At 39.9% G+C, this 65,193-nt stretch overlaps 3 protein-coding genes across 3 annotated transcripts; 2 read left to right on the top strand and 1 right to left on the bottom strand.

Moving 5' to 3' along the window:
* Positions 1–7,805: 7,805 nt before the first annotated feature.
* LOC124283680 (leucine-rich repeat-containing protein 74A-like) lies at positions 7,806–27,023 on the bottom strand. The gene is given in 15 exon segments (XM_046719683.1): positions 7,806–8,604; positions 9,472–9,557; positions 12,582–12,718; positions 14,794–14,805; positions 15,311–15,428; positions 16,167–16,259; positions 16,763–16,798; positions 16,801–16,959; positions 17,111–17,196; positions 17,969–18,050; positions 18,392–18,441; positions 19,369–19,462; positions 20,034–20,141; positions 21,806–22,017; positions 26,611–27,023. Coding segments are annotated over 15 exon segments (2,001 nt in total). The 5' UTR covers positions 26,846–27,023; the 3' UTR covers positions 7,806–8,111.
* Positions 27,024–35,954: 8,931 nt separating this feature from the next.
* Positions 35,955–36,809, top strand: LOC124283742. The gene has a single exon (XM_046719765.1). It carries the CDS (start codon positions 35,955–35,957, stop codon positions 36,807–36,809), a length of 855 nt encoding a protein of 284 aa, XP_046575721.1.
* Positions 36,810–40,604: 3,795 nt separating this feature from the next.
* Positions 40,605–61,180, top strand: LOC124283679 (probable N-acetylgalactosaminyltransferase 7). The gene is made up of 13 exons (XM_046719682.1): positions 40,605–40,727; positions 46,666–46,802; positions 49,454–49,583; positions 51,392–51,518; positions 52,201–52,367; positions 53,586–53,793; positions 54,143–54,316; positions 55,632–55,749; positions 56,503–56,631; positions 57,431–57,652; positions 58,535–58,606; positions 59,309–59,437; positions 60,216–61,180. The coding sequence occupies exons 2-13, from the start codon at positions 46,671–46,673 to the stop codon at positions 60,333–60,335; spliced, it is 1,728 nt and encodes a 575-aa protein (XP_046575638.1). The 5' UTR covers positions 40,605–40,727; positions 46,666–46,670; the 3' UTR covers positions 60,336–61,180.
* Positions 61,181–65,193: the final 4,013 nt, after the last annotated feature.

The following is a 65,193-nucleotide window of genomic DNA, read 5'->3' as shown; positions in this document are numbered from 1 at the left end:
TGCATGATATTGCAAGTCTGTCAGCAATGGATGTGTGTGAGATGAATGATGTTGACTCAATTTGTATATCTATGTAATTGATGATGACTGTTTTACCTCAGCACGAGTTCACAGAGACTTCCTACATGAAAAGGCGACCTCCATGTTTGTCACAATGAAAATGGCATATTGTTCTGTGGTACTTCCATACTGAGGCTCATTGTTTTGTTAGTTTGAGATATACTACTCAAAATAAGATAAGAACTACTTGATTCTTTGATATTGCTATAGTTAATATGCCACCCCAGAAATATAAAAAATAACATGTTCCTTAATACATCTTTTAACCAGTATGTAAATTACAGTCAAGAATTGTTATGAAATGATGCTTGGACGTTTGGGCCACAATTGATAAATTCAATATTTATTTTAGACATGTTTCCCCAATTATAACCATTATTATTGTAAAGTTATTTTGTTCTAATATTATAATTGTTTGTTTTATAAATCAATTTCTCAATATGTGACCTTTTTTGAAAACATTTTTGATAAAAACTGGATTTAAATTCTGGTTACTTGGCAACTAGATGGGAATTTGATCTTTGAATTGGCGCCAGAAATCCAACATTCTCATTTTGTTTTTGTTAAGAATATCCTCATGAGAACACCCAGATATTTTGTTTTTATTGGCTTAATTTATATTCAGATTCACTGTATTTAAAATATCCAATTCAATTCCTATATGATCTGATGGTATTATCCAACTTTGGTTGTTTTATGTAGATAAGGCCAGACCAATTTTATTTCTTGTTTAACGGATTTTTGTCCTCAGAAAACCTAAAGGCAGGAGGGAAAAAAGATAAAAATAAAATCTCCAGTCAAAGTAATATTCTTTCTAAATACTCAAAGTATTTTACTTTTGCAATTTATGAAGTTTATATGGGGCAAAAAACAATCTAAAAAATCTTTTCTTCTAAGTTTACATTTTTGGCCCATAAAACATTAGAATTTTCTTTTTTGAGCGGGGAAAATTAACTTTGATTTTTTTTCTTATTCTTGAAAAAATATGACAGGTGGATCCGTAAAACAAGAAATAAATTGGTCTGGCCTAATAGTCACTCATGATTATCACAATTACTTGCTGTTTGGTTTAACTGTCACAGTGGACTACATGTCCATGGTGCTTCATGTGGATTCTTTCAAAAGAAAACAAACATGTTTCACAATGAAATCCCCATATTTCCTAGATTGCTCAATGATTTTAATATGAATTGTTTTTGTTTTGTATTTGTTTCAATGTTATTTCATGTTATTGCATTTGGCATGTTTTGTCAATTTGTTTATTATTTGTTGTCATAAGTAATCATTTTACAGTTAGTTGTGTGACAAAGTTAGCAGATCTTATATATATTAGCTTTTTTGAGCATGTTATGTATTTCATTTTATATTTTGATTTATTATCCCATACATGCATATATATTAAGGTTTACAATAATCCAGCTATATCTGTAGTTCAGTAATATAATTTTGAAATGTCCCTGGCCAGTAAATTGTGCACTATGAAATGGAAAATCATTCAGCATTCACAACTATATTCTGGTTAAACAATCACAAAGACATTTTGATCTGAAAAGACAAGAATTAAAAACTATAATACCATTGTCTCACATATTTTTTAAAACAGCCATGGATATTTTTAACATTTTGAAATAATTTCATTATTTTACCTTTTATTAGCTGTGCTAATAGAACATTTCTCTGAGTGATATTCAGCATTGAGTTTGTGATTTGCTGGCATTCATTATGCAGATTTGTAGAAATCTTGTTTGTTTATTATTTGTAGAAATATTATAAGATGTAGGTGTGTCTTTATGTTTCTAACTTTTTACAGTACGTCCCAGTATTCATTTCTACCAGCATGTATTAGTTAAAACATTAGTATGAGTTGTTGATTTATCTCAGTATTTTGCGTCATTGGCCTCTTCATGTTCCAGCTATCTGGACCTGTTTCACGAAACGATCTTAGCGTTATGACCGTTGTAACTCTATGTTAAAGTGTAGGAGATATGATAGTTGTAGCACTACGATCACTTTGTGAATCACGGACCAGGGTCCCGTTTCACAAAGCTCTTGTAGCGCTACGACTATCGTAAGTCAATGTTACAGTATAGGAGGTACGAAAGCTATGAGAAAAGTTACGAGATCTTAGGCTTACGAGAGCTTTGTGAAACGGGGCCCTGGGCCCTGTTTCTCAAAGCGATTGTAACGCTAAGGTCGTCGTAACTCCCATATGTTAACGTAGACTTACGATCGCTTTGTGAAACGGGACCCTGGTTCTTAAAGCAAGTATCTTAGAAGAGACAGGTATAATGAGGAGATGTATTTGGTTTGTGTAATATCTTTAACCAGAGACCATATACTATAACGTTTGCCCTCAATACGTGGGATATGTCAATAATAACAATATCAAATGCCAAAAAATGTTACTTTGTAATGAGTGCATTTCAGTCATGGGATTTAGTTACCAATATAATTAGTGTGAATGGAAATAAAAATAACTGAATGTGAAATATATGTAATCACTATTGTATGTACGGTGAGTGTTTTGTTACGTGAAATGGGTATCTGATACAGCATGCTTGTTGGCTGTCAGTGGTCTCGGGTCTTTGTTGGTTTAATTGATACCATTTTTATATTATTTCATATACATGTAAACACTTGAAAGAACATTTCTGTGTATGACAATGTTGAATGGGATTCCATACATTTTAGAAGTATTAGTTTTAAAGATATTTTCTATCGTCAGCGAATATTTACATAATCATAATTAAATGGTAAGTTGTGGATGAATAATGGTCTTTCCTTGTTTAATTTGATAAGAGAACATTATCAACTATACTACAAACAAAAAATAAGGGAACACCCTAAAATTTGATAGTCGTATATGAACTGAAAGGTACTCTAAGGTAAATGCAACTTTTTGTGTGCTTAATAGGCACTTTAAACGACATGTTGGAACATGCAGTGAAGCAACTGATTCAATATTCTTTGAGTTTGAGTGAAATGAAACATTGTTAAAAACAGCAAAAAACAAGGGTGCTGAAACACACCAGCACCATGTTTGATTCAAACACCCAAACACAACAGCCTAGTGCATGTGGAAGACAGACTTCCCATGCAGCTTGTGGCAACTGGGCACTGGCAGTTGTGAATCGGTTCCGAAGGGCTTGGACCATAACATATCGGTCATCTGCCCTTGATGCTTTCCTGGGTATTCCAGAGCGAGGTCTGTCCTTTACTCTACCAGTGGCCAGGAACCTGTCCCTCAGTCTGTGAATGACAGAGGGAGACACCTGAAGACGAGAGCAACAGTTCTTATGGATTCACCATCCTGTAACCATGCAATGGTCCTGCTTCTGCTGCGGGCGCTTAACGGTTTGCGCTGTGGCATGGTGAAGAAAGTGTGAGGCTACAATACTGTCTGTAGCTTCTTTTAAAGGAAACATTGCGACAAGCTGCATGGGAAGTCTGTCTTCCACATGCACTAGGCTGTTGTGTTTGGGTGTTTGAATCAAACATGGTGCTGGTGTGTTTCAGCACCCTTGTTTTTTGCTGTTTTTAACAATGTTTCATTTCGCTCAAACTCAACGAATATTGAATCAGTTGCTTCACTGCATGTTCCAACATGTCGTTTAAAGTGCCCATTAAGCACACAAAAAGTTGCATTTACCTTAGAGTATAAATGACCACGGTTTCAGTTTATATATGACTATCAAATGTTAGGGTGTTCCCAGATTTTTTGTTTGTAGTATATTTGTTTTATTGTTTTGTAAATGACAAATAGATGCAAGAATATTTTTTTTGGTTTTTATAAACTGATTAACAGTTGTTTTGGGATGAATAGTTGAATCCAGATATTATGAGCAAGAGACTTCCATACCATGTAGTTTATTAATTACACAGATGTTTTCTAATGATTTTAATATTCTTTTATTTCATCTGAAGTGTTGACATTTCTACGCAACAAATAATTGTAAATGTGCTTTTGAATGATCCCGTATTAATGTAATATTTCAGTGTGAGTGCGACAATATGTGAATCTCAACGTAATATTTGGAGATGTTTGCATGTTTTTCTGAATGTACTTTGTGCCCCGTGAGAATGTTCAATTCGATATGACTCAATTTTGAACTTGGTATGAATGGCAATGTGTGTGGAAGGGAAACGATATTTATGTTCACACACATTTTTAATCGCAGTGACGGAGGTCTTGTGCCAAAACTCTCCCCATTTTACAAATTAAATGTTTTGAGTACTGTGAGATGACACATGATTTTATATGCATAAATTTTGATAAAATAACAAATGTTAATGTGACTACAGCTGGTAGCCTAAGGTGTTGTAGCAGTTGCTTTTGAATACTAGTCATGCATAACCTCTAGTTGGAACAGGTGACAAGCACACTCTCCTCAGCTTGTTGGGTTCAGTAGATATCTTAAAGGTAAAAACCTATTTCACAAAAAATATCAGATTTTTTTATATGGCTAGACAGTTATATTTAGGTGTCTTTCAGTCGTCAGAATTTAGCCATTTCCACTAAAAATAGAATACAGAAAATGTGTAATAGGAGGAATTTCTTTATCTTTAGAGTGAAAAAGTTATAGACAGTTTGACTATAGAAATCTAGTTGATTTTCCCACTTGTTCATTTCTGGTGTCCCCTGCCGTGATAATGCTGGAATATTGCTAAAAGCGGTGTAAAACTACTCACTCACTCACTCCCAACTTGCTGTGCTTCAGCAGTGACTCCACCTACATAGGCGGATCCAGAAGGGGGGTGCAGGGGGGTGCACCCCTCTTTTGTTCTGAAAGTTTATTAAATGACCATTGAAACTCGGGTGAAAATGAAATGTGCACCCTCCCTTTTCTCAATAGTATGCATCCCCCCCTTTCTGAAAAAGCTGTATCCACCCCTGACCTATGGAAGCCAGTGGAAATCATCCCCTGGGGCTCTAAGATAAGGGGGTTATTCCACAAAATTGCTGTAATAGTTAAGATGGATATGTAAAATGTATTGGCAATTTTCTATTTTTTTCAAAGATTTTCTTCCTTTCCTGCTGCAACTATACTGGGCATGAATAACCTGAACGCAAATTAATTTGGTCTGGTGTTACACAAATTCACCTTTTTTGTGACATTTTCAAATATAAAATATGTTTGATAGTAATGAACCAAAAATATTTTATGCTGTTCTTATGATATCTTTTACACAAATATTAAAATATTTGTAGCATATTTAAGCTTAATATTTCATAGAAGTAGAATGAAAGAACAGAGTTCTGTTTATGATTGCTCATATATTGACATATATCAAGCAATCTGTTTCCCACTCCTTAATTGTACCCAATCAAGATGCCCCTGTATACCTTCACACAGGACATGGAGGTGTTCTAATTAGCCACAATCACTATGAGTTCGAGTAGAGTGGTGTATTCCAAGGCCCTTATGGCTATATGTCCTTGTCACAGGTTCCATAATGAGGTCCCTTTATGCACACCGTGTTCTGTGATTGGTTGATTTGTTGTTAATGTCAAGGACAGGTCACTGACTGGAGGTCATCAGTATGTGTCTTGAAGCAGTCTGGGTTATGCTTTGCATATTGAATAATGAAGGCACTTTGTTCATAATAAAGACTAACAATTGTGTTAATTTCAATACATGTTTTTAAATTGAAATTCTATTTAACAACTGCTTCCTTTTAATTTACTATTGTTTGTAAGTTGAAATGTCTATCAAGAAGTTACCTCTCTTGTGATCATGTCAAATCGGCATTTGTTTACGTTTTATTGTTTTGTTATTGATAATAAATTTTTAAGGAAACAATGTTAAAGAATTCTTATTTGGCCAGAACAACCTTTTGTCTACCTTACTGATAAGCCATCCTGAATTTTTACAAAAGTGAAAGAATAATAAATGTGGAAAATTAAATGCTGTTTTAATATATATTTTTTTAAAGAACCTTAGGTTAAAGTGCCAAGGAACTTTAAATCAAGTCTGAATCTTCTCAACTGGTGTCAAACTGGTATGTTGTTGAGAAAAGGATGTGCTCCCTTTTTGAAAAAAATGATCTCACTTTGACAATTTTATATATTTTTTTCATTTCTTGATAAGAGAATAGTGTCATTAGAATTCAAATGGGTTATCTGATATTTAGTAATATTTGGTGATGATTAAACAAAATTTGTATTGTTTTGGTGATGTTGTGCAAAACAGAAGGTAAATCAATATCATGGTTTCAGAAACCTTATAAAGCAGTTTTTTTGCACAGTTTAGATGAGAGTTTAGAAAAAAGTGTATATTCTTGTGATCAGTTATATTTTCTAGCACAGCTGGCAAGATTTCAGATGACCTGGGAAGGGCAGGATGTAGAAGGCTGTTTCTTACATGTATACAGACAAGTTGTGAAAGAGATTATATATTTCAGACACTGTCAATGTTGTGTTTTTGTGAAGTATATGTTGAGATGGAAATATTTATTTTTAAACCCAAATTGTCTATTTATATCATGTTTGACACTTATGTTCTTGTGGTGTTTGTAGCTGGATCAAGCAAGTGGGATGATACTTGCAATGCAATAAATTGATGTTTATCGTACACTGTCTTGGTGGATTTTTGAGTCCCATGGAGAAACAGGGGCTTAATAATTAGTTGGGAACTTGTTCTTGTTGCAAGATCGAACAAATGGGGATTGGATGGTTAAACCATGTGTGTGACCTGGCTGATGAGGTGTCTGACATTGATCTTGGCTCATGCTGTTGACCAATGGTTTACCCAGACCTGGTAGGTTTCTGGCCTTTGTTGGTTTCAGTTATTTACAGGAATATAAGTTACTGACTGTTCTTTGGGCGGTGGTGTAGACTTATGGTAAAAGTGTGCGCTATCACGCGGAATTCCTGGGTTCGATTCCCACATGGGTACAATGTGTGAAGACCATTTCTGGTGTCCCCCACCGTGATATTGCTGGAATATTGCTAAAAGCGCCAAAACCATACTCACTCACTGACTTTCACTCTGTCTCTGCTCCCAATATCCACATAAAAGGCTCAAAGTCCCTATTGGGTAATTACCAAACAATGGGGTTGTGGAGGCAACAGGGTGGTACTTGTTGAGTCATCCTGTGATATGGTCTGATCAAATTTCAACAATAGTACCTTGAGTGACATGTCCTCTGTGGTTTTGCATCTGCCAAGAGAGCTCTGGGAAAACTGGTGGTTCACCTCATACAAAAAGACTTTAAAAGGGACTGGTCCATACTTGATTATTTACTGGCCACTGAAAATAGCTGCACCATTCCTTAGTGTGCAGTAGAAAAACAAATATTACTGAGTAATGTAAACCCTTTGAGACTATGATAAGCTCGTAGAACAAGGGGCGGTGGGGTAGCTTAGTGGTTAAGGCGTTCGCTGGTCACGTCGAATACCCGGGTTCGATTCCCCACATGGGTACAATTAGACTAAGGCTTAGTCTCTGAATATATATAATTTTGATAGTAACAAACAAGCTTAATTAAATATTGAAAAGGAGCCCTAGGGAGACCAGAGCAGAAATCTAGACTTGCTTCATTTAGGGCTTTAGCACTGCAGAGAGGCTTAGCAGTAGGGAAATTAATGTGGTTCAGGGACTGTGAGACAGACTAGGGTACAATGTGTGAAGCCCATTTCTGGTGTCCCTCACTGTGATGTTGATGGAATATTGCTAAAAAAAGGGGTAAAAGTAAACTCGCTCGCTGGCAGAACAATGGTTTTAATATAAATATAACATACCCAGTGCATTTGAGAATATCTCCTTTGAAACAAATTCAGTGTTTTAATGCTGGTCACAGACAGGTATCGATATTTTGTACAAAGCTAAACACCAAAGCCTCTGTGGTATTCATACTTGTGTCTTTCTCACACATCCTAACAGAGTCACAAATTGATAAAAATCCAAGCTCATTACTTTGTCACGAGAATTGGACTATGCACAGTGTCGTTAGCCCTGCGAAAACCACGTAACTCTGAAATTCCAACTCAGTTAGCCAAGGATGGAAACCGGACTTTAATAGACAATTAACTCCCTGGGAAGACTGTCCATTCAGGGACTGTCGTGTCTGAGATTGAGACTGGACAATGGTGGCAGGTATCCGCCCCCACTACTGCCACTGGCTTCTGACTTTGTTGATTTCTGACTTGTCACAGACTTTGACCGCGTCCTCTTCTTTTTCTTCTTCATAGCATCTGCAGGTGTGTGACGGAGGGATTCACTCTCACTCACAGCGATCAGACTTCGAGGACTTTCCGAGTAGAGTTTTGGCAAGAAGCTTCCGGGTGTTGTAAAGTTGGCGAAGGAGTTCTGTCTACTGAGACTGGAAGCTAGAGGTGTGCCTTCCGAGGGGCGTCCAATGAACCTCGTGCCATAGATGTTGTACATTGAAGGAAAGTAGTAGTTGGACTCGGGCGCGGAAATGATGGCATCTGACTGTAAGATCCGCCGTCGCTCCTCACGGCGTTTCCGTTCCAACGCTTCCTGTCGCATGTCTTCCTTGCGTTCGTCACGAATGTGCTTCCTTACACCTGCAGCGAGTAACCTGCAACAGATAGGCAGGTCACAAAGTGATTGATTCATGTTTTATGCCGCAGTGCCTGTAAATAATGTAGTAACGCCTGGCAAATCAATAGCAAATCCAGGGTCAAATGATAGGAATACAAGTTGACCCTTTTTAAAGGAAGAATATATCCAAGGACCAGCTCCTACACCTGGACACGCCAGGAACCTATGATTGTGGTTTGGAATCCCAGTTCACCCCAGTTATGTTTCTACTCTTGCTGGTTGGTGGGTTGTTTTACGCCGCACACAGCAGTATTCCAGCTATATGGCGGCGGTCTGTAAATAATCGAATTTGGGCCAGACAATCCGGTGATAAACAGCATGAGCATCGATCTACGCAAATGGGATACAATGACATGTCAACCAAGCAAGCGAGATTGACCACCCGACCACGTTAATCGCCTCTTACGACATGCATGGGCTGCTAAGGGTGAATTCTAACCCGAGGTGAGGTGAGGTGAAATTGGGTTTATCGTCGTGCTTGAGAATATTTCGCTCATATGACGACGTGCATGCGTGTGTATGTGTATGTGCGGCTGCTTGTACTAGCCCAGACTGAAGCTGGTTTTATAGTGCTAGCCCACTGAGATACCATGCCCCAGTGAAGTATTAATACCCCACTCAGACACATTATACTGATTCCGAGCCGACCAGTCCTTGTTGTACCCATTAATGCCGAGCGCCAGGCAGGGACCAACAAGTACCATATTTTAACTTCTTTTTGGTATGACGCGGTCGGGGATCGAACCCGCGACCTTCCGCTCTCCGGGCGGACCCTCTAACCACTACACCACGGAGGCGGTTGAATTCTAACCCGAAGCTTCACGGGTCTCTGGGATGTACGTACTGGTAGTTTATCTGCCCTCCCTTGCTCATCCCGATCCTCTTCACAACCTCCAGCATTTCGTCTTCGTCTAAGGGCGCTCGTACACGCTGAAATACGATAGCAAACCTGACACATTGTGTTATGTAAGTATCTTTCTTTAAAAAAATTCAACCAAATTACAACTAGGTAAAAATTAACTTGACAAGTATTTGAACTGTCCAATGGTGTTAATGTTTGCAATGAGAATTTGCAGTGAAATTTTCTTTGTTGGGAAGTGTACAGAAACAAAAACATTGTACAGAAACCTCGCACAGATAGAGAACTTACATTTCGTACAGAAACAGGTATACACACAACATCTTTGTACAACTTCCACTGATTATGCAAATAACTTTAACCGGGAAAGTTCCGTATGGGAATGTATGTATATATAAGACCAATTCATTTACATCGCATCATATTTCTCACAGAGGGTCTGTTTGTGTCCTTACATATTTCCTGAAATGAACATCGTAGTACAATAATACAGCCAACATTGTGGATTTGTGGCGTGAGGGGCGGTGGGGCAGTCTAGTGGTTAAAGCGTTGGCTCGTCACGCTAAAAATCCGGTTTCGATTCCCCACTTGGGTACAATATGTGAAACCCATTTCTGGTGTCCCCCGCCGTGATATTGCTGGAAGATTGCTAAAAGCGGCGTAAAACCATACTCACTCACTCACTCACTGTGGCGTGAACTCAATAGTTAACACGCATATAACGAACTGGTTTTGTGGGTCCCGCCCACATGCTGTATATTTTAATCGAAATGTGTATGGCGAATTATGGTTATAATGAACAAAATATTGGTTTCTTTGAGTTCATAGTTTACTGTATTGTACAAACTATACAACATAGGCCTATTCATTTTTCAAAAGATCGTATAATCTGATATGTGATGATACAGTGTGAGTGAGTGAGTTTAGTTTTACGCCACTTTTAACAATATTCCAGCAAAAGGCTTCACACATTGTACCCATGTCGGAATCGAACCTGGGTCTTCAGCGTGACGAGCGAACGCTTTAGCCACTAGGCTACCCCATCTCCCCTATGTTACAGATGTATGCTTTCAAGAATACAGGACCACAACCACCATGAGCGTTTCTCCTGATAGCGGAAGGTCGATTCCAGGCAGAGTCATATGATATAGAGGATATTATATGAGTGCCCATGTCATACTATGTTTACGACACGAGTGCCTAAATGTTGGTATTTCCCGAGCGAGAGCGAGGAATATACCGATATTTAGGCACGAGTGTCGTAAATATAGTATGATATGGGCACGAATATAATATTCTATTTATTACCGAAGTCGTCAAACTGAGGAAAATAAACCTAAATCTACTTTCAAACACAGGCTGGCTTCCCGCCGTCGCCGTATGTAGAACGCAACGTCACAGAAGAAACGTGACGTCATAGCCTTGTTCATGACGTCACGTCACCATGACAAAGTGATATTTTGCCCTAGGGCATCGTATGAAAAATATGAACCCCGATATGTTCGCCCTCGTAGGTAATAAAAAACGTTAAAAGATGGTACTTGTTGTTTTCCTGCCTGGTGGTCGGCACTGGGGAATAATCCAGCACTGGCCGGCTCGTAGTACGTAAACCTTGCCCCTGTATCCATGTCCAACTGAGGCGTGGTATCTCAGTTGGCTAGCACGCTGAGTGGGCTAGCATCACGTTGCACGAGCACCCATAGCCACACACGTGCAAGCACGTTGCGTTAACAGTGCGAGACGCTGAACAAAACGTTTAACCCACTTTCACCAGACCGTCAAGATCCGGGTTAGAATTGATCTTCAGTAACCCATGCTTGCGTAAGAGGCGACTAACGGCATCAGGTGGTCAGGCTCGCTGACTTGGTTGACACATGTCATCGTATCCCAATTTCGTAGATTGATGCTCATGTTGTTGATCACTGGATTGTCTGGTCCAGTCTCGGTTATTTACAGACCACCGTCATATAGCTGGAATATTGCTGTGTGCGGCGTTAAACTAATCTCACTCATTCCCCATTTTCACCTCTCATTTAAACATAGATGGTGAATATTGACATCAAGTGTATCGTTCCATACTCAATTCGTGTGCATCATCTTGAATGAATACGTGGTAAAAGTATTTATGAAAATGTCAAAATATGGGTAATGCGAAAGCAAGATAATTTCCAAATCAACTTCAAGCTCAAGGCTGGTCTTTGGTCCTGAGGACTCCTCTCCGGTTTACATGACATTCCTGCGCTCACGGCCACCAGGGCCATTTAACGATGTTTCTTATTTTACACTGTCCACGTTTTACATTCCGAGAAACACTTTAACGGAGTCTATATTTATATAGAGAGGATGTTGTCCTCCAGGTATGGATGCCTGAGATTTTAATCGGCTTATATATTTTTTGTCGAAAGTCATACAGGTGAAATCCACATTAATCTTATAATTTATCGTAAATTATTTTCATGAGATATATTTCCTTTTATGGGTAACGAATTAAAGAAATATTTCCCGACTAGTGAACAAATAAGGCCCATATTGAAATAATAAAATATATATAACACCCCATATCACATAAATTAGAACATGTTTTGTCACTGCTACTGGAGTTTTGATGGTTTTTGGACCTCAAATCAAAACAACCAAAGAACCTTTAGAAAGAAATCCTCAAACTAAAAATAATTTAGATATTCCATGAAAGAAAGAAAGAATCCAGTTTTGCAATGAAATAACTTTCCCAAATCTCATAGTCCGTATTAACGTGTTGCCATATACCTTTACAAATTATACTTTATTAACAATTATACCCATGCTCAAAATAATTGTCATCCCAATATTAAGATATGTTTTGGCGGTGACAATGCTAATGAGCAGGGGTATACTGAACCACAGGCAAATTGTAGCGCAATTAGGGTTGCGCAACAAAGAGAAAATGACCAGTCTTCCGCGTCGCTTAGAGAAAGACTGGTCATTTTTCTCTCTGTTGCGCAACCCTATTTGCGCTAGAGTTTGGCTGTGATTTAACGTTAGGCATAAAACCCTCTGTATTAAACTGTTTCCCTACTTTTTTGTCATGAAAGAATGCAGTGAAACAACGCGCTTACCTTAAGCCCTCGGATAAACTTTTCTTTGGACACGTAAAACCTATTTTCCGTATCGAACATTCGAAACAGATCGACGACTCGGATCCCAATCGTGCCTAAATATCTTGTAAGCAGCGACATGGGGTCTTGGCGCTTCACTGAAAGGCAGTTATTATCACAATTTAGAAATTTACACGCATCAAATAATTTCACACAAGACGTGAAAAGAAATCAAGCACTTCAATAACAAGAAAAAACAGCGCCAAGAAAAACAAGGGCGCCATGCCAAAAACACTGCACTCGTGAGGGAAAAATCACAAGTGACAAGCAAGCATTGCTTCACTGCATTCAGTTGTGAGGAAAACAGCATTCACATTTATTCGTACATATGTAAATACGTATCTCATGCCATATGGTAAGCGCGGTTCATAATTCGTATTGCAGATTTGAGTTCTAGTTGTACGTGTTGCCTTTGCCTTAGAAGGTAGCACTACAGATTAACATTGAGTGTATACATCAAATATTTTATGCAATACTATATTAAAAGATATTTCCTTATTTTTAATACATCGGAATGAAAATATTTTTGAACTTGAAATGGAAAATTGGAACACAAAACTATTGGCGTATGTCTTTTAAAAGAATTCATAATTAATATATAGAAATTCAATTACGAATGTGGATAATACACAATAGTATATTTATTAAACAAAGCCTTTCCAAGACAGAATATATAGATGAGTTCGGTGCGAAACCATACCCTATCTGACCCATCAAATAGGTATGTTGGGTAGACCAGCGGTTCAAGTGTTCTCTTGTCACGCCGAAGATGTGATTTCGATGCTTGAGTTCAATGCATGGCGGGGAATTTGCTTACGGCGGCGTGAAACCATAGTCACAGATTCAAATCAAATCCGTTGACAAATGCCATGAATATGTAATTCCCTATTCCCGAATGATCCACAGAAAATACTTTGATCACAGAAACTATTTATAAACCCATGAATATTTTCAGAAGCATCAACCTACCACAATGTTGTTGATATGAAGTCTTCCCAGACATATATCAACATCTGGAGATGAAACGTCAGCTAACGCTACATGCTGAAGAAGAGGTTTAAGCAGAAACTACTTCTCGCTCATCCAGTCATTCAATCACTGGGTTCTAAACCAGGCGAAACAGGGGTTGTCCGTAATACAAGGTCGGCCACCTAACGATTAGAACCGTTGGTGCTATGTAGCAGATATACAATTGTGTACTATGGAAGAAACACAGACAGTGTATTGACACCTTCTCTGGCATGGAGTCCCTTCGAAAGCAACACAGACCGTTTATTAGGACCTTCTCTGGCACTGAGTCCCTTTGACAGAAACACAGTGTATTAGGACCTTCTCTGGCACTGAGTCCCTTTGAAAGAAACACAGACAGTGTATTAGGACCTTCTCTGGCACTGAGTCCCTTTGAAAGAAACACAGACAGTGTATTAGGACCTTCTCTGGCACTGAGTCCCTTTGAAAGAGACACAGAGAGTGTATTAGGACCTTCTCTGGCACTGAGTCCCTTTGAAAGAAACACAGTGTATTAGGACCTTCTCTGGCACTGAGTCCCTTTGAAAGAAACATAGTGTATTAGGACCTTCTCTGGCACGGAGTCCCTTTGAAAGAACGGTGTACTAGGGACTTGCTGTGGCACAGAGTCACCATTAAGAAGACAGAGACGACGGACGTAGGAATCTATACGAAAGAAACACAGACAGTGTACCAGGGACCTCCTCCAGCACGAATCTACATGAGAAGACAGCCGGTATATCGGGGACCTAATCTTCCCAGGTATCTCTATGATTGACTGACTGAGTTTGGTTTTGCGCCGCTTTTAGCAATATTCCAGCAACATCACGACGGGGGACACCAGAAATGGGCTTCACAAGTCGTACCCATGTGGGGATTCGAACCCGGGTCTTCGGCGTGACGGTATCTCTATGAAGAAGTTTCAGACGCTGCAATGAGGACTAAAACCTGGCACGAAAGGTTACATCCTGAAAATGGCGTTGGTCACGTATTTCAGCATTAATAAAGGAAATCCATCAGCGCATGCGCATTCCTGAGATATCACCAGTTATGACAGAAAATATCCCAAACCATTAATGGATGTACGCTCAAATTCATAACAAAACAACTTTGAATAACACCATTCCGATCACATCTATTGTTATTATAACAAATCAGCACATACCTTCCTTCAGGTCTTTATTGAAAAAGTAGACATACGTATTGAAGAAATAATGCTTTGCACAGGTGCACGTCGGTTTATATACACAACACTCATTACAACGTTAGAAAAATTCTACATCACTGACATTTTCCATTTGTAAAATAACAATATAGTCTTCATAAAGACACTTTAAATATATTCCCAACAACCCTGCGACATTCAATGAGTTCATGGAGTTAAGGTCATAAGGTGTAGGTCTATAGATTGTGCGTGATTTAGGTGATGTAGCACAGTCACTAACGGATCCGGCAACATATTCATATGCTTTACATCCGATTCCATATGAATAAAAATATGGTAATCACACCTCATTTGTAGTATTATTCTTAATCTTTGTGCAGTTTCAAGAATTTGTCAGGAAATTATTGTTAATGTAAAATTTGTAGAATGACGAACGATAAATATTGCAACGGAATTTCACAAAAGCCTGTAACGATGTTGTATTTTAGCTAACGACGACGTTGACAACAACCCTCACCTCTCTGAATGCCAATGATGTCGTGAGTGCTGAGGATGCCGCCGTGATGGAGAGTGAACTTCCGGGTACGGGAGATCTCCGTTGCACTGAAGGCAACCTTGGAGTTGATCGGTATGTTCTGAAAACAACAGCAGAGGCCATAGTAATCATATTTCCTTTGAAAGGGGTCCTCTATGATACCAGGGAGCTTTTCGCGAAACTGGTGCAGAATATATTATCTCAATTGAGAACACAGAGGAAGAGGACTTATAGCTTGTCTAAAAAGTCCATTTTATTGTTTTCCACCATATCAGTGTTCATGGCTTGCGATCCGCAGATACTGGGTTTGAATCCAGTCTTCTGCGCGATTATATAAATCAGTTACACTTGAAGCCTCGACCTGTGTCACTGAGACTACATAATATTAACAACAAAACAAAAAACAAAATAAGAACAAAAAAACAGGACAAACCCACCCCCCAAAAAAACCCCAAAACAAAACAAAAACAACAAAAACAAAACAAAACAAAACAAAACAATAACATAAAACAGAAAAATACAAAAAAACCAAAACAAACAAAACAAAATAACAAACCCCCACCCCCACCCCCAACTTAAACAATGTATAAAAGACCCCAACAAAAAACAGTTCGTTATATCCGCCAGTTCGGTATAAGCGAGTTCCTTATTAATGCAGTTTACTGTACTCTTTAAAGAGGAGTTAAAACCAAATCATTCAATCAAAAGATCCTGGTTGTGAGCCTGAGTTACTCAGTGTATTTAGACGCTGTCGGACTATAGAACTGCCAATAGACAGTGAACATCAAAACCTTTCGTTGAGAATTAAACACGGATATTTTACATACAAAACGTTTACCTCTAATCCTAGGTGTCTAAGACAACAAGTAGGTTTCGCTATTGCATCTAGGAGCTCGTCACACCCCTCCATCGACAATGGGTTATGGCCAAGCTGGAACAACAATCGTATATTCATTATCCTGCTCATGCACCAGCCATAAAATGCTTCCCTGTCATTGTTTCATTCTGATGTCTGAATTGGACACTGAAGACTGGGGCTCACGAATGATCCAATTCTGCTAGTCAAATTTTAAACATATTCTCATACTGGCAAAGCATGATAATAGCGATTGTTGCTTATAAGAAACCAAAACTTGTCACATTTGGATTCAGTTGCCTTGTTCAGATACAGCAAGACTATTGTTTGGTGCACATGGGTGACCCATGCATCTTCATCATAAAATAATACTTCCATGATACCAGCATAATGAATAGTTACATATATACTATTTTGACTGCTATGATTCTAAATATCCTGCTTGGTATGATAATATGATAATATCATTGCAAGGATTTAGGTATTCAGATTTACCTTTTACTGACAACAAAACCAACACTGAAAGATCGGATTGACATTCCTCTAAAGAAATATAGTGACTGTTGGCGTCTACTCACGTCCAACACTTCCAGGCACCTGTTTGCCCTGATCCCCCCCTCCCGATGTACGGCACACAGTCCCAGTTGATCCTGTTATTGGCCATATCCAGCACCTTCAGGGTTCTGTTCATCTTCAGGGATTCCCCTATCGCCAGACTGCCTTCAAATCCGAAACCATTCCACGACACGTCCAGTTTTCGTATAGTGTGATTTTTCTGTTCAAATATTGTGTACATATTTTGTAAATCATGAAGAATATAAACACAACACGGGACACGACTACACTGCGGATATTTATCATATTACAGAAAAGACCCAATCACTGATGGAACGCTGATGAAGTCGTTCGTGAAGACGATGGCTCACCTGCAGACTCTTACAGACGGACACGGCGCCGCTAGCTCTGATCTGGTTCCAACTGACGTCAACATACTCCAGGTAGTTGTTGGCACCTGATGATCAAATAATTATTTCCTAATCAAATCAACATTTGATAAAAGTAACGTTAGCTACCTGTTTTAATGTCGTAGCTTGCAGAGTGTTCTATGCACTGGTCATTTACAAGACGTCGGAATGCATATGTTTATGGCTTGTAAACTCTTCATTTTTTCAATCGTGATTCTGGATCCGTTTTGACATTAAAGTGCCACAAATTGCAGATTTCTCTCAAGAATAATAAATTCCACGTATTCATGTAATTATTTCATGATGCTAACTGCCGTGACCTTTCCTATAAGCTTTAGAATTCCGACTGATCATCAACCACATGTGCCAGTTTTGTTACTTCAGCGGAACATTCACGTATAAATGTTATTGAGGTTTCTGGCTCTAAAGGGAAAGTTCCACAGAGCGATATTAGCGCTTGACTATCTTAAGCCAATTTTCAAGTATGAGAGTCATGATCACCTTAGCGATAATAATCCCCTCCAAGTCCGTGTTAGGTCAGATTACAGTATGTTTTTTGGCAGTTTGATATGCGTGAAATATATACTCATGCCAATAATGGTTGTCACCCCCTCCCACCCACCCCTCTCCAATAAAAAAAATTGAAGGGGGTGACAACCATTATTGGCATGAGTATATATGTCTCAATCTTTAAACTGAAGTGACCAAGAATGAAAATAAAATGATTAAAGCAAATGTATTCTAATCTCAACAATGAACTTAAAGGTGCACGTCATTGTTTTCAGATATATCATATATATGTGATCTTTCCATACATACCCATCGCTCTTCCAAGCTGAACACCTCCAAGGATGCCAATCTTGTTATGACTCAAGGAGAGCCATTTAATACTCTCATTGTTCTGAATGAATAAAAGGAATCGCCACTGTAAACATTTGACAAATCAGTGTGCACTGAAATTTTAATTCTTTCCTGATTTAAAGGAAGTTTACAGACAAATTATTATCTCAACCTACCAGGCATCATTTACTGCTATGTGAAAAGAGGTCATCTCTATGGAGAACGGCTGATGTCAGAATCTCCGTGTCAGTATGTTTTCAATATTTGATGTGACCATGTGGTAGTTACATACGCCATTCTCGTTGGTATTTGGTCATGGTCATTTGGTCAGTGACATAATTGTTTGTCTTGACCTGACTTGGTGCCTTTGAATTGTCCACGGAACCACGTGACACCACTTACCTGTATACCTGTTGCCACGTGGAGCATCTCGTGGTCAGCTATCTGGCAACCTGTGGAGAGCAAAGAATACATACAAGCTGACATATTAGGCATTCATCCTGTAGACTCCTATAACAGTATATTGAGTAGAGGGCGTGATATCATGTAGGAAAAATACACCATGGACTTTGTTAAAGACCTTTGTTTACCACTTCGCTGAAACCAACCGGTTTGTTACTGACAAAAAGGTCATGGTACGTATATTGGATTCGAACTCCTGAACATCGGGTCGTTGCATCGCTAACCTGCACACTTATGTGAATTTTGTAACATGACTTTAACGAAATTGAACTTTTAAAAAAAGTGATACTGACAACATTGACGTCTCTTTTATTGACACAGGAAGTTGTGTACGTGTGCAGCTGACATTGTGAGGGGTTGAGCATAGGTAGCCTAGTGGTTAAAGCGTTCGCTCGTCACGTCGAGGAACCGGGTTGAACCCATTTGATCTGTACCCCACTGTGATATTGCTGAAATAATGCTAAAAGAGGCGTAAACCCGAACTCACTCACTCACTCAGTTGACAGTGTGGTCTCAAAACATATATGTCAAATTCCTGATGTCAAATGATCATTCGGTACCAGCAAATGCCAGGAATCGTTATTAGACTTGTCAAATTTCTGGTTGTCTCGAACTTATTTTGTTGTCCCGAATGTCAAAAGGAAATAGTACTGCAATTGGTTTTGTTTGTTTCTTGTTTAATGCCACGCTCATCAATTTACCAACTACAAGAAAATGTATGTAAATAACTGAATCTGGACCTGACAATCCAGTGACTGACGTCATGAGCATCGATCTGCGCAACTAGGATACCATGGCATGTGTCAAACAAGCGAGACTGAACACCCCATAGTCACCTCTTTAGAGAAGCATGGGTTGCTGATGACCAGGTGTAACCCGGATCTTACTGAAAATGAAAGCATGAACGATTTACTTACTGTGCAGGTTGAGCTGTGTGATGGTCGTGGTTAACTGCAGCAGATCGGAGAGGGCTATTGCACCCTTGTTCTCCAGTGTATTGGCCTTTAAACTCTGGAAAACACACATGTATAAAGTGAAGGTTAACGGGGTTTTGTATCATGATATCACGGCGTGATGTCAACTGGTGGAAATTGTAAGACGCAGATACAATTTTAAGGCACTGTATTTATTTGACGAAAAGGACCGCGAAATCAACTGCGGGCAAAAGAAGGTACTCGTATACCCTTGAAAATTGGATTTGACCAAAGAATTACAAGCGCTTACATTATTTGGTCAAATACAGTCATTGTAACACTTTAATTTTATGGTCCAAAACGCAAATATACAAAGATGAAATACGTCACCATCAAATAACCATTACGCGTTTGTTTCTTTTTTGGCCCCCATCATTCTTTTTTCCAATGTAGGTTCTTAACCACAGTGCAGTGTTCACACACCATTCAGCCGTGTGAATAGTGGGACCATTTCGTGCAATAATTGCAATATTGAAATATTAACCATCAGATATACACGTTGTTTAGTTGCATGTAAAACTTTCCTTTTTATAAAATGAGGAAACTATTTATCGTCCATGACAGCATGTCTGTTCTGTATGTCTGAACATTGTAAACGATTCTCTCACCACTCGGGAGATGAACGTGTTCCTCTTCAGGAGGTCCGAGATGAGTGCTGTGCCCGTGCCGTCAATGCCATTACCTTCAAGGTCAAGGTCCTCAACCTTTGTGTTTTCCTGTATCGCAACAAGAAGAGATTGTCAGAAAGGCGCCATTTGCATATCTATCTATCTTAAACGCACTCACTCACTCTCTATATATTCATATCTGTATCTATCTCACTCCATTATATATGTATACCCGTGAAGATCCGGGTTAGGATTGATCTTCAGTGACCCATGCTTGTCGTAAGAGGCGACTGATCAGGTGGTCAGGCTCGCTGACGTGGTTGACACATGTCATGGTATCCAGATTGAGTAGATCGATGCTCATGCTATTGATCACTGGATTGTCTGGTACAGATTCGATTTTTATACAGACCGCCGTCTGTAATATTGCTGAGTGCGGCTTAAAACTAAACTCACCCACTCACTCTATCTATCTATCTCTCTCTCTATATATATATGTATTACAGGGAATGTGTGAAACCAGGGATTTCACGTAATCTCTAAAGGATTCAGTGATTTCGTGAAATCCCTGTAACCCCAGGGATTTCATGTATTCCCTAAAATTTCAAGGGATTTCATGAAATTACTGATTTTCATGGTGTTCCATTACACACATTCCCCGTTAGGATATCAGTGAATGTGTGAAATTAATGTTTGTAGCTTAAAACTTTACTGTTGAGTCTCATTTCATCCCTTAGGTCTTAGTTCTTTTACCGATGAAAACTTTGATAATATTCCAACTGATGTTTTGACAAATGACATCTGTATAGATTTTCGAGTCGAATTGTAGTGGTCCGTTGGCGGGATCTAGAGGTTGAGTCGCGAGAGTGAGAGTTCCAACCACACCACACAATTTACTCACACACACACACACACACACACACACATTTCATCCACACACACAGGTCTTAGGAGTTGACACACACACACACACCCCTACCTGAAAAAATGACTTATGGCCGCATTGAAGATTGTTTTTGAGTTGGGGGACCAATTTTAACTGAACCACGGCCCCTTTACCCTGGATAGACTCATTTGGTCATTTCCATAGGTCTTCTCACAGTCCCCGAACCACATATACTTTTAACTGCCAAGACACTAAGTAAAGCTAAATAGAGGGAAATCACTCGGGTTCAGAATCTCGATAATATTCCAGCTGATGTTTGTTACAAAATTATATCCGTATAGATTTCGAGTCGAATTGTGGTGGTCCATTGGCGGATCCAGAGGGGGGTGTCTTAACACCACATTGAAACACACTGTTGTAAATGGTTTAAAGTGCTACTGAAGTGTAATCGCTTGTATCATAACAGTCTATCTTGTCCAAACAAATGGATTTTATCAGCATATACTCTGTACCCGCATTATGAAGTTGGTGTTCTCCACTTCAATAAAGGCTAATATTTCAGTAATTTTATTAAATCCCTGGAAATTTTAGGGAATACATGAAACCCCTGGGAGTAACAGGGATTTCATGAAATCACTGACTCTGTCTGTGTGTGCGTGCGTGTGTGCGTGCGTGCGTGCGCGCGCGCATTGTGTATATATCGTGTACCATCATCATGCAGTTGTTACAGTCAGAACTTCTTTCCTGGTGACCTCGTAGTGACAACATGAGAAAATATATTTATGTTCACATACAATAAATCGTACTTGTTATTGTGTACAAACTATATTTTTTATCTAAACAAACCAAGACGTCAGACAGGCGTCCTTGACCTTCAACATCTTACCAAGAGTCCCGCACATATGGCCTTGACCTGCTTGACATTGAGTCCCACGTGCTGCAGCTGCATTTTCGTTATCCACAGCTGTGTAATAACCCTCCTGAGGGGCGTGGCTCCGTGGGTCTTACATGCTTCCTCGTAAGACAGGTGACCTATGTCTGTGTTCTCTCGGCAAGTAATCAGCTGTTGTTCCAGCTCCTTGTGGCGGAACTCGTCCTCTATAAAAGGGAGATAAATCAGTCCCCTCTTGAGACGCTTTAGGTGATTGTTCTTTACCATAACTTTATGTTCACTAGACAATTCAAAGAGGTTATAAAGTAAACCTTACTGGCAGGAGTGGAGTGACATCCTCGCCTTAACAGTCAGATTCACAGGTCAACACGGCCTGACCCTCCTACTACCCAGAAAAAGGCAATCACGTCAACCCTCACAGTTCTCGCTAAGTGGGCATTGTTTTACTGCTTTTATGTGTTTATTTGTGTCTCCACCTTAAGGCAGAAAGTACGGTGGATATGGTCTTATCTATCAGAACGTGATTCTCCTACGTTTGAAGATATAACATGAGTGGTGTTTAGTTAGACTGAAGATGATCCCAATAAGCTTTCTGAAGATTTTACGCTGTTTGTGTGATTTGAAGATAGGGGTTAGAATTGGTCATAATAATGAAAATTGACACATAATAATGAAAAGTGGTTGGTCACTGAAACTTCTTTAATGGTCACGTAGGACTTGATTCTAACTTGAAAGTTGCTGTGAAGATATACAGAAATACAGATATACCAGACTACTTTGAGTATAGGCAGACAAGGGTGGCCTTTAATACCTTCTCGGGTTCTGTTTTTGAATTGTAGAGCCAGAAGTTACACGAGAATTCAAGGAGGACGAATCCTTGCTGATCAAAAGTTCTACCTTTAATCATTCCATGCAAATACAAAATAACTTCCACTTTTATGACTGTGATATAGTTCTTAGACAGACATTTTGTGAACATCTTGTACTACACTGGGACAGTATCGGTTTGCATGAATCGTGCATCAGCTAGAGAATGGCGATGATTTTTAAGCCTTTTAGGTGAGGTGAGGTGAGGTGAGGTGAGGTGAAATTGGGTTTAACGTCGTGCTTGAGAATATTTCGCTCATATGACGACGTGCATGCGTGTGTATGTGTATGTGCGGCTGCTTGTACTAGCCCAGACTTAAGCTGGTTCTATAGTGCTAGCTCACTGAGATACCATGCCGCAGTGAAGCATGAATACCCCATTCAGACACAGTATAGTGACTCCGAGCAGACCAGTCCTTGTTGTACCCATTAATGCCGAGCGCCAGGCAGGGACCAACAAGTGACATATTTTAACTTCTTTTGGTATGACGCGGTCGGGGATCGAACCCGCGACCTTCCGCTCTCCGGGCGGACGCTCTAGCCACTACACCACAGAGGCGGTCTAAGCCTTTTAGAATTACTGTAGTGCGACAGCTAACCTGAAGGACAAATATGTCAAATATGTACCTTACAAGTAAGCGAAGCTGAATATCATTTTGTCATACAGTGCCTGCTTCCGAAAAGTAAAAAATAATTAGCTTACACTATACTATCAATATTGTTGCACTACTAATGTAGAGAAATTGAAGAACTGTTCACGGATTGTATGTAACCCACTTGACAACGCTGAGACGCTGTAGGTGATTGTTCTTTACCGATACTTTATGTTCACTAGACAATTCTATGGAATCCGAGAAGGGACATTGTCGCTATTCGCGGGGTGATTGTTCTTTACCGATACTTTATGTTCACTAGACAATTCTATGGAATCCGAGAAGGGACATTGTCGCTATTCGCGGATTGAAGTTTAAGATGTCAGCATAGATAGATGCGTTTGGGAGACATGGCCAGTTTATGTATAGAGATGATGTCTTTGTTCTCAGACAATGTGTTGTGCACGCAAACGCATTACGCTTCGCGGATAGAACATCTGCACGTGATTTACATGCATGTTTTTATTATATAAACTTGTTTCGTGATCCTACCCGAGGTTAGTTAATTAATCAGTTTCTTTCGGGCAGTGTCTTACATTCATTAGTGAGTATATAAATCGACAATTGTGTGAAAATAACAGGTGGGTTAAACATTTCTGGTGTCTCTTTGTTGCTGGAATATTGCTAAAAGCTGCAAAACAAAATTCAGTCAGTCTTTCCACTTATAATTTCGATTTACAAAACAGCTGTGCTGAATTAATTAAGACGTCAATGTAAAATGTAACTGAGTGGTTAAATACTTAAAACAATTATATTGTCACCAATTAAATCAAATACTTTTGGCACTGGGCCGAATTCCTTTATATTGAGATAGACATCAGTACACATACAAAGAGACATAAATATGCAGAGAAAAGTTAGTATACTTCTTTCTAATTATGCCTCTTCGAAGTCACTATAAAACCTGTGAAGGGCCTACATGTCATGATGCTAACACATTCTTTTCAGTCACATCACGCACTAATTAACTTAAAGTAAGCAAGTTAATCAGAAAACGTTAACCAGACTGTTTCATTATTAAAGAGCAAGACGCCGATTCAGTAGCGTAAGGGCGGATCCTCCCCACTCCAACACCGACGGGCGTTATTTGAGTCAGATAAGGATTGAATGATCACCCCAATCGAGTTCCGATTGGCAGAGGTGAGGTGTTGAGGTGAGGTGAGGTGAAATTGGGTCGTCGTGCTTGACCTCAATCGACGTTCCGATGTCCGATGAGTAGGGATTTTATATGACTTACATTCAAACACAAATAGATCCAGATTCACACACTATGTACAGAATATTACGGCTTACATATTGTCAACAGCTGACGCTCAGGGAGAATTTACTGTATTGGATTGTGCGATTTCGTGAAACAACAAATGGACTGGCTGGCTGGCTGGCTGAAGTGGGTTTTATGCCGTTTTAGAATATTCCTGCAATATCACGATAAATGGGCTTCATTGTATATGGGGAATCGAAACCGGTGGCGAGACGAACCTTTAAACTAGGCTACCCCACCGCCCTTAACAACAAAATGGGAGTTAAAGTGGAGCAGAGAATATGTCTGAATGATATGATTACATGTATATGATATATGGTGTTTTGACCAAAATAGAATGGTAAAGGACATGTAAGTTGTATTCTTTTCAGATATGAGTAACTGTACAATTTCATGGAATCAACCCCACCTTCACTCCCCCGTCCTCACCAAAACCGCCTCCGTGGTGTAGTGGTTAGAGCGTCCGCCCGGAGAGCGGAAGGTCGCGGGTTCGATCCCCGACCGCGTTATACCAAAAGAAACTATGGTACTTGTTGGTCCCTGTCTGGCGCTCGGCATTAATGGGTACAACAAGGACTGGTCGGCTCGGAGTCAGTATAATGTGTCTGAGTGGGGTATTCATGCTTCACTGCGGCATGGTATCTCAGTGGGCTAGCACTATAAAACCAGCTTCAGTCTGGGCTAGTACAAGCAGCCGCACATACACATACACGCGTGCACGTCGTCATATGAGCGAAATATTCTCAAGTACGTCGTTAAACCCAATTTCACCTCACCTCACCGTCCTCACCAGTTCATTGAGCCCTCAGCAACCATGCTGGTCGTTACTTATAGGACAGAATTTGATTGACTGTCAATCGTTACTCTTATATCGATTATTTAATTAATGTTCTGGTCCAGACTTAATTATTTACAGGCCGCTGCCATATAACTGGATTATAGCTGCATGCAAAGTTAGGAAGGAAACTTCCGTAGATGCAAGCCATCTAATCCCATTGGAACATGTAAATGAGTGAGTGAATTTAGTTTTACGCCACTTTTAGCAATATTCCAGCAATATCATGGCGGAGGACACCAGAAATGGGCTTCACACATTGTACCCATGTGGGGAATCGAACTCGAGTCTAACCACTACGCTTACCCTATCACCAACATGTATAGTCTGTTTGCAGTGAAAACGTACCGATGAATTTCACTTTAAGCAAAAAAGTAAATCAAATAAAGTGAAATTAAGATTGCGAATCCTCATAAATTTGCCTTGCCAATTGAACATTTAAATCTCAGAATTTTATTCATTGTAGGACAAAAGTTGTTTAACAAACGATCATACATTCAAATCGCTATTATTGGTTTGTATTACAAGGGGTGAGCGCAGTAGATGGAACAGTGAAACAAATGCACGTGCGGTTCGTGATGAGCGTTAACTTAGACCAACTCTATTTGTTCTCGGTGTTTCATTTAATGTGCATACACCCTTGTAATACAAACCAATAATAGCGATTTGAAACTATGATCGTTTGTTAAACAACTTTTATCATAAGTTGAATAAAATTCTGGGATTTAAATGGTCAGTTGGCAAGGTAAAATTATCAGGATTCGCAATCTTAATTTCATCTTATTCGATTTACTTTTTTGTTTAAATTGACATTCATCGGTACGTTTTCAATGCAAACAGACTATAAATGAAATCAGAAAACATCCCCATGATCATAAGAAACCTCTTCAAAAGATAGAGACCATTGTACCATTCCGACTATATCACAAGCAGGTGTTTTTGAAATACTCTCTTATAGTGATAATAGCGAATAGGACCTACCCAACGGTGGCTCCCGTCAAAACACATGCAAAGGCAAATCAATTGTTCAGGAACTAGTAGCAGACATATCCTGCAAACCCTTCATTTATTCCTTATCCTACACAAGAACACGCCAAACAACGAGTCAAATATACTGGAAGTCTTACACTTACGCGTTAATCTTCTTCTATTTAGTCACTTCACTCACTAACTCTTTACTTACTGTCCCCGAGATCAGTGTCGTATCCGTCGTCCTCGTTAACTGAGGTGTGTCCTGCTGTCGATGGCACCGATATGTACACGTCATCAGACGGTTCCTCTTCATCAACAACCTTTCCTTTTTTGGGATCACCCATCCCATCGAAACCCACATCGGAATCAGATGCCACGCCCACATTCGGTCTCTTTGTCACATTTTTCCCTTCTATATGCGGAAATTCAGTTTGAACATTTGTCATTTCATCCGGGTTCGGAGTTAAATCCGGGCTCCTTACATGTACCCGTGAACTCTTTTTACGAATTTTTGCGCTTTTCCTATGTCCGTCTGGGCTGATGAAGATACCTGCCTCTTTCCGAATATCAGGGATGGTGGAGAGTATCTTAAGTTCCCTTTCATCAGCTTCATCATCACCCCCATCATCACCCCCATCATCATCCCCATCATCAGATAAGCAGAAAGGAGGAACTCTTGGCTCTTCACATCCCGTCTCCATGGTGTATCAGAGGCTGGGTAAGTAGATGAAGCCAAAATACGTGTTATCCTATGACAATATTCACACGGAATTATTGTAGAACATCCAAAGGACATTTCATTGAACATATAACCAAACCATAAGCAGCGATAGTTCGTAGGTATAGCTTGAATTACAGCAGTAACCCAGTGTAGTGGTAGTATTATGTTTTGATATACAGCCCCGGCAATAAATGTCCATGGCAAATGGGTTTCGGAATTTTTATAGCCTTTTGACAATGGATGCCATATACAAACACTAATCAATTTTATATGCTTTGGAATGTTCACTTTATGATGTTCTGGGGTAAGGATTTCAGTGCACGTCATACCGGTACATGTACCGCAGTTTTATAACAGTAGAGACCGGCAAATGTACCCCAGTTTTATAACAGTAGAGACCGGCAAATGTATCCCAGTTTTATAACAGTAGAGACCGGCAAATAACAGTAGAGACCGGCAAATGTATCCCAGTTTTATAACAGTAGAGACCGGTAAATGTATCCCAGTTTTATAACAGTAGAGACCGGTAAATGTACCCCAGTTTTATAACAGTAGAGACCGGTAAATGTACCCCAGTTTTATAACAGTAGAGACCGGTAAATGTATCCCAGTTTTATAACAGTAGAGACCGGTAAATGTATCCCAGTTTTATAACAGTAGAGACCGGTAAATGTACCCCAGTTTTATAACAGTAGAGACCGGCAAATTTTATAACAGTAGAGACCAGTTTTATAACAGTAGAGACCGGTAAATGTACCCCAGTTTTATAACAGTAGAGACCGGTAAATGTACCCCAGTTTTATAATAACAGTAGAGACCGGTAAATGTAAATGTACCCAGTTTTATAACAGTAGAGACCGGTAAATGTACCCCAGTTTTATAACAGTAGAGACCGGCAAACGTACCCCAGTTTTATAACAGCAGAAACCGGTAAATGTACCCCAGTTTTCTAACGGTAATGTCGGACTCATTGACTATGAACATGGAACTTGCATTATATATTCTCAACAAAACAAGTTTAGGGACATTTTTTTTTTTAGGAAATTGTGAAATTGTGAATTAATTAAAAACAAACATACCCAAAACAGTCGTCATTTTCCATCACCGGATGTTTTTGTTGTTGTTTTATTCAACATATCGAGCGTTACAACAAACTGATTTCAATCAAAGGCAAGGAAACTTTAGAACAGGTGATTATGGTACCTACACAATCAATCTTAATTCATATTACACGTTTATATGCATGGAAACCAATATAATAAGGACTGTTGAAGGATTGGTATATTTTCAAGGACAAGATTACAACCAATTGATATTACAATAATACTTCACATTAAAATGTTCTACGTAGGCTTAACTGTTCCTAACATGGAGGTCAAACCTTGACGATGAAAAGTAATACTTGAAATACACATATATTTAAACACAAATAAATGTTCTACTAAAACGAGAACATTACTAAACCGGCTAAGAAAGCAATATTTTGTGTAAAAACAACATTTAGACAAAGAGAGAGCACAGTTTCTAACCTGGAGATGGTTAAGTTAGACCTTCATCCATGTCGACTTCTCGATGTGTGAAGCGTTCCTCTCCTTGTTACCTGTCAATGTTTGTGTGTGTCCAGGCAATATCCCATATTTACCTGTTGTTTTCCCCTAGCTTGTGATGATACGCCTTGCGTGGGTAGCCAAATTAGATCAAAGCTCACGTTAATATTTAATGCAATTACGGGAGGAGAGCCCGGCCCATGATAGTTACCTGTGCAGCGTAATTAGCAGTAAAGACCAAGTCTGGCTTATGTCATGTTACGGAGTTTCAGGCAAGACCGACTATGGTACTAACTACAACAACGAATGCAACAACAAATAAAGCAATAAATGAAACGAATAAAATACAACGACGAACACATCAACAAAACAACGAACACGTCAATGAAAACTTATACAACCACACGTACAACAAATTGACAGCTGTTAGTCACAACTGTTAGTGTGTATTACGCCGTGAGTTTTTAAAAGTTTTACGCCGCTTTTAGCAATATTCCAACAAAATCACGGCAGGGGACACCAGAAACGGCCTTCACCTATTGCGGGGAATAGAACCCTGGTCTTCGGTGTGACGAGCGAACGCCTTAACCACTAGGCTACCCTACTGTCCCTAGTCACAACAGTAGACAGACACATAGATTATTCTCACTGTAACGATTAAGGACTGAGTGAGTAAGAATATTTTTACGTCGCTTTTAGCAATATTCGACTAATATTACGGCGGGGATACCAGAAATTGGCTTCACGGATGGTACCCATGTGGGGAATAGAACCGGGGGTTTTAGCATGACGTTCTAATCTCTAGGTTACGGCACCACCTAAACGTTAAGGAGATTGATCTCGCGTTCTCGCGATCTCGCATTCTCGCACTTTTGGCATTTTTAGCTTGTTTCCAAAGGTCGAGTTCGCGAGAATGCGAGATCGCGAGAATGTCCCTTACAGTATTCTATAATGAAGCCCATTTCTGGTGTCCCCCGCCGTGATGTTGCTAGAATATTGCTAAAGGCTGCGGAAAACCCAACTCACTCACTCACTGTTAAGGAGATAAACGTACTCACTACTGAAAGTAACCCGTTAAGTTCCAGGAAAGAAATGCTCTCCATCAACCTATTCTTGTCGTAAGAGGCGGGATCGGGTGGTCAGGCTTGCTGACTTGGTTGACTGCCTGGTCCAGATTCGATTATTTAAAATCCGCCGCTAAATAGTTAATTGGAATATTTCTAATAGGAGTGCGGCGTTAAACGACAAAGAAACACATGAAAGAAGAAAACAGTCGTTGGCGAAACACAAAGTCAGAAATTTAAAAGTTCTTTCAAAATACTATGCACTTCATCATCGCGGCATACAGACTTAAAGGTGAGGTGAGGTGAAATTGGGTTTAACGTCGTGCTTGAGAATATTTCGCTCATATGACGACGTGCATGCGTGTGTATGTGTATGTGCGGCTGCTTGTACTAGCCCAGACTTAAGCTGGTTTTATAGTGCTAGCTCACTGAGATACCATGCCACAGTGAAGCATGAATACCCCACTCAGACACATTATACTGACTCCGAGCCGACCAGTCATTGTTGTACCCATTAATGCCGAGCGCCAGGCGGGGACCAACAAGTACCATATTTTAACGTCTTTTGGTATGACGCGGTCGGGGATCGAACCACAGACTTTAAGTAAACTGACTTTGCATGAGTAAGCACCCAACACTCTGCACACTTTCTACGCGACATGACGTCTTATCGTCAAATTGTTCTATATTCGAGGTATGCATCCTCGTTTATTTTGATTTTTCATTGAAGCTATTGATGCACTAGATAATCAAGAATAGACACAATGTTTTTCATTCTTTGAGTTAATGGTTGTTCAAATGACAATTTATTCTTGGTTTGATTTGGGTTTTTGCAGCTATATATAGTATGCAAATCGAGAACATTATACTCGCATGCGGTGACTGTTCTTTAACTGGCGTTCATTCTGTTCACCTTGGTGCAGGGCGGTGGGGTAGCCTAGTGGTTAAAGTGTTCGTGATATTACTGGAATATTGCTAAATGCGGAGTAAATCTACACTCACTTACAACATGTCAAATCAACGTATCTTGTCAGCTGAAGACGTGTCAACGTCAAGGAAGGTGAGTGTGTTTAGTTTTACGCCGCTTTAAGCAATATTCCAGCAATATCACAGCGGGGAACACCACAAATGGGTTTCACACATTGTACCCTTGTGAGGAATCGAACCCGGGTCTTCGGCGTAACGAGCTAACGCTTTTAACCACCAGGCTACCCCAACGCACCTAAAACCCCAAAGTGATGCGGCTGCGGACAAACATTAAAATGTACTCAATGCATGCCTGGATTCGAACCCACGGTCACAACGTTCTGGCATACCCAACGGACGTCACTGTGTGAGCGAATTCAGTTCAGATTAAGACATGTTACAGCTGTGATTGGATGATATTGTGTAATATATTTGTGTTTCGAAAATGTACACCATCAAGTGATTGACTAACCATATTCTTCAATATTTAGTATTGTGTTTTAACACGTTCACATATGCTGAATGGGTGCAGACATACTTTTTAAGGAGGTGACATTTGGTGCGGAACGGGGTTTGGTGTGGTCAGCTTCCTGTACTCTGGAACCTACTTGTTAAATCGTCCGCTCGTCACGCTGAAGGCCCGAGTTCGATTCCTCACATGGGTACAATGTCACCATTTCTGGTGTCCCCCGCCTTGATATTGCTGGAATATTGCTAAAAGCAGCGTAAAGCATACTCACTCACTCCTGTACGCTGAAAAGAGGGTTAAGCTAGTATTTTATTGCAGTTTTAAGGCCATACTGTATATGGATGTACGTGTAATGGCTGTTGGCGGCAGAGTTATTTCATAAGAAACAATAACGTTATGACGAGAGTCTATGAAAAACGTTTCGTTTTATGTAACCTGGACGATTAAGACACCCGTGGCCCCATCCGTGCACTAAGCAGGATTTTACGGACGCATTTTCTAGTATTTTCGGATAGGTGGCTCATTCATCATCCACCTGTCTTTGTGACCAACTCATGCAATTCCGGTAAAAGACGAATGGAGTTGCTGGTTACGGAAAGATGCGACCGGTGTCCCGAAATGGCACGAGTCGTTATGAATACTGTACAGCTTTTGGAGATTGCGTGTCTGAAATATCGGCGTGTTAGTCTATATATCACTTAAATGAATTCCCTAAACCAATATACATGCAGGCGATACCGCCGTAAAAAAAGCGTTAAACAATATCTCAACCCTCAACATTAACATTGATAATCACAATTATATTGTGTATGTTCAGTCAGTAGATTAAAAAAGTTCCGTTCGACACGCCTAAGGCCCGGTTCGATTTCCAAGTTGTTCACAATTATTTAAGCCCTTTCTGGTGTCCAGCTCCATAATATTGCTAGAGCATTCCTAAAAGTGGCGCAAAACCGACTCACTCACTCACTCATCCACGTAATCATCACAGCGTAGTACACGTACGTAACAAAGACAGCTTTCAACACTGAAACCATGATTAAACGAAAGACAGATTTTTTCAATTACGATTATTCCATATGTATTGATTGATTATTTCCCGTATTGATCGGTGAAAAATACTTTTCATGGAGTTGTATGAAATGATAATCGAAGAACAATTGCCGAATGGGGTACAGCTCAGTTTAATGTCTCTTACAGTTATAATAACCTGTAATACATAAATACTAAATATAAAATACTAAATAAATAAATAAAACATAATAAGACTGTTCATCTCAGGATAACGGCCCCGGGATGTCCCGGGCTATGAGTCCCCACGTCTCCTACTTGTCCTAAAGAGTTATCAGGTTTGGTGACGTTATTCATGATCTAAACACTGGTTTGTCTGGTTCAGACTCGATCAGCTGCGGCCGCCGTCATAAAGGTGCAGTACTGAAGATTGTGGCGTATATTGTGGATCTGGAGGTCAGTACTAAAGACCTGTGAAGATCCGGTTTAGAATTGATCTTCAGTAATCCATACGTGTCGTAAGAGGCGACTAACAGGATCGGGTGGTCAGGATCGCTGACTTTGTTGACACATGCCATCGTATCCCAATTGCGTAGATCGATGCCCATGCTGTTGATCACTGGATTGTCTGGTCCAGACTCGATCATTAACAGACATCCGCAAAATATCTGAAATATTGCTGAGTGTGGCGTAAAACTAAAATCACTCTCTCACTCATGGTACAAAAGGAGTGAGTTTAGTTTAGTTTTACGCTAGAATTCAGCAATATTCCAGTTGTATGGCGGAGGTCCTTAAAATCGAACCTAGCCAATGATCCAGTGGTCAATAGCATGAGCATCGATCTACGCAATTGGGAACCGATGACATGTGTCAACCAAGTCAGCGAGTCAGACCGTCCGATCCCGTTAGTTGCCACTTACGACAAGTATTGGTTGCTGAGGATCAATTCTAACCCGGATCTTCACGGTTTAGACACAAAACTTGAGAGGTACGGGGAAAATACAAATTACAGTCCAATAAATCAATAAAATTAAAACATAATATTTAGCTCATCCCAATAACATAGAACCAAGGCATAACAAAAGCCGCAGGTGGTTGAACCACTAGAGTTATGCAAAGGGTTCGTAATCACACCCAGCATTAAGCGTGGGCTAGTTAACGGTTAACTTGAGTTCAGAGTTAAGTTTATCTGACAACCTTTCAACAAATACTCCCCCCGGGGCGTGACCAGAACAAAGAACACTGGCCAGTGACGACCAAAACAGACCTTTAACAACCACCCCTGGGGTATCAACACTATAAAACATACACTGAATGTCAATGTTTGATTTCATATTCCGATATTTGAAATCAATGTCATATTGCATGACTACGAACATACTCCGACCGTGCGCGTACACTGACAAGACTTTTTACTGGGTCATGTATGGTCTAGTAACCACTACAGACAGACGCACTAACCCTTAGCCTTGGGGTACAGCTTGGGGATTAACACATTAACTACAGAAATCTTTAAACCAGACTATTAGCATTAACACATGACGAAATGGAAGTTGAAGTAATCCCAACAATATGTTATGATTGCTCGTATTGCAGAAACGCCGCCCGGAGCTGTTAGGGGAGTTATTGTTAATATGTTTGCGGAACAATATGGTCAAATCCGACTCGTCATAGTGGTAATGTTCTGAAGGAAATCTGATTAACGTTGTGTTCCCTACTGGATCTAAATCTCCAGTAACATGTGGAGAGGAAGCACAAGCAAGCACGGATTTGTTTTTGTGAAGTTCGTTGGACGTTTTCATGCTAGGAGGCTTATATGGTGAACTAGTGCCGGGTAAGTTAGCGTTTAGATCTACACTTGTGTCTTCAAAGAATTTCTGTGATTCAAAACGTGGCACCCATTTTGGAGTCTTGAATTGTATTTAACGGCGTGTCTGACTCTGATAAGTTGTAAAATGATTAACGTTTAGATTATATGCCCATGCTCGTCATTACTGATTCATCTAGATATTATACTTGTTAGTATAGTGTGACGTTAATTATGAGCACGAGTATATATACTCAGCATCATTATTGACGAGTCATGCGGATAACAAGAAATAGGTGTGTCAAAACAACGTCTCATTTTGAACTTCCAAGGGTGCAGTTCCGTTTTATTTAGTATGACAGAGAGTACACCATCATTTACTGTTAACTGTCATGTTTTGCACGTGCACGACCTAAACCACTGGTTGCGTTCGGGCGTGTGCTTTGGGTACCTGTTTCACCTTCAATCTTGCACTTTTCATTGTTTTTAATCGCGGTTTTCATCATGATTTTCATGAAATCATCCAACCAGTGTGACATAAGCTTAAAATATTTTCTATTTGGTGAAAGAAAGACAAATATACTACACACGAAGTTAAGACATTCGTGTAGTTCATTACAAGCAGATCTGTTTCGTGTTAATCTATCAGAGAGTAGAGCTTGCAATTGTGGTGCTCCGGTGGAAGATGCTAACTATTTCTTCTTAAAATGTCCAAAATTTGTCAGTGTCCGTTATGATCTGAAGAAAGACTTTGAACTATCAAAAGTTCAGTTAGACATTGATACCTTTCTTTACGGCAACCCTGCTCTGCCAAATACTATCAATGAAAATATCTTTAGACATGTGCATAAATACATTGTACGAAGTAAGCGCTTCAATTAATCAATAATATGTCTCAATATTATCATGTCCATCCATTACGTCCAATCATTATTGTTCATGTTTCTGATGGGAGCGGGCGGTAATAAGTTACATAACTAGTGCCCAATCCATTTCAACACTGAATAAAATATGTTCAAACAAACATAAGCTTAAACAACACTTTCGTCAACTGTTGATCACACATACTCAAACCTATTGACGCTTGATGTTGACATATGTTCATGTTCACCTATGCAGGTGACCCTTTAATAGTGACGGTGGATATAAATTTAGATGTATTCAAATTTTGAGTTAGAGGATAGTAAGGGGAATTTGAATTTTTTTACTAAAATCTGAGATCGAACTTGCTAGTTCTGCTACAGCCTAATCCCCGACCGAATATTACAGCACAAACAACTAGTATAAAGATTTCATATATACATCAGGGGCGGTGGGGTAGCCTAGTGGTTAAAGCGTTGGCTCGTCACGCCGAAGACCCGGGTTCGAATCCCCACATGGGTACAATGTGTGAAGCCCATTTCTGGTGTCCCCCGCCGTGATGTTGCTGGAATATTGCTAAAAGCGGCGTAAAACCAAACTCAGTCAGTCAGTCATATATACATCATGCCATATAGTAAAGTAGTTTCGTATGACACACATTTCATGTAATATATTTTAACTATGCTTTACTTTATGCATAACGTATATACTAAGTATTTAATTTGGAGGAAATATTATGAAGGTACAGTTTAACATGTGTAGTCCAGAGTTATCATTGAATATCCACGCAATAAACACCAAACACAGTCACTCTTTTCTCGCAGAAATCATGGAGCAAAGTTTTACATCTGTGGCAGGGAGCATTTGAAATGTTAAATGCAGGATGAAAATGTAATGGTTTTGGTTTTGAGATATACATTCCATCTCACCCCCACCCCCAAACATGCAAGCATATTGCAAAAGAATTTCCTCAAATTTTGCTACTATTGTCATTGTACTCAACTATTCTCATTATGCACTTACACCTATTTATTTACGTACTGTCTTAAATTCACCAGTTCACTATGTTCTCTCTATATTACAGGGATTGAAACTATTTGCAAACCTAAGAAATGGACAATGAATTCGAAAAGAAATCCATTCGTGAAAACTTTCTTGAAAGGCGAAGATGTGCAATGCAGGTGTCAACTCTCAACGCTGCCAGCAAAGTTGTCGCTGCGGACATGCGCAAAGGACAAAACGAAATGCGACGGCGGCTCCAGAAATACAGAGACAGACAAAGGGAGATAAGCGAGAAGAAAGACGGTCCATTGACCATCACTATGGAAGAATTTCTAGAAAGACAAATGAGACTACAGAAGTTAAAAACGTCAATAACCTGCCGACCGCTTTCATCACCCCTAATTCAACGTATGAGTAAATTAATAAACGAAGCAGAACTGGACAAAGATGCTGAAGAGTTCAACATGGACGCTTTCACGGACAGGCGGCGGGCTAAGATTGACCTTCGACCCAGCACCGCGGTCACGTGTCCGTCTAGGCTGAGCAGCCGTGAGCAGACGAAACGTGGTGCGAGCATATCAACGGGCCAGAAAGAAGTTCGTTATTACGAAGATGAGGAAATACGGGATCGAGCAACCTTTTACTCACAGCTGCTGCAGCTAAGGAAAAAACAAGAACATGACCGTTTTCATGAAATATCGAGTAAGGTGGACACGTTTTGTGGAAAACACCACCACACCGAATGTGAAGAAACGTGGCGTCCAATGGGCGAGGCTTTACTTACGAGTACGAAATACAACAAATCATGGGTAAAACCCATTTCTCGACCTCCTGGGTCTCGACCCTTATCTGGTAGTAACATTGGCACCCACCGGCCCCGTAGGGTCAGCTCTGTCCCTCCCACGAGGACTGCATGGACTGACCATTACACGATACCTAAACTGCGATCAGAGTATGAATACTAGCGTCCGACTGGTTTGCATGGAAACTGATTTAATTTACATACTTAAATATAGGTATAACGAAAGATCAATGAATATGTTTCCCAATATTTTTTTATTGTTTGCCAAATGTACATTTCGTTCATGATTGCTTGATGTGTGCATGGGTCCACATTTGTCTGTAGGACTATTGTATGAATGAACCTAATAAATGAATAGGTTTTTATGGAGTCTTCGAATTGACTAACATTGTAATGAAAACGACGAAACCTTTCCCATAATGAGAAGAAAAGAGTCAATTGTACGATTATAAGTATGTCTTATGAATCATAATTATTCAGTGATCAATCTTGGTGTTCGCTGAAACACCAGGATGTGCTTCCCGCCCAGTGGCATGCGTATGGTAACATTAGAACGTATATAGACTTGCACAAGTCTCTAAGGTAAAAATCAATATTTTAGATAATTTAAAAAAAATATATGAATAAAAAACGGGGATCTTGTACTGTCCGCTTATTTGGACTTGCCTTTTTAAAGGATAGAATTGCCATACATGCATGGGCTTAGCATACAGTACAAGTCATTTTAGGGAATTGCATCGGACACTTTTTTCACCAATGACTAAACTTTTGAAATGTTCTGCACGTATGTTCAAGACACGGATGCTGAAAATGTGATCTAACGACTCTTGACGAAGAGCTGGATAACTTCTGAAAATATTCGTACGTAGACAGACAAAAGTCATAATCGTGGCGAATGATAATAGGAGTGTTGTACCTCTAAGAACTGTAACTGAGCATAGCGAAATATGGCGCCTTAAACGAAGGAGCCCCGCGTGCTCGGATCCGGTTATATCATGGTTAAAATGGGAATCGGTCGTTCTTGCTGCGTAATTCCTCTGAATACCTGGTAATGTCAATTAACGAGTTAGTGAGTATGATTTTACTCCGCTTTAAGGAATGTTCCAGCAATATCAACGGGTGGGGACACCAGAAATGGGCTTCACACATTGTACCAATCTAGGGAATCGAACCCGGGTCTTCGTCATTACAAGCGAACGCTTTAACCTCTAGGCTATCATACCTAGTCATGTCGATTGAGAGCGACGGCTTAGATCGTTGTTCATGTCATCGAGTGAGTGAGTTTAGTTTTACGCCGCACTCAAGCAATATTCCAGCTATATGGCGGCGGTCTCATGTCATCGACCACTGGTTGTCTGGACCAGTCGGATTTCAGTCCTCATGTGTAGGCCATTACGACATTCCTTGCATGCTGAGAACGTATTAAAGCCGTGTATGCCCTCGGGTTCTGCAGAAAATGAAACAATACAACCAAAGCGTTTCAATACTAATGCCGAGCGCCAGCCAGGGCAACAACAAGTGCATACTTTTGACGTCATTTTGGTTTCCGGGTACCGAAAAACAGATCTTTGTCTTTCCGGGCAAACCCAACAGCACATGCCTATATCACTAAAATAGCACAATTACAACGTTGGTTACATAATGCAAATCGGCAATTTAGAAACGGATTTGCGTTATATTTCTGCAAGCCCATTGCGACATGACTTGCATCTTTTAAATTAAGGTCTTATTTCCAGGGATGTCATTAACGGCCACGATTTTTATGACTGAGAACACTCAGCAATAACTGTGCAGTCAGTTCCAGATCGTCAGTAATGAAGTACACCATGTTCCCTTCCTCCCATCTCCTGCAATGCAGATCCCTGAAGATCAGGATTAGAATTGGTCTTCAGTAACCCATGCTGTCGTAAAAGGCGACTTAGGGATCGGGTTGTCAGGCTCGCTGACTTGGTTGACACATGTCATCGTATCTCAATTGCGTAGATCGATGCTCATGCAGTTGATCACTGGATTGTCTGGTCCAGACTCGATTATTTACAGACCGCCGCCATATAGCTGGAATATTGCTGAGTGCGGCGTTAAACAACAAACAATTATTCAATCCTGCAGTGCAAAGGGTTTAAATGAAGCAAGTCTGGGGTTAATTGAATGAACATTGGCGGACTAAATGATGAATAATCATCACGGGAAGGTTGTTCATTAAGTAAGTCGGGATTTATTTTGATTAATCCGTTTATGACAATCGTCTTAATGAATGGATATAAACAGTGAAATCGGATGGTTAGAATCGGATGGATGCCCACTCAAAGTATATTCCAAAACAAACGCCGGAAACATTACTTAGTTATAAACAATTCGACAGTTACATACATTTCATTTGTTCAAAACCATCACACTGTATTTTTATGAATCGACCTTTCACTACCTTGCAGAAATATATAACTCCAACAAATAGACCACCAAACGTCATGGCTCCACACTGTTTCATGGTGTCATAAATTGTTTGGATTTTGCTTAACGCCACGCTATATAAAACAATTCAGCTATATAACATAACATGCGATAAATAGTATTTACATGCATGCACGCACGTCCGTCTGCGTGCGTGCGTGTGTGCGTGCACATTAGGGGTTGTTTCACCCCTAATCAAGAGTTTTTCACCCAACTAATTGAGTATACATGGAGAATGGTATTAATGCTCAAATCTGTTAATCCTAATTAGGCGATGTTTTACAACAATCAGGTAAGTGCTGAACAAGAAGTGTTGTGGTGCTGGACTGCCATTGTATGTACTTGTGCCACTCTTGACAATAGTATGGAATACTGTAAGGGACATTCTCGCGATCTCGACCTTTGGAAACAAGCTAAAATGCCAGTGGTGCGAGATCGCGAGAACGCGAGATTTGGCCAAAATCTCGCGTTCTCGCGATCTCGCATTGTCGCACTTTTGGCATTTTTAGCTTGTTTCCAAAGGTCGCGATCGCGAGAATGCGAGATCGCGAGAATGTTCCTTACAGTATTCCATACAATAGGCAGAAATTCAAGAAGATCCACGAGAAGCTTCTTCACCTCTGGACACGGTACACAGACACAGACATTATTATTAGTATTATTATAGTCACCGAAGGACTTCACCCAATCCAACACAGCCAATATGAACTGATATAATTATTCAAAAATTCTGAATATGCTGTTTCGACACTTAACATAGATAAATAAAATATTGAAACAATTTTATAGTTGATAATTATAATTATTTGGTGGGGTGAAACAACCTCTAAATGGGGTGAAACTGTATGGGGTGAAACAACCAGGGTGAAACAGTCTTGGGTGAAACTGTAGGGTTGAACGTTTTGGGGGTGAAATAACCCGTTACCCTGGCACACTTGGGCCGTTCTCAATACTTCATGTTTATACGACCGCCTCCGTGGTGTAGTGGTTAGAGCGTCCGCCCGGAGAGCGGAAGGTCGTGGGTTGGATCCCCGACCGCGTCATACCAAAAGACGTTAAAATATGGTACTTGTTGGTCCCTGCCTGGCGCTCGGCATTAATGGGTACAACAAGGACTGGTCGGCTCGGAGTCAGTATAATGTGTCTGAGTGGGGTATTCATGCTTCACTGTGGCATGGTATCTCAGTGAGCTAGCACTATAAAACCAGCTTAAGTCTGGGCTAGTACAAGCAGCCGCACATACACATACACACGCATGCACGTTGTCATATGAGCGAAATATTCTCATGCACAACGTTAAACCCAATTTCACCTCACCTCACCTCATGTTTATACACTACCCACAATACCCACGGAGACCGGTCACCAGTTTACAATAACAATCAAACTGCATTTCCGTTACTCTCATGGCTCCCATTGAACCTAACGATCGATACATCCACGTGTGACAGGATACGTTAGACTGGAGACAAGAAAGTCGATGCGCAACAGATGGCTGCTATTAATAAGTTGTTAAGAACTTTGCAAGCCAAATCGACGTGTTCAGTAATAATATTGAGGACCCCCAAAGCGTTTACATGGTTACAATCGTATACGTGTACTACAGCGACGAGCAAACGGGATTAAGACGGTAAGAATACAAAATAGGCTAAGTTTGTTTCGTTTCCTTCAACGTCAAAACGTTCCCATTTTTAAGTTTCTTTTTTAATTTTCAGAATTTGTATATTTATTTCTGTTGTCCGAATTCAGAATTATTCTGGCTGAGGTATTCAGTGCCACTGCCATAATTATGTTTGGAGATAATAAAGTTTCATTTTGTCTACGCTATAACAGGAGCAGTAGTGATGTAAGGAACAGCCACCACGGCGAAATGGACAGGCCGCTTTTGGTCATGGGTAGACGGTGGTCGCGTCATACCAAGACGCTTTAAAATATGGTATTTGTGTTATCGTGCCTGGCGCTAGGCATACGTTAACGAAGTATTGGTACAATACAAAGTCAGTATAACGTGCAGGGTCGCCATGTTTATACAGCATGGTGTTGCAGCCAAACAATACAATACCGATACACCTGCTGACAAGGACTTGCAGAGTCACGCAGGACTTGTCACTGTATCAGTTGTGGAATCCTGGAAATGACATTGACGCTGTGTTGCCCTCATAAAACCAACAAAACGTCAATATTAACTAAAGCAACACCACGAGACGCCAACTCGACATTCTGCCCATTTGTGGAAACGTCTTCTTGTCAAGATTTGGGCAATATTTCATTGAGGCAACAGCGCGACAACGCGACGTTTTTGAAGGTCAAACTATGTCGCATTTTCCCATTGTCACCCAATTTGAAAATAATGCGTTAAAATGCCCGACAATGCGACAGTTGGACAAAGCAAGGATTCAAGGATTCTGCAATCAGTACCTGGTAGGAAATATTCCCCAGCCTGGTTCAGGAGGTCAGGCTGGTGCCTTAGCTGGTTGCTTGTTACCGTATCCTGCTGCAGGGGCTATTGTTCATACTATCATCCATTGGTTTGTCATGCAGAGACCATAGCATGAATATTGCTGGCTGCCGTTTAAAATATTTCTTGAGTCATGTATGTATGTATGTATGTATGTATGTATGTATGTATGTATGTATGTATGTATGTATGTATGTATGTATGTATGTATGTATGTATGTATGTATGTATGTATGTATGTATGTATGTATGTATGTATGTATGTATGTATGTATGTATGTATGTATGTATGTATGTATGTATGGATGGATGGATGGATGTATGTATGCATGCATGCATGTATGTATGTATGCATGGGTGCATGGATGCATGTATGCATGTATGCATGGATGGATGGATGGATGGATGTCCTGGTGTCACGGAGGCATTGCATGTGACATGTTGCTTGTGTGTTGATTATGATCAATATAAATAAACACGTGTGCACACATGTCCCATATCATATTGCTGCTTGTGATCGATAGGCTGTAAGCAGAGAATGTGATTGAACCTTATAGAAGAAGCATATGGCTTTGTACAGGCGGTTTGGTATACAACCAAATACAAATAATGTCTTCTGTGAAGAGAACGCCTACTGCGAACGTCTTTCCCAAATTCCGTCAAATATGCTAACGGAAAAAAGTAACTGTGCATAACATACTGAATTTGTGAACTGGCTTTTGACACCACATCTCTTTAAGGGCGTGTCACTAATGTTAAGTCATTGAAATTTCGATAGTATCCTATCAACAGTTAAACAGTGATTAAGGAAATCACTACAAATCATGTTATTATCTTTTTGCACAAAAAATGGTATAACATCAAATGATGCACAGTTACTTTATTCCAGGAATATACTTAGCATGTGTTTGTTCAAGTGCATTATTCCGAGTTTGAGATATAATGTATCAGAAATTGTCATTATAACAACATGGGTACAATGTGTGAAGCCCATTTCTGGTGTCCCCCGCCGTGATGTTGCTGGAATATTGCTAAAAGCGGCGTAAAAACAAACTCAGTCAGTCAGTCAGTCATTATAACAAGGGGTTTGCTGTAAAAAGATGCCTATATAAAACCATGTTTTCTCTCAAAATGTTATAAAAATTACACATTGCATCATAAAAAATAGCGACAAAAGCCTTATAATCATAAAAAAATATTATAACATACAAGTATGTGTTTATGAATCACTATCACAGCCTCCTATACATCTGCCCCTTATCAATGATGTTTACGATACGGAAGCCCACACGCATATTCAACTGATACCTGTGAAGATCCGGGTTAGAATTGGTCTTCAGCAACCCATGCTTGTCGTAAAAGGCAACTAACAGGATCGGGTGGTCTAACTTTCTGACTTGGTTGGCACATATCATCGTATCCCAATTGCGTTGATCGATGTTCATGCTGTTGATCACTGGATTGCCTGGTCCAGACTCGATTATTCACAGGTTGCCGCTACATAACTGGAATATTGCTGAGTGCGGCGTTAAACAACAAACAATCCATCAATTATATTCATCTCAATTTATGACACTTGACAGAGGTAGGGAAGATAAGTGTTGAACACTGCAGAGGTCTTGAAATGACCACCTGAAAGTTATAAAGACCGTTAGATTATATGCATATGCAGAATTCGTTTGTTTTTATGCCTACAGAAAATACTACAGTTGACTTAATGCTCTTGAATTCAACCATGCCTTTGGCAAAACACTCCATAAATCGACTTTTCATATATACGTGACTTCTATGAAGATATATATATATATATATATATATATTGCATGGCCTGTATTTGGTTCAGTTTCTTAATTAAAAAATAATCCTCTTTACTGGACATAATAGGGTCAGGCATCCATCTGTTTAGTTTGTGGTTTTCCGAAGAAAATAATATGATCCATACAAGAACCGTACGAAGAGGGGTGTTAGTTCTGTAAATGTAGCATCGAATCCTGTCACAAAGAGTAACCATAACTCTAAATGCAACCATAAAATACCTTTGTATTGTTGCGAGCTGATTCCTAAGTTAAACCTAAAACGTTAATCAGAAATAAGTTCGAAAGAAACCCTTCGTGAAACCAACAAAACCTTAAAGCTGTGTGATGTAATTAACAACTGTAATCTAAAATTATGTTCATAAACTAAGTTGATAAATCAATGCAAACTACTATGCAGGTGTAAGTACGGGAGTACAATCTCTAATGTGATGATAAAAGTAAGGACAATTATGGTGATATCCTTCTCTCAGTAACAGTAATCCTACCTGCACTGACTGACTGACTGAGTTTGGTTTTACGACGCTCTTAGCAATATTCCAGCAACATCACGGCGGGGAACACCAGATATGGGCTTCACACATTGTACCCATGTGGGGATTCGAACCCAGGTCTTCGGCGTGACGAGCCAACGCTTTAACCACTGGGCTACCCCACTGCCCCTTCTACTTGCAATTAGGCCGGGCAGGGAATAATGATCGTCGCACACAGTGCTGCTCTTCTAGTAACTTGCAATGTCATGTCAGATGAGAGGCAGGAGTTAGCTCTTCTTATATACCTAAGAAAAAGATGCTGGAAAAGTTTCCAAACCCCCGGGCCAGAGTAACCTATGGGTGAGTGAGTGAGTTTAGTTTTACGCCGCACTCAGCAATATTCCAGCTATATGGCTGCGGTCTGTAAATAATCGAGTCTGGACCAGACAATCCAGTGATCAACAGCATGAACATCGATCTGCGCAATTGGGAACCGATGACATGTGTCAACCCAGTCAGCGAGTCTGACCACCCGATCCCGTTAGTCGCCTCTTATGACAAGCATGGGTTACTGAATATCAATTCTAACCCGGACCTTCACGGGTGATTAACCTATGGGATGGTAGTACTCTGTAGTACGTTCCAGAACTTAATATATCACAGTATTTTTGACAAGTTGAATTAACACTGTGTGAATTCTGGAAAAAAAAACTCACATGCTTTGTCCGATATTATTTTTTATCAATTTCAGATCGTTTTGTCAAACATTTGATATTTCATCCACCAAAACTTAATTGTTTGTCATCATTGATATTCAGGGTTCCATTCATATAATCTGTTTTGGCACATTATCGAGACTGATGATTCTCTGGCCTTGACGATTTAGATTTGCCAAATGTGGGGATCATAGTCTGTGTCTTCAAAGACTCTAGAGAATGGGCTTCCTGGCAGGTAACATCTATGTTAAGTTTCTGTGTAAGTGCATCTCTCCTTGGCTTATGTATGATGTGTATAGGAATCCGAATACCTCCTTGGAAACAAAACAAAAACTACCCCCATGTGTATATATGTTTTTTGTGTTGGTTTGGTTTATTTGGATATTACTGAATCCAAGAGCATCATCTGGTGGGCCATTTCATTTACTTTCTATGTAGATATAGAGCGTTTACTACATACGGTATCAACAACCAAACCGCATATATTAAAATGAAAACCAAACTGTGGGCCCACATATTTTAAAAAATGAGTAAAACTACATGTCTTAGCATTTAAAAAAATGACCCCGCCAACAAAATTGCAGGCATTGAAGTAGACTGAAATATGGGCCCACATTTAAAAATTCCTCTTCAGCGAGTTTTCAGGTGGGCCCTTACTTTTAAAAAATAAAAACATTCGACTGAGTAAATATACTCCCATGATTACCTTTTTAAAATCACTATCATTACAATTGAAAACATTCGTAAAGATTTTATTAAAACAACAATGAGGGATACACCTTCATTATATGATTATCACTATCATTATATCAATATTAATGGGATTATCACTATTAATCATTATATTATATTAATGGGGATTATCACTATCATTATATTAATGGGATTATCACTTTCATTATATTAATGGGATTATCACTATCATTATATTAATGGGATTATCACTATCATTATATTAATTGGAAGTTTATCAAACTGAAGCTGAAAAGCCTCTAAACGCACTTTAAATTAACGCAATATTCTTGAAAGCATTCCATGTCCCATAATTATGACACAACAATATGTTGCCGTAAAACTCTTGAAGTAGAACGGGCTGTTGGGCAGCCTAATGGTTAAAGCGTCCGCTCGTCACGCTGAAGACCCAGGTTCGATTCCCCACATGGGTAGGCTACAATATGTGAAGGCCATTTCTGGAGTTACTTGCCGTGATATTGCTGGACTCCTGCTAACAGCGGCGTAAAACCATACACACTCACTCACTCACTTTATGTAGAAATTCGGTGTTCAGCATATGACCCCATCTTTGACGTCAAAGGTCAAAATCTCAACCAATTGCGTCAAAGATATCGTGTGAACGGTTCCACGAAAGGAATGAACTCATGAATATTAATGACTCCACGACAAAGTTTCAACGATCGATGCGAACCACTCCTCGAGAAGCAACACATGCCTTACCATTTGATTTACATTTAATCGAAAATCCAATACATGTACAATAGGTGTTTATATCGGTATACATTCGCCATGAATAATTAGTCTTAGAGAAGAAGTAGACTCGATCAATTTGCAGTTTGATGTAAGTTATGTTTTATGATGTATATATTTGAATTAATGAATACCTAAATTCCAGAGCAAGTGGTCTAGTTTTAATCATGTTTAAAATTGAAAATCTAGAATAAGGAGAGGTGGAACCAAACCACAGAGCATAGCATTCAGTTGTTAGCAGAAGTATTTCACCCCATGTTCTTAGCAGCATGTCAACACCATTCATAAACATGAGCGTCGTTAAATGTTTGTGTTAACAGCTGTTGTTCCAGGGTATTGCATAAATTGTACACAGCTTGTGATATCTTTTGCTTGTGCGCCAAAAAAAGTGAAAAACAGTCATCATTAATCGAAGCAAAAACTATGCAGTCTCAATACGTGGTCATTTTCTGACCGGGCGGTGGGGTAGTGGTTAAAGCGTTCGCTCGTGACGCCGAAGATCCGGGTTTGATTCTTCATTCTACAATGTGTGAAGCCCATTTCTGGACACCCCGCCGTGATATTGCTGGAATAATGCTAATATATGCGGCGTAAGACTAAACTCACTCACTCACTCTTTCAGACCAGATGACACGTTGCACATGCAGGAGACGTTCCCTCAAAGCATGGATCTTCAGTTTTCTTTGCATTGGTGTAATTGGACTTCTAGTCAACTATGTGATCGTCGAACGGCTCCACGCAAAGATAGGGGTTCGCGAGGTAAGTCACAGTACCTACATACGTACTCAGGCTTCTAGTGCTCCGTAATGTCTATGTCCTGCTATAACTATGGCAGTCTTAAAGCTATGTTGTATTATAGGAGTGCTGCAAATCGTAAGTTTACAGGAGTTACGACAATCGTAAATCCATGTAATGCTATCGGGGTTAGGACAGTGTTAAGTAAGTACATATTATGTTATTTGCGCTACTTACGTCTACTCGTACGTATATCATAATGGTTACGACAGCCGTTCGACTGTGTATATTATAAGAGTTACGACATGGGTAGTTCAATAGTCGATTAGTGAAATGGTCTGCGGAAAGTGATTAGTTTAAAGAGGTGAGGTGAGGTGAGGTGAGGTGAGGTGAGGTGAAATTGGGTTTTACGTCGTACTTGAGAATATGTCGCTCATATGACGACGTGCATGCGTGTGTATGTGCGGCTGCTTGTACTAGCCCAGACTTAAGCTGGTTTTATAGTGCTAGCCCACTGAGATACCATGCCCCAGTGAAGCATGAATACCACACTCAGACACATTATACTGACTCCGAGCCGACCAGTCCTTGTTGTACCCATTAATGCCGAGCGCCAGGCAGGGACCAACAAGTATCAATTTTAACGTCTTTTGGTATGACGCGGTCGGGGATCGAACCCATGACCTTCCGCTCTCCGATTAATTTAAAGAAGCTTCTTTGAGTGTAGATCAAATAAAAAATATTGCATCTAATTATATTTTTAAAAAAATATAGTTTGATACATTAGTCATCAGTTCCCTTTTAGTCATTAGGGTCAAAATCACACTAGATATTTTAGAAACAAAAATATTTGGTGTTATTAATAGTAAAACGAACAAGATTTGGTCGATGCCCGAAATTTCTGCAAAGATGTTGGCATCATAACACAGAGGATGGATGTTGGTAGCATCGGTTAAATCGTGCGTTGTAGAGTATTTGACATTTATGGAGTGCGACTGCGTGCTCAGTGTTGCCTACTTGTTGATAATTCGATGGTACAATCAATTTGAAGGCAAGGTAAGCGGTAACAGGCGCTGACGCTAATATGTACAATCGATGAAGCAATTTCATAGGTAGCCTGTCAGCTTTGTTATGTCTTTGGTATCACGCCATCTGCATCATGCTGGATGTCTTATGTCATCGGTACAATGTCACTTGGATCGTGCTACCTGTATTATTTCACCTGTTTGAAATCACCGTTGTTACCTGCATTATAACATCGGTAAGATGTAATGGTGTAACATGTTACATGTGTCTTATCACCTGTATCAGGTAACTCGAATACCTGCAGCTGTCTCATCTTGCCTGTATCGTACTATCGTGCTACAAGACAGCCTCCGTGGTGTAGTGGTTAGAGCGTCCTCCCAGAGAGCGGAAGGTCGCGGGTTCGATCCTCGGCCGCGTCATACCAAAAGACGTTAAAATATGGTACTTGTTGGTCCCTGCCTGGCGCTCCGCATTAATGGGTACAACAAGGTCTGGTCGACTCGGAGTCAGTATAATGTGTCTGAGTGGGGTATTCATGCTTCACTGCGGCGTGGTATCTCAGTGGGCTAGCACTATAAAACCAGGTTAAATCTGGGCTAGTACAAGCAGCCGCACATACACATACACACCCACGCATGCACGTCGTCATATGAGCGAAATATTCTCAAGCACGACGTTAAACCCAATTTCACCTCACCTCACCTCGTGCTACAACCCATTTTTCTGTACATAGTGGTATGCTTTTGCCTTGCAGAGTTATGCGCCTTAGGCGTGCCATGATCCTATGATCGTGTTTTGGCCCTGGGTTTGTCAGAGCTTTATCCATACTCGCTTTTACCCAGATTCACATATTCCCGACATCAAACTGACAGACTGTAGACTCACACACTGTCCTATTATGAATTTAGAACAAGTTTTAGTCACGATATGGCTGAAATATTGCCGATGTGACTTTAAATCTTAACTCACTCACTCAATCACACACTGTCCCATCCTTCCAGTAATCAAATCAGTACCATTTTACCCGTTGTACCCGTATCAGCATGTTAACTGTATCGTCTCGCATTCTAACATGACTCTGCATCATATTACCTGTATCGTACGATTCTAGCATGAAAATGTATTACTTGCAATGTCTCCAACTTCATCATGTTACCTGTTTCATTTCGACTCAGGCATAACACCTATCTAATCTATCCTCGATTCTCGCATAACAACGTTATGACAGAGGTTACTTGGCTAAAACATACCCGCAACACAGCAAACTCTTACTACACAACTGTAACAGTCAGTGGAGTGAGTGAGTATGGTTTTACGCCGCTTTTTCCAGCAATATCAGGGCGGGGTACACCAGAAATGGGCTTCACACATTGTACCCATGTGGGGAATCGAACCCGGGCCTTCGGCGTGACGAGCGAACGCTTTAACCACTAGGCTACCCCACCGCCCCAACAGTCGTATGGAATAAATCACTATGTAAAAACCGTTTGTTGTTTCTCCCTTTATTAGCAACAATAAAACACATGGTATGCGTACCTTATGAGCAGCAGTTTGTATGCACACCCATACCAGAAAATTATACCTATTATAATTGTTGTTCAAATAATAACATTTCATCAAATACTAACGGATTAACTTTAAACCAACAGCTGCCTTCCGTCCCATTTTACCTGAGCAACAAACACGGCCAACAGCATGCTGCGTCCATGGAAGCGGTGTATAAACAAGGAGAGCTGGGAAACTTTGAGCCGCCCTCTGAGCCGGTTGGTACAGGACCGGGTAAGTCTGTCTACATACAACACGAGGGAGAATCCAGATAGCAAAGAGACGAAAATAGAGTGAAGCAGAAATACTTCGACTTGATGTGACATTGGAACGAGTAACGGGCCAAGAGAAAACACATGTGTATTGAACTACAGTAGGACAACGCTGAACAATATTAAAGCTCATTAGAATACTAAGCTGCACCCCCTCGTATATATACACACGTCCAGGATGTTATCTAGCTTTGCTACCCGTGAAGATCCGTGTTAGAATTGGTCTTCAGTAACCTATGCTTGTAGCAAGAGGCAACTAACGGGATCTGGTGGTCAGGCTCGCTGACTTGGTTGACACAAGCCATCGTATCCCAGTTGCGTAGAACGATGCTCATGATGTTGATCACTACATTGTCTGGTCCAGACAAACCGCCGCCACATAGAGGGAATATTGTTGAGTGCGCGCAAAACTAAACTCACTCACTCACGTTATCTAGCCTTCATCCATAGCTGTATTGAATGCTAATCCCATGGATGCATAGTAATTCGATCCATTAAACTGGCAAATCTAGATAAACAGACAGTAAGGATGTCAGGCTGTTATCTTTATTTACATTTGTAAGAAATTATCATTTACACTATTAATTATTACTTCTTATTAGTCTTGTGCAAGTCTAGGGGCGGTGGGGTAGCCTAGTGGTTAAAGCGTTCGCTCGTCACGCCGAAGACCCGGGTTGGATTCCCCTCATAGGTACAATGTGTGAAGCCCATTTCTGGTGTCCCCCGCCGTGATATTGCTGGAATATTGCTAAAAAGCGGCGTAAAACCATACTCACTCACTCACTTGTGCAAGTCTAGATGTTATCTTTCAGGTTTAAAGCAATGTTACAGGGTATCTATGTTACATTCATATTTGAGCGTGGTGTACAAGTATCATAGATGACGCATGTAGCCACCTCAATCGTGATTACACAATGCCATTTAGAAAGTGGTCAAATGTAACTTTTACATATGTTATATTTGGGATTACACTTTCTCAGTAAAGTACAGATTCTATTATGGAAGTCGCGGTGGCTGAGCGGGTTAGGCGGCTGACTTTGTGTGCTGGGCATTAGGTGCCTGACTCTGAGGGTGTGGGTTCGAATCCCGCATGGGACTCAACCCAACAAAAGTACTAGAATCTGTACTTTACTGAGAAAGTGTAATCCTAGATATAGCATATGTTACTCTTCAATCGTCTTGAGCATTAACATACATACTTAAAGATAAATATAGATAAATATATAACTCTAGCAATTAACGAGCCATTTCACGTTTTTACTGTTCAGACATATGCAATTCATATGGGGCGCGGTGGGCGAGCTGGCTAAGGCGCCAGGCTAGTGATCCAGCGAGGTTGAGGTGTCGGGATCGAGCCCACCTGTGACCGGGTGTAAAAACCTTGGAGTCAACTTTGTGTGCAGACTCTTCAGTGTCACAACCCCTAGTGTACAGTACACAACCCTGTACAGCAACGTGCAGTGAATATGGACAAAGTACTGTGACTATGTGTCCCAGTCCAACCAGCTGTGAATGGGTACTTCGTTAGGATGAGAAAGCCACAATAACTGGGTGCGCCTAGTGGCTGCAAGAGTTGTATACTCCCCAGGGAGTTGAGATTGATAATGCGATGTGCCGTTGAGATTGACATCCAATGATCGAGGGAAAAAATACCAGCGCCTTGAGCATGCACAACTGCGTTGATATGTGCGCTATATAAATATCCTATAATAATAATAATAATAATTCTGACCTGGAAATCCTCACGTTGATCTGTTTTATTTACACAAGGTCAGGGGGGACAACCCGTGAAGATCATGAAAACGGACCTCTCGTCGGTGCGAGATTATGGCTGTGATATGACAGTGAGTGACATGATATCCCTGGATCGATCGATTCCCGACACCAGACCCAGAGAGTAAGTCCACGTCAGTATCTAGATCAGATCAGTAAAGATGTTTCATAACATTGACGTCTTATTGCATGCCATTGAGATTCAATACGGCAGAGCTACAGATAACGTTTTGGGTCATTGAGTTATGTACTCGCTTGTGTTCATCTCAATTGGGTATCCTAATTTTCCTTTGAGTAACCAAATAAATTGTACTCACCTCACTCAAACTCAATTGGGTATTTTGACATTGTCCATTAATTTTAAAAATATAATATAGTTTAAATGTTAGTGTTTGTTATTTATATTTGATCTGTAATATGAGAAACGATAAGAAAGACTGCAAGTTGTCAAGTTCATGTCCTGAAATAGAACCTCTAAGTATACCTGTTATTATATCTATCCACCGGTACGCAAGCTAAGATTTGACATTTTTTTGTGTACGCATGTAAGATCACATTTATTGAGTATTTACAAAAATTCACGCGTACTTGTACGCAATAGACTTAACCTTAATAGGAATTGAGTTTTCACATAAATATTTTTGCGTAATTTACGCAGATAAGCAGCTTATCTGTAAGCTGTAAATTTGATGAATATTCAAAGATTGTACGTTTGAAAAGTTATCACAGATTTAATTTTCGGAGGTTTTAAGATGTAACATGCTGACCTTGTAGTGTAGCAGTAATGACTTCCGTTGCTGTTTCAGGTGCAAGTTTTGGCATTACCCCACCAATCTTCCGAGTGCCTCGGTGGTGGTCGTGTTCTACAATGAAGGCAACAGCACCCTCCTGAGGACTGTCCACAGCATCATCAACCGCTCCCCGCCATCCCTCCTGAAGGAAGTGGTCCTCGTGGACGACGGCAGCACAAAGGGTAGAGATATTCCTTGAGATGCCATCGGTGATTCCTATATGTATATGTTATGCTTAGAACATACATTACCATCCAATGGTATGGTTTGTATTGTTTGGTGTTTAAAGTCGCACTCAGCAATAGTCCAGCTATATGGCGGCAGTCTGTAAATAATCAAGTCTGGACCAGACAATCCAGTGATCAACATTATGAGCGTCGATCTAGACAATTAGGATACGATGTCATGTGTCAACCAAGTCACCTGATCCCGGTAGTCACCTCTTACGACAAGCATGGGGTGCCGAAGATCAATTCTAATTCTACGCGGGTAGTTTGAATCTGAGACAAAGTCCGCTGTGTCTTGAACAGGAATGAGTCCCCTAGATTCGGAAACTCAATGAATTGGCACTAATGGCCCAGTTGACTAAGACGCAATAATTCTCTGCGCAGAATGGCGTCCCTTGGGTTCGAATCACGTTTGACCCGTTTCCTGGTTTGTCAGCACCATGCCCATTTAACCAAACTGGTAAACATCTCATACCTGTATCATTCCAGGATTTCATCCAACTGTAAGCGCCGTCATATAACTGGAATAGCGTTAAAATCTGCGTTAAAGGCACAATGTCACACATTTTCGACACTATTTTGGCCTATATTATTTCTTTCGGGGCATATGCACTCACGTTAGCTTCCTATTGATGCAATAAAAGACTTATTATCCCTTACAACTTGCCTGTAATCGATAATTGAAACTTCCAGGCGAACAGCTTCCAAACAGGGAACACTTGCCATATATGGCATGTAAACAATTGCTCTGTACATCGAAAATTGTCGCACGCGGTGTTGTTGGTGTTTGCCAAACTGGTTTCAGTCACAAGCTGTGCGTAGGATATTCGTAAAGAGCGCTCCAAAGGACATAGTTCTGAGGGGTTCTCTTGAACTGATGTTCGCCGGTACAGGGCGAGAGTCAATTTAATGTCATGTTGCATTAACTCATGCGAACTTTTCAATTTAATATGCGTATTTTTTTGTGTGGAATATATTATATGGTAGCTTTCCAGAGGGCTGATAGTTAGTATTATTGAGAGAAATGCATTATTTATTTTTAGAGAAGTGTGGTGTGACATAGTGCTTTAAAAACCCAGATCGTACTTGCTCACTCTGACAAGTATTGATACGCCTGTATTCTGAACTGAACTGTTGAATCTGCACATATCATTTCTAGTGCCAATGTTTCAGATCATCTTAAAAAACCACTAGAATCCTACATCCGTCGTTTCAAGGGGTTGGTCAAGTTGTACCGAAACGAAGAGAGGCTTGGGCTTATAGGTGCCCGGATGAGGGGCGCAAGGGAGGCAACTGGAGATGTTTTCATAGTGCTTGATTCCCACTGTGAATGTAACACGAACTGGTTACCGCCCTTGCTGCACAGAATTGCTCTCAACAGGTGTTTTATATTTTCCCTTCCTTTCCAAAAGTTCATTATCTTCTTGTGGTTGTTTGACAAACAAAACTGAAGTCAGCTTGAGGAAGTTTTTAAAATATGTTGTCTCGGAAAAAGTAAGGGAACTCTTCAGATGAGACCCAGAGGTTAAACAGGTTAACATAAATTGGTATTTCAAATATTTACCAAAAAATGAATTATGGCCAATTTTGTAAACTTATGTCATGAAGTTACATTAATCACCTCATGATCCTGCCAGAAAACAAATTAAAAAAAAAAGAACACATAAAAATTCAGATTTGAATTCCACTGCTATCGGACGCCAGATGAATTTGTGTGATTATGACCCCAGGCGGACGTTGGTACAACCGACTGTTGACGTCATCAGTTACAACGACTTTGCCTACAAGAATATATTCTACAAGATGGTAAAGGGCGTGTTCGACTGGGGCCTTCTGTATAAAGAAATGTATGGGTCTGATGAGGAGCAAGCTGCCAAATGGAAACACAACTCCGAGCCTTACGGGTGAGTGTGTAAGTGAGTTTAGTTTTACTCCGCACTCAGCAATATTCCAGCTATATGGCGACGATCTGTAATTAATCCAACCTGGACCAGGCAATCCAGTGATCAACAGCATTAGCATCGCTCTACGCAATTGGGAACTGATGACATGTGTCAACCATGTCTGACCACCCGATCCCGTTAGTCGCCTCTTACGACAAGCAAGGGTTACTGAAGATCAATTCTAACCCGGATCTTCACTGGTAGCGAGAGGATAAATATTTTCACCTCGTTTACCCGGACTCGTTAAACAACTTCAGAAATACGCAAGATCGAATGTAGATCCATGGCTGGTATTCGATTGGCTGGTGTATGAAAGTGCTTTGTTGCTTTTGATTTAATGAGTTAAATCATTGTTTTTTGTATAGTCATTGTAAAGAGAAGAGAGAGTGTCGCAAATCGTTCTGTAGCGTTACATCCCTTTACTGAGCCAGGATTCGCTGTTCGAAACCAGATTCTCTTCCATGATTATGATGCTTGGTTTGCAGCATCTTATATGTCATCATGGATGAACATCCAGTGGTAAACGTATAAGACCTGCAGCACCTTAGTTATGATGACATAATACTGTACATTATACTGTACAACTGTACATAATACTGTACATTATACTGTACAACTGTACATAATACTGTACAACTGTACATAATACTGTACATATACTGTACATAATACTGTACAACTGTACATAATACTGTACAACTGTACATAATACTGTACATTATACTGTATATTATACTGTACATAATACTGTACATTATATACTGTACATAATACTACAACTGTACATAATACTGTACACATAATACTGTACAACTGTACATAATACTACATATATATACTGTATACTGTACATTATACTGTACATAATACTGTACATAACTGTACACTGTACATTATACTGTACATTATACTGTACAACTGTACATAATACTGTGTACACATTATACTGTACATTATACTGTACATAATACTGTACATTATACTGTACAACTGTACATAATACTGTACAACTGTACATAATACTGTACATTGTACTACTGTACATTATACTGTACAACTGTACATAATACTGTACATAATACTGTACATTATACTGTACATAATACTGTACATAATACTGTACATAATACTGTACAACTGTACATAATACTGTACATTATACTGTACATAATACTGTACATAATACTGTACATTATACTGTACATTATACTGTACACTGTACATAATACTGTACATTATACTGTACATAATACTGTACATAATACTGTAATTGCAGTACACCAACACACGCTGGCGGGCTGTTTGCTGTGGATCGCAAATATTTCTTTGATATCGGAGGCTACGATGAGAACCTTTTGGTGTGGGGAGGAGAAAACTTCCAGCTGTCTTTCAAGGTACCGTATGTTCTCTATTAAAAGCGACGTTGTTATTATGTACCGTCTCTATGCCGCCCCTTGGAGAATTGCTTTACAGCAACGAACAGATCTTCCATCATTACTGTGGTTTATGGTTTTGGTATTATTGAATAGATAATTTGGATTAATAACATCAAGCCGGCACTATGCCACGGGGATCATAGTGTGTGAGTATGGTTTTACGCCGCCTTTAGCAATATTCAAGGTTGTACCCATGCGGAGAATCGAACCCGGGCGTTCGGCGTGACGAGCGAACGCTTAAACACTGGGCTACCCCACGGGGATCATATATTCACAGGGGTGGGAAATAATTTGTGTGTAAAAATATTTCATGTGTTAGCCTATCGACGTCTTTTTTGTTTCATCCAAGATTTTACAAAAAATGCATCATCGGTATCCATTAGAGACCCGTATCTTTTGTAGTTGTGTCACCGCACTCAACAATGTTACAGCTGTCTATTATTATAATCGAGTGTGGACCAAACAATCAATAATCGTTTGTACGTACATTGACGTTTACAGAAACAGGCACGCCGAAGGCCCGGGTTCGATTCCCCACATGGGTACAATGTGTGAAGCCCATTTCTGGTGTCCCCCGCCGTGATATTGCTGGAATATTGCTAAAAGCGCCGTAAAATCAAACTCACTCACTCACTACAGAAACAGGGTTTCCTTTGCAAATGGAGGAGAGATGAACTCGGCTTTACTGTATGTCAGTTGTTCTTTTTCCAGATGTGGATGTGTGGTGGTAGAATGGAGATGGTGCCGTGCTCGAGGGTAGGGCACGTGTACCATTCTGGGATGCCCTATTCTCTCAATATTAATAAGAAGAGGCCGACCAAAATGTCCGTCATAAAACACGTAAGTACGTTGAAAGATTTGAGTTTTCACAAGAAGCTTCGTGAATGTTCCTCCTCCTCCTCCTCCTCCTCATCATCATCATCATCACAAACATCATCATCCTACTCATCCTCATCATACCGTGAAATATATTTTGTTGTTAAACGCCGTACAAACTAGTGATTGATATCATGAGTAAAGACAAATGCCGTCGGGTTACGATGACATACAAGTCCGAGACATTTAGACAAGTACAGAGTGTTGATGACAAGTTATTACCCGAAATCTTACGATGTCATAGATAAATATGACAGTGGTAGATGAACTTTATGTGCGACAAAGGTGCTTGAGAATAAACACTTCGGAATCTAAACAAGGACGAGATCTTTTAATCCATAAATAATAACATTTACTGACGTACAAAAGTTTGATGTTTGTGACATGCAAGTCCAAACCAAAAGACTTTTCAAAATATTTACGACGTTTTAAACCCTAAAACATTAGATGTGAACTTTATTTTTTTACTTCAGTTCATATTGGTGCATGAATGCATACATGAACCCATGAGCAACAAAAAATAGTTAAATAATCTCTCTCTCTCTCTCTCTCTCTCTCTCTCTCTCTCTCTCTCTCTCACACACACACACACTCTCTCTCCCTCACACACACACACACACAAACACACACACACACAAACACACACACACACACACTATTATTTCCATGAATCTGGGTCTGAAAGGTCTTAAAATATTATAACGTAAATGATTGAATAAATGCTTTTACCATGAATTTAACAAACAGTTTGGTCTCATGACAGAACTATCTGCGTGTGGTGGAGGGATGGATGGACGAGTACAAGGAATATTTTTACATCCGGGAACCAGACGTGCGGCATCGCGCACACGAGGTGAATGTCACTGACCAGTTGGAACTCAGGAAGAAACTTGGTTGTAAGAGCTTCAAGTGGTACTTGGACAATGTGGCCTATGGCATTCTGGATCGCTTTCCACTACCCCCACCGAACAAAGCGTGGGGACGTGTAAGTATGGGCGTTATGAATTCAGATGTTACTCCTATTGTCGTGTTGTTTAACGCCGCACCCAGCAATATTCCAGCTATATGGCGGCGGTCTGTAAATACTCAAGTCTGGACCAGACGATCCGGTGATCAACATAAGCAACTGGGATATGATGACATGTGTCAACCAAGTCAGAGCCTGACCACCCGATCTCGTTCTATAGTATTGTTCGTAAAGAATCGTGGGGCTTTGTTGTGGTCGAGTGGTTGAAGCGAATTATGTTCGTTTCCCAAATGGAGATTTTCCAAAGCCCATGTTCGGTGTGCTTAAAATTGTTCTGAAACCAATATAACTCCACTATAAGCGTGGTGTGTTATATTACGTCAGAATCTGAAATCTGTCAATACTCCACCTTTAATACCTAGCAGGCCATATCAACTGATTCACGTCTTGTGTGCAAGTAAACTCAAAAAGATATCGTCGAGAGTTGGAACATGTGACTGAGTGAGTTTAGTTTTACGCCGCTTTTAGCAATATTCCAGCAATATCACGGCAGGGCACACCAGAAACGGACGTAACACATTGTACCCGTGTGGGGAATCGAACCCGGGTCTTTGGCGTGACGAGCTGGACCATGTGAATATTTGCAAATATACATATAACCAAAAGGAATCATCGGTAACGACAACCTGTCGAATCAGATCCCATCAGGCGTAACTACAAAAATCACTATAGTGGTAGAATGTATCTCATTCTGAATGGATGGCTGAAAATCAGTGATGACACCAGGTGTTCGCAGATAGAATAAGGGTGTTCTGCTCTATCTGTAGCACTTACTACTCACAATTCACATAAAACGTTAGTGTCAGACGGTTTGTATAAATGTCATTTATTGTGTTGTAGATCCAAGAACGAAATGGCAGCCAGTGTTTCGTGAAAGCACGCACTTTGATAATTGGTTACTGTGGAGGCGCGGTAAGATGTATACTTATATTCCTCAAATGTAAATTAAGTAACTGTGGTGAGATCAATCCCAATCGCAACGTTCGAACCGAAAAGCATCATACCGCATCATCCATTTCCTTAACGTGCTTTTTACCGCTTCCATTAAGGGGACATAACCCATCCTCGCCTACCGAAAAACAATCGAAATAGAAATGTCGTACCACTCAAATATTAATCGGCAATAAAATCTACCAGGATTACAGAAAATTGGAGGTGTGATTTTTTTCACAGTAAAACAGCGCTTATAAATTTAGGCCTGTCTTTGCTTATTGTTTGAGCGGCATTCTAGAAGTTGGTGAGTCAAAAAGCATACAAATTTATGAATGACAACTTCTTGTTAATTGCATAGAGCGACGTTTCGATGTAGATTCATAGCTTGATAACGGTGTAAGAATAAAGTTGTATGCCTCTTTTCTGTCTGTCTTTACATGTTGTTTGTTAATCAAACGCTTAGTCCATTAAAATTGCTCATAGAAATCCTGGCTGTCTCTATATGTGTGTTAATTAAACTTTTAATCCACAGTGCTCATTGTCATAGCTACTGTTTATTTCCAGTTCACGCCATTGCATTTTATGTTTCCTTGTGTATTTGTTTATATGTGTATATCCATAATCAACCCCATAACATAAACATATGTAGACTAAACTAATGTACGTATATTTATGTTTTAGGTGTTTAGATACAATACTGCAGGGCAGATATCTAACGGGGAATACTGCCTGGCTTACAAAGAGAAGTCACAGGTGTTCATGTTTCCCAAATGTCCAGATGGGCGCAGTCATCCCTGGGACTGGAACCAGGTAAGGAGAGCTATGGGATGAAAGGAACCATTTTTCCTCAAAATTTTCCATGTCATTGTTTCTTTTAGAAATACTTTTTTTCTGCAATAAAGATTAATTTTAAGGTTCTCAGATAGTTAATTAATTTTGGAATTGTTTTTTAAAAATGTAACATAAATATATATGTCTCCTTGCAGAGAATATTATATTTTTTAGTATTTTGTTGACTTGTAAATCACCAAACCAAACCAGATATTTTGTTATTTTGATTAGTTGAGGTATTTATTGATCCAAATCTCAAGCTCATTCCAAAATGTCTTGGTTTCATTACAGTTCCAGTATACATGACAGATTGTTTCCTGATTGTCATTACAAAAACCCGTGAAAGTCCGGGTTAGAATGAACCTTCAGTAACCCATGCTTGTCGTAAGAGGCGACTAACGGGGTCGGGTGGTCAGGCTCGCTGGTTTGGGTGACACATGTCATCGTATCCCCATTGCGCAGATCGATGCTCATGCTGTTGATCACTGGATTGTCTGATCCAGACTCGATTATTTACAGACCGCCGCCATATAACCTGAATATTGCTGAGTGCGGCGTAAAACTAAACTCACTCACTCACTCATTACAAAAACTGCATATGTCAGAATCTATTAGTTTCACTTTCAAAACCTCCCTTTTGGAATATATTATTCCATGTAAATTTAAATTGAAAATCAAGTAGTATAACATTTTTTAAACCATGCCTATAAATACTGAATATCTTATGCCATTACCTCGGCCCTTTATATCATTTCAGGAAACGGGTTTAATCCGACATCCGGAATTGAATCAGTGTCTCACCAGCGCCCCACAAGTGTTTCTTTCAGACTGCGACAAAAACAACCTCAAACAACAGTGGGTTATGAAAGCAGCGTGATTGGACAAAGAATAAGAACAGCATCTCTGTGATACTACATTCAAGTGACGTTTGATTAGTTACGATCCCGTGAATATTTCACGTATAGACTCAACTACACACATTTTATAGGTAACAACTTCCGGTGTCAAGCAAACAAGCTGTTATCCATAAATTGTGTCTACGTTGTGCTGCTTGACAACGGTGAAAGAATGTGTGTCGAAACGTCGCTGTACTAGATTCTTGAGAGAATTTAGAAGTTGATGAATATATACTCGTCGCTGTACTAGTATATTTAGTGACTGAGTGAGTGTTTCACCGCTTTTCGCAATATTCCAACAATATCGGGGGACACCAGATATGGGTTTCACCCATTGTACCCATGTGGGGAATCGAACCCGGATCTGCAGCGTCAAGCGAACGCTTTAACTTTAGGCTACACCAACCGCCCCTATTGGTATATTTAAGAAGCTTTTATCCATAAATTATGTCCACCTTATGTTGCTTGGCTACGGTATAAGAATCTATCGTTGTTATCCATAAACTGTCCACGTTGTGCTGCTTGACAGGGTATAAGGACTTATACTGTACTCAAAATATGGTACTGTTATCCGTCAGCCTGCAAGAAATGACTACCAAAACCCGCTAAAATGAAGACAAAAAGGATCAGTGACTTCACAAATCCATCTTAGCCCTATAACTCTTTGTTAAACGGGACCTGGTAGGTGATTATCTTTGCCGCGTACCCGTGAAGTCGTGGATTGTTACTCGTACTATCAACCACCGGTTTAATGGCACCTGCATATATGTTTATATAAATGGAACAATGCTGACTGCAATAAACAAAAAAAACGTTCTTGAATTAATACTTCTTTCTTTGTTTTCTTTATGATTTTGATGTCGCGAACACGACTGGTTGGTTATTCTGATATTAACAAGAGGGATGTAGATATAGACTGGAATGGTTGAGGTGACACTTGTCCATGCAGTGGGGACATGCGATGACGGACTAAACAACGTACACTCCCATGTCAGATGGTTGTTAACAACACTTCGATGAAAAACATTAATGGTAATGAAAAGGGGAATAATGATGATGATGACGACGACGACGACGACGACGACGATGATGATGATGATGATGAACAAAACCTATTAAAACCTTTCCATATCCATAAGAAATTCCTCACAAAAACATATTTGACTGTTTCAGTGTACATCTGTAATGATGATGATGATGATGATGATGAACAAAAACAGTAAAAAGTTACTACTAAAGCCTTTACATAATATCAATAAGAAATTTCAACGCACAATTGTAAATGGTTATTAGATGGTAACATATTTGCTACGAAAATAACATTATTGGTAATGAAAAGTAATGATGCTGCTGATCTAAAATCTATTTAAATAAATCTGTCTGTACATATCTATACCCTTTGTCTGCCTCTTGTTGAACTTTTTTGTAATATACACTTGTAACTATGTGGAGACGGCTTGATGAACAAAACCTACTAACACCATTCCATATCCATAAGAAATTTCAACGCACAACTATGTGGAGACGGCTTATTTAAGTTGGATTCGATGGTAACAATGCTGCTGATCATGATGATGATGAAAAAACCTACTAACAGTTGTAAATAGTTTTCGATGGTAAAACATTTAATACGAAAATAACAGTTGTGTTTTTAAAATAATTACGTGAGTAATGTTTTAGTCAAATCAGGTTCTCAAGTGTGTACTTTCTGTGGCCCGTCAGTGTGTACGGTTTATTGTAAAAGGATTTTCACAAATTGAAATAAGACATGAATTCGCTGTCAATTGAATAGAAATGTTAGTGAAAAAGTGTGTCCTGGAGATTCTAACAACGCCAATAACAGTATATTGCATGCTGATCACAAGGCAGCTGCAATGTGGGTGGTATTTTTAACGGATTTCAAGTAAATAAACATGTATGTTTTTTGTCATCTTTGTTCTTCTTATTTTTTCTGTCATTGTGTTTGCTTGTCACGCTAAAGATTCGATTTCGATTTCCAACGAGGAGTAAATGTTGGTCCCATTATTTGGAGATGAAACTTCGATGGGAAATACAAAAGAAAGTTGAAGATGATAAAGTTGCATTGCCTGGTTATGTATGTGTGAACACATTTTAATGAGTGAGTGAGTGAGTGAGTGAGTGAGTGAGTGAGTGAGTGAGTGAGTGAGTGAGTGAGTGAGTGAGTGAGTGAGTGAGTGAGTGAGTGAGTGAGTGAGTGAGTGAGTGAGTGAGTGAGTGAGTGAGTGAGTGAGTGAGTGAGTGAGAGTGAGTGAGTGAGTGAGTGAGTGAGTGAGTGAGTGAGTGAGTGAGTGAGTGAGTGAGTGTGAGTGAGGGTGAGTGTGGATTTAAGTCACGTCGGCAATGATTTTCGCCATACTGACTGATATAGTTGTACGGTTGTATGGTGTATAGTTTAATGAGTCGATGTGATCGATGGACAGAAAAACAACTAACAACATATCACATATTTTAGTTATAGAACGTTAAAACTCTTATGGATGCAACGTAAAAGGATTGTGGATCTGAATGCTTGACTGCATCTTGTATTGAACAACACATATATAGATGGTACAATACGTGACATTGGGGATCACATTCTCCGAGTGAAGTATGAATTCTAGTACTCTCGGGAGTTGAGACCCTTCCGGGATTCAAACTATCACTCGCAGGCTGAGTCACCAAATCACCAGCATACAAAGTCAGCTTTCTGACCCACTCAGCCATTGAGACTCCTACAACGTGTGTGAGCGGCGGGGTAGCCTAGTGGTTAAAGCGTTCGCTCGTCACGCCGAAGGCCCGGGTTCGATTCCCCCCATGGGTACAATATGTGATGCCCATTTCTGGTGTCCCCCGCCGTGATATTGCTGGAATATTGCTAAAAGCGGCGTAAAAACCAACTCACTCACCCCCCACAAAATGTAAGTCTGACAACTGGTTGTCTAAACCACGTACTGGTATTGTAAGTCCCCATGGTACTTAGTATGGTGATCTACCTTCAGTTGTTGGTGATCTATTACCCATTTTTATATTGCATTGTTGCATGTATAATTATTGTTTATGATAGTTTTACGTCTTCATCTGTGATAATATAGTTATTTTACTGTCATTTGTCGACAGATATTTATATTGTCTAATTTTATTTTCATATATTCAACTCTCATAGTCACGATATGGCTGAAATAATGCCGATGTGACTTTAAATTTTAACTCACTCACTCACTAAACCACGTACTTTGTATACCAGGAAGACACGTGTACTTGGTAAAGTTTCCATGCAGACAGAGGTATGTAGTTGTATGTTCGTTAAAACAGTTTCTGTTAAGTCATAAGAAATAATATATAAGAATGGCGAGTTGGTAGGGCTGATTATATTTAACTTACGTTCTACGACAATACAATACAATACAATACAATTTTGGAATTAGTTTGGAGATGTCCCGGGATCAGCAACACATCTGAAAAAAATTACATCGTCCGTATCCGACTCGATTCGACGCTGTCCCTGAGACAGTTGGACAGTTATCCTTGATTCTTTTTTCCCCTTGTCTTAGGTAGACCTCTGAAGTTTCAGGAAGGGCAATATCCGTTCATCGGGCTTTCCAGTCATTCTGTGCCAGTTGGATGACAACCAGGAGTTGACGTCCGCTGTGTATATTGTTGTGGCAGCAGGTCCTCCGTCACTAATGGGGCTGATCTCAACTCGGATCTGAAATAAGTTTTTTCGACTTTAGGTCAAAATTGACTTTAAAACAGACTAAAATGACACACAATTTGCGTAGATTGATGCTCATGCTGTTGATCACTGGATTGTCTGGCGAAGACACGAATATACAACAAACCAAACCAAAATCGTTCCTGTAAATGCTAGAAAAGACATATGCTTATGCGTCAGACAGTTGATTTTTTTTATCCAAAGAGATCATGTAACCTTTAAAGATAAAATAGCGGAGGGAAGTGTCGGAACAAATCACTGAAAAGTTGGCTGCTTGGTTTGTCCGGCAGGTAAATTATCGTGTTTGGACCAGACAAACCAGTGATTGAGTGTAAGTGCTTATTATTCATCTTTTTATTGGCTGGTTGGTTTGTTGTTTAACGCCGCACTCAGCAATATTCCATCTATAAGGCGGCGGTCTGTAAATAATCGAGTCTGGATCAGACAATCCAGTGATCAACAGCATGAGCATCGATCTACGCAATTGGGTACGATGACATGTGTCAACCAAGTCAGCGAGGCTGACCACCCGATCCCGTTAGTCGCCTCTTACGACAAGCATGAGTTACTGCAAATTAATTCCGGGTCTTCACGGGTTATATATCCATCTTTTAACAAAAATATTAAATAATGATTGTAAAATACGAACCCAGGCCAGTTGCCATGCCGGCGATAACCCCTGTGCAGTCACCTTCACAGTCAGGTTTACCAACTCACCAATACAGTCATCTCCAAACTGTAATAATGATTTCAATTATAAATAATGATAATAAATGAATATTTGAGTAACATCAAAAGTCACATCGGCAATATTTCAACTGCATCGTGACGAGACACAAGTATTCATTATTAATAAATAGTTTTGCTTTGGTTATTTAACGTCGCACTCAGCAATATTCCAGCTCTATGGCGGCGGTCTGTAAATAATCGAGTCTGGACCAGACAATCCAGTGATCAACAGCATGAGCATCGATCTACACAAATGGGATACGATGACACATATCAACCAAGTCAGCGAGCCTGACCACCCGATCCCGTTACTACAAGAATTGGTTGCTGAAGACCAGTTCTAACCCGGAACTTCACGGGTATATTAAGAACTATTCTGAAAACTACTTAATGTATGT

This window comes from Haliotis rubra, unplaced genomic scaffold (assembly GCF_003918875.1).
Source record: "Haliotis rubra isolate DU_JTF1 unplaced genomic scaffold, ASM391887v1 Scf32, whole genome shotgun sequence".
NCBI classification, from domain to species: Eukaryota; Metazoa; Mollusca; class Gastropoda; order Lepetellida; family Haliotidae; genus Haliotis; species Haliotis rubra.
This window is presented reverse-complemented; position numbering and strand designations above follow the sequence as displayed.

What these genes read in the sequence shown, in the direction of transcription:
- LOC124283742 (XM_046719765.1), top strand. Translation starts at nt 35,955, where the DNA reads ATGGACAATGAATTCGAAAAGAAATCCATTCGTGAAAACTTTCTTGAA.
- LOC124283679 (XM_046719682.1), top strand. Translation starts at nt 46,671, where the DNA reads ATGACACGTTGCACATGCAGGAGACGTTCCCTCAAAGCATGGATCTTC. An exon ending in CACAGAATTGCTCTCAACAG is followed by an intron (nt 53,794 to 54,142) that starts GTGTTTTATATT and finishes TTATGACCCCAG; the next exon opens with GCGGACGTTGGTACAACCGA. An exon ending in TTGGTTACTGTGGAGGCGCG is followed by an intron (nt 58,607 to 59,308) that starts GTAAGATGTATA and finishes TTTATGTTTTAG; the next exon opens with GTGTTTAGATACAATACTGC.